General features: G+C 40.9%; 4 protein-coding genes and 1 pseudogene across 5 annotated transcripts in view; 2 read left to right on the top strand and 3 right to left on the bottom strand.

Annotated features, from left to right (window-relative positions):
• LOC119821761 (leukocyte immunoglobulin-like receptor subfamily A member 6) overlaps positions 1-1,590 on the top strand; it is a 6,712-nt gene extending 5,122 nt beyond the window's left edge. The window contains exons 9-11 of the mRNA XM_042055577.1: positions 164-216; positions 1,226-1,378; positions 1,453-1,590. Coding sequence (XP_041911511.1) covers positions 164-216; positions 1,226-1,378; positions 1,453-1,590 — 344 coding nt within the window. The remainder of the gene's footprint in view (positions 1-163; positions 217-1,225; positions 1,379-1,452) is intronic.
• Positions 1,591-11,987: 10,397 nt separating this feature from the next.
• On the bottom strand, positions 11,988-32,694 carry LOC119821448 (zinc finger protein 709-like). 2 transcript variants are annotated; one of them, XM_038340460.1, is made up of 5 exons: positions 32,585-32,694; positions 27,860-28,087; positions 14,984-15,110; positions 14,724-14,784; positions 11,988-13,578 (listed from the first exon to the last, which is right to left on the bottom strand). In XM_038340460.1, exons 2-5 carry the CDS (start codon positions 27,974-27,976, stop codon positions 12,186-12,188), a joined length of 1,698 nt encoding a protein of 565 aa, XP_038196388.1. In that variant the 5' UTR covers positions 27,977-28,087; positions 32,585-32,694; the 3' UTR covers positions 11,988-12,185. The 2 variants fall into 2 exon arrangements, with proteins under 2 accessions (XP_038196388.1, XP_041911487.1); XM_042055553.1 differs by lacking the exon at positions 11,988-13,578 and having other exon boundaries at positions 14,158-14,784.
• Positions 19,541-19,804, top strand: LOC119821449 (ATP synthase subunit e, mitochondrial-like). Its single transcript, XM_038340461.1, has one exon. The coding sequence runs from the start codon at positions 19,541-19,543 to the stop codon at positions 19,754-19,756; it is 216 nt and encodes a 71-aa protein (XP_038196389.1). The 3' UTR covers positions 19,757-19,804.
• A 5,164-nt stretch (positions 32,695-37,858) lies between the features above and the next one.
• LOC119821762 lies at positions 37,859-47,647 on the bottom strand (annotated as a pseudogene).
• An 8,012-nt stretch (positions 47,648-55,659) lies between these two features.
• On the bottom strand, positions 55,660-59,001 carry LOC119821763 (leukocyte immunoglobulin-like receptor subfamily A member 5). The gene is made up of 5 exons (XM_042055578.1): positions 58,815-59,001; positions 58,241-58,525; positions 57,821-58,126; positions 55,934-55,984; positions 55,660-55,796 (listed from the first exon to the last, which is right to left on the bottom strand). Exons 1-5 carry the CDS (start codon positions 58,999-59,001, stop codon positions 55,660-55,662), a joined length of 966 nt encoding a protein of 321 aa, XP_041911512.1.
• Between the last annotated feature and the right edge of the window lie 12,916 nt (positions 59,002-71,917).

Raw genomic sequence — 71,917 nt, forward strand, 5'->3', positions numbered from 1 at the left:
AGGCTCTGGGGTCTTTGCTGATTGGTCTGAACTTTACACTATGAACCAAAAGATATCAAAACATGCCTGTTCTCCATTACCACCTGGGGCAATGCAGGAAACTAGGGCCTGAGTCATCCCTAGACTCAGTTCTGAAGATGTTCTGTTTGTTCTTCTATGACAGATGCTTCAGTGGAGGACATACAACTTGAGGATGGTGTGGAACTGGACAGTTGGGTAAGGTCCCTCTCCTTATCTAACAAATTAGGGCCCAGATTGTTCCAGGAATCCCTGTTTTTCCTCTCTCAGCTCTCAGCAACATTCACAGCTGACTATTCTCTTCAGCGAGCACTATCTCTTTCCTATATGCTCAGGCCTCACTCTCCCCTGACTCTCTTGGGACCACCTGGTTCCTCCCTCATGTCCCCTTTCTGGCTCCTCAGCAGCTCTCTGGTTGTTAACATGCACCTGGGAACTCAAAGGTCACAGGACTAAATGAATCCAGATGGCCCCATTACCTCCACTCACCCAGCTGTGACACGAAATCCCTTCCTTAACCAGGTCTTCCTGCATGGATCAGAGTTAGAACAAAGAACACACTCCCAATCAGAATCAGGCCATGTGGTAATAAATGCAGAGGTGCAAACTGTTTCAGAAAAACAAAGCAGAACAAGAAGGTGAAAACAGAAAGGGCCAGTGTGACTTATAATGGAGGACTCTGAAAGGTGTCTTTTGAGGAGAAAATCCACATGGATAAGTTTGAAAATATATCTAAGGGACCAGCAACTTCAGCAGGGGACACAGTGGGAAAAAGGAAACTGGGAAAAAACATGGGGTTTTGTTTTGTAGTTCATTTTATGTGTAAGGTGTTTGGCCTGCATATAGATTTGTATGCCACGTGTCTTATTGTTACTGCAGAGATCAGAGGATCATATCAGACTCCTTAGTACTTACAAATGATTTTAGGTAATGATGTGGGTAGTAGGAACTGAACCTGGGTACTCTGCAAGAGTAGCCAGTGCTCTTAACCACTGAGCCATCTCTCCAGCCTCAAGAAGCTTATGTTCCAAGAAGTTTGACTGTGTGGCTGGAGGCAAGACAGCAGGGGTTAGAGTGTCAGAATAAGAGACCAGAACTGTAGAAAGGAAGTCAAAACAGTTCAATCTGGCCATGCAGTGAAAATTGTCCAGAGAAGATCTACAGCAGAACAGAGAGACACTATATCTCACTGTTTTCTGTGCTACAGAGGCCCACGGAGATAGGTCACCTGGGAGATATATCCACCAAGATGAAATCCTCCAGGTTCAGGAGGGTAGGTGCTATCCTACCTTCTCTGATGTCAAGAGAATTACTTGATAGTAAAGGACAAGCAGAAGAGGGCAGGAAGATGGACACTCAGGTACACCCTGTTTCTCCCTAGCTCTGCAGTTTCTTCCAAGCCATATACTTCCATCTTACTCTTTCCCACTCCAGGTCATACTATCTGAAGAACCTCAGGATGTGGCCTATGCCCAGCCAATCAGCAGGACATTCAGACAGGAGACAGCTGCACTTCCTCCCTTCGAGGCAGGGCAGGTGTCAGAGGAGCCAGTGTACGTGATGCTCTGGTAGCTACTAATCCATAGGCTATTCCCAAGAACAAGAATGCACGACCCTCTGCACACAAGCATGCTTAACAGAGACCTCTAAAGAATGGTGGCAGTTTTTTGGAACCTGTCTGCACTTTAAATAAATTTACACATTTTGGAAATAAAGCAGGAGATTTCTCAATTATCAAGTGAAATGGGATTAAATATAAGGGGTATAAAGTTTTTCCAGCCCGACAAGCCTCTCCATTGACATAATAATCCAAACCAGATGAAATCAAATAAAATTTTTTAATTAAAAATTTTATTAAAAATTATGGTAAAATTTCCACCTCCTCCCCTCCTCCCATTTCCCTCCACCTCCCCCCTTCCACCTCCACCTCCCTCTCCAGTCCAAAGATCAGTGAGGGTTCCCTGCCCTGTGGGAAGTCCAAGGTCCTCCCCACTCCATCCAGGTCTAGGAAGGTGAGCATCCAAACAGACTAGGTTCCCACAAAGCCAGTACATGCAGTAGAATCAAAACCCAGTGCCATTGTCCTTGGCTTCTCAGTCAGCCCTCATTGTCAGCCACATTCAGAGTCCTGTTTGATCACATGCTCCATCAGTCCCAGTCCAGCTGGCCGAGGAGAGCTCCCATTAGATCAGCCCCACTGTCTCAGTAGGTGGGCGTACCCGGATGGAAATAGAAAATGTAAGACTTTAAGACAATTCTGAAGCCATTTCTGACAATTCTGAACTCTCTCAGCCTCCGTGCCATAGTGCTGCCCCTCTTCCCCCGAGAACCAAGGACCTAACAGCTACATATACATGTACTCAGTTCCTGAACAATTACCCATATATGTATGTTTTGATTCAGTCCCCTGGAAAGCGGAGTCAAAATGGCCTCTTACCTCATCTGATCTGGCAACAGCTCTCCAGCCAATTATTGGTAATAGCCCTTTTGAATAAGCCAATCATAACAGTCAAAGAACAACCCCCTTTGATTCTGTGGCCTTCTCCTTTAAAAGTAGCCTTAACCAGCTATTTGAGGTCTCTTGGCTTCCCGAATGCTGAGGGACCCTGTCATAACAGAATTAATAAAATCCTCATGCTTTTGCATTGGCTGTGGTGTGAGAGGTGGTCTCTGGGGGCGACTCCTCCTTGGTGTTTGGACGCTAGAGTCCAACATTTGGTTCCCTGACCAGGAAACGAGTCACTCCCAGACACACTCTAAACCCAGTTGGAGGTATAAAGAAACGAGCTCATTTTTATGCCTGTCTGTGTATTGTGTTTCTGTTTCTGTGTAATGGTGAATTAGTAATTTGAGAATTTTTACCTGCGCAGGATCTGTATTAAAATGGGGCTGAGGGAGGAGGCAGACGTGTCCTGAGATGTGCCCTAGCCCTGAAAGATGTTTCACAGGCATTTATGGGAGGGAGGGGCGACCAGGTCGCCCTAGTCTCCAGGGGAGGTGTGATCCTCCATCTGTATTTTCAGATCTGCTGCCGCGCCGCTTCTTATTTTGAGTCTATGTCTGTCTTTTTGTTCTTTTTTTTTTATTAAAAATTTCCGCCTCCTCCCCACCTCCCAATTACCCCCTCCCTCCTCCACTTCCCCTCCCTCTCCTGTTCAGAGAGCAGTAAGGGTTCCCTGCCCTGTGGGAAGTCCAAGTTCCTCCCCCCTCGATCCAGGTCTTGTGTATTTTCAGTTCTACACCAGAGTGGTGGTGAGAGCACCAGCTTCTGGTTTTGAGTTTGTGTCTGTCTCTTTGTATTTTTGTTTTTGTATGTCGGCTTGTCTTTGTTAAAATCCACATGCAGGAATTCAGAACCTGGCACTGGCCCCCTGGCAATCATCAGTTCCTCTGATTCCGAAAGCAGCCCTGCTGCTGGACGAGGTGGTGGCTGCCCCTTCCCGAGCCTTTTTGTCTTCTCTCTTTCCTGTACAGGGGCGAAAGAAACCCAGAATCCAGGCACCTCCGGTTCTTCCTGATATCCAGCCAATATCCAGCCAATATCCAGCCAAGCGTTCCGGCATGGCAGACTTCTCCCTCCTCCTCCCCCAGAGGAAGCACTTCATTCCCGAGGAGCCCAGCTGGTCAGGCCCTAGCCCTAAAAACTTCAGAACTCAGCTAGGCTGGGACAGGGGAGGGACGTCCTTTAGGGGAGAGAGTGACCTCCCAAGCATTTCCCCTTCGCTCAGTAGCAGGCCAATTACAATGCTGCCTTTTTCTTTTTTTTTTTTTTCCTCATGGTTTATTTTTTTTATATTTAAAATTTCCATTTCCTTCCCTCCTCCTCCCCCCTCCCTCCCCTCCTCCTCCCCCTTCCCTCCCCTCCTTCTCCCCCTTCCCTCCCCTCCCCTCCACCCATACCTCCCCTCCCTCCCTCTCAAGGCCAAGGAGCCATCAGGGTTCCCCACTCTATGCTAAGACCAAGGTCCTCCCAACTCCCCCCAGGTCCAGGAAGGTGATCGACCAAGCTGAGAAGGCTCCCACAGAGCCCTTCCATGAAGAACAATCAGAGCCCAGAGCCATTGTCCTTTGCTTCTCAGTCAGCCCCCGCTGTTGGCCACATTCAGAGAGACGGGTTTGGTCGCATGATCCATCAGTCCCATTCCAACTGGAGTTGGTGATCTCCCTTTAGTTCTGTCCCACCGTCTCCATGAGTGAACGCACCCCTCTCGTTCCTGACTTTCTCCCTCATGTTCTCGCTCCTTCTGCTCCTCATCAGGACCTTGGGAGCTCAGTCCAGTGCTCCAATGTGGGGCTCAGTCACCTTCCCCATCTGTCGCCAGCTGGAGGTTCCCTCACGGTCCTGACTTTCTTTCTCATGTTCTCTCTCCTTCTGCTCCTCATCAGGACCTTGGGAGCTCAGTCCGGTGCTCCAATGTGGGGCTCTGTCATTTTCTTCATCTATCGTCAGGTGGAGGTTCTATGGTGATATGCAAGAAATTCATCAGTATGGCTATAGGAACTGGCCTTTTCAGGCTCCCTCTCCTCAGCTGCCCAAGGAACTAACTGGGGGCGTCTCCCTGGAAACCTGGGAACCCCTCTAGGGTCAAGTCTCTTGACAACCCTCAGGTAGCTCCTTAAATTAAGATATATGCTTCCCTGCTCCCATATCCACCCTTCCTATATCCCAAGCACCCCATTCCTCCGAGCTCCCCCCGTTCTCCCCTTCACACTTTTCTCTCCCCATCTTCCCTTGGCCCAGTCTCGCCCAACCCTCAAGTTCCCAATTTTGCCTGGCGATCGTGTCTACTTCCAATATCCAGGAGGATTACTATATCTTTTTTTGGGAGTTCACCTTCTTATTATCTTCTCAAGGATTCCAAATTTATAGGCTCGATGTCCTTTAATTATGGCTAGAAACCGAATATGAGTGAGTACATCCCATGTTCATCTTTATGGGTCTGGGTTACCTCACTCAGAATAGTGTTTTCTATTTCCATCCATTTGCCTGCAAAATTCAAGATGTCATTGTTTTTTACCGCTGAGTAGTATTCTAGCATGTATATATTCCACAGTTTCTTCATCCATTCTTCCACTGAAGGGCATCTAGGTTGTTTCCAGGATCTGGCTATTACAAATAATGCTGCTATGAACATAGATGAGCATATGCTTTTGTTGTATGATTGGGCATCTCTTGGGTAGATTCCCAATAGTGGAATTGCTGGGTCCTGGGGTAGGTTGATCCCGAATTTCCTGAGAAACCGCCACACTGCTTTCCAAAGTGGTTGCACAAGTGTGCATTCCCACCAGCAATGGATGAGTGTACCCCTTACCCCACAACCTCTCCAGCAAAGGTTATTATTGGTGTTTTGGATTTTAGCCAATCTGACAGGTGTAAGATGATATCTCAAAGTTGTTTTGATTTGCATTTCCCTGATAGCTAGGGAGGTTGAGCATGACCTTAAGTGTCTTTTGGCCATTCGAACTTCTTCTGTTGAGAATTCTCTGTTCAGTTCAGCGCCCCATTTTTTAATTGGGTTAATTGGCATTTTACCGTCTAGTCTCTTGAGTTCCTTATATATTTTAGAGATCAGACCTTTGTCAGTTGCAGGGTTGGTGAAGATCTTTTCCCAGTCAGTAGGCTGCCTTTGTGTCTTAGTGACAATGTCCTTTGCTTTACAGAAGCTGCTCAACTTCAGGAGGTCCCATTTATTTAATGTTGCCCTTAATGTCTGTGCAGCTGGGGTTATGCGCAGGAAACAGTTCCCTGTGCCCATTTGTTGTAGAGTACTTCCCACTTTCTCCTCTATCAAGCTCAATGTGTTCAGATTAATATTGAGGTCTTTAATCCATTTGGACTTGAGTTTTGTGCATGGTGATAGATATGGATCTACTTTCATTCTTCTACAGGTTGACATCCAGTTATGCCAGCACCATTTGTTGAAGATGCCCTCTTTCTTCCATTGTGTACTTTTGGCTCCTTTATCAAAAATCAGGTGTTCGTAGGTTTGTGGTTTAAGATCCGGGTCTTCTATACGATTCCATTGGTCAACTTCTCTGTTTTTATGCCAATACCAAGCTGTTTTCAATACTGTAGCTTTGTAATAGAGTTTGAAGTCAGGGATGGTAATGCCTCCAGAAGTACCTTTATTGTATAAGATTTTTTTGGCTATCCTGGGTTTCTTGTTTTTCCATATAAAGTTGATTATTGTCCTCTCAATCTCTGTGAAGAATTTTAATGGGACCTTGATTGGGATTGCATTGAATCTATAGATTGCTTTTGGTAGAATTGCCATTTTTACTATGTTGATCCTCCCAATCCACGAGCAGGGGAGATCCTTCCATTTTCTGGTATCCTCTTCAATTTCTTTCTTCAAAGACTTAAAGTTCTTGTCAAATAAATCCTTCACTTCCTTGGTTAGAGATACTCCCAGATATCTTATGCTATTTGTGGCTATTGTGAAAGGTGATACTTCTCTGATTTCCCTCTCTGCTTCCTTATCCTTTGTGTATAGGAGGGCGACTGATTTTTTGGAGTTGATCTTGTAACCTGCCACGTTACTGAAGGAATTTATCAGCTGTAGGAGTTCTTTGGTTCCCTGTGAGTTATTGTGGGCGTTGTTGGACTCCTTGGTTTGTGATTTTCCTCCTATTACTTTCTGCAAGGCTGGATTTGTGGCTGCGTATTGTTTAAATCTGTTTTTGTCCTGGAATATCTTGTTTTCTCCATCAATGGTGAATGCAAGCTTTGCTGGGTATAATAGTCTAGGCTTGCATCCATGTTCCCTTAGTGTCTGTAGCACATCTATCCAAGCTCTTCTGGCTTTCATGGTTTCCATTGAGAAATCAGGTGTAATTCTGATAGGTTTCCCTTTATATGTTACTTGACCTTTTTCCTTTGCAGCTCTTAATATCTGTTCTTTATTCTGTATGTTTTGTGTTTTGATTATTATATGGCGTGGGGATGCTTTCTTTTGATCCAGTCTATTTGGTGTTCTGTAGGCTTCTTGTACCTTCATAGGAACATCCTTCTTTAGGTTGGGGAAGTTTTCTTCTATAATTTTGTTGAATATGTTTTCTGGGCCTTTGAGTTGTAATTCGTCTCCTTCTTCTACCCCAATTATTCTTAGGTTTGGTCTTTTCATGGTGTCCCAGATTTCCTGGATGTTTTGTGTTAAGAATTTGTTAGATTTGTTTAGTTCTTTAATCTGTGAGTTTATTTCCTCTATAGTATCTCCAGAGTCCGAGATTCTTTCTTCCATCTCTTGTATTCGGTTGGAAATACTTGTTTCTGAAGTTTCTGTTCGTTTACTCAGAGTTTCCATTTCCAGTCGTCCCTCAGATTGTGTTTTCTTCAATACCTCCATTTCATTTATCAGGTCTTGTACTGTTTCCCTTACCTGTTTGATTGCTTTTTCTTGTTTTTCTTGTTTTTCTTGGGTATCTTTGAGAGATTTATTTATTTCGTCTACCTTTTTGTTTGTCATCTCCATTTCTTTATGGCAGTTTTTTACCTCCTGTTTAAGGTCCTCTATTATTTTCATACAGTACTGTTTGAGGTCGGATTCTTCCATATCTTCTGGTGTAGGGTGTTCAATTCTTGTTGTTTCGGGATGTCTGGATTGTGGTGATGTCATGTTGCCTTTCATGTTGTTGGAGGAGCTCCTGCATTGGCGCCTGCCCATCTCTTCCTTCAAAAGGAGCCCGGAGGCGTTTGGTGTCCTAGACCAATCTTTGCTGTGACTGAAACTGGTTGGATCTCCCCTGTGTCAGAGGAGGACCTATTCCTTGCGTCACAATCTGAAGAAGCCCGCACTCCCTTGCAGGAATCCCCAGACCTGCCTGGAGGCCAGAGTTTGATTCCTCTGGGTGGATGGCCTTAGAACAGGAGCAGGACACCAGTTCAGGTGGAACTGAACTGGTGGAATACCACACAGCGAACCTGGCAGCACAATCTGAAGGAGCCCGCACCCCTCCGCAGGAATCCTCAGACCTGCCTGGAGGCCAGAGTCTGACCCCTTTGGGTGGATGGCCTTAGAACTGGAGCAGGACACCTGAGAACACTAGGGAAAGCAGTTCAGATGGAATGTCAGTGCACAGGATCAGGGATTCCAGGCAGCCCAGGGTCACAGCCCAGACAAAAGGGCCAAGGTGGGGGGGCAGGGCGGGATGGAATACCACACAGCGAACCTGGCAGCACAATCTGAAGGAGCCCGCACCCCTCCGCAGGAATCCTCAGACCTGCCTGGAGGCCAGAGTCTGACCCCTTTGGGTGGATGGCCTTAGAACAGGAGCAGGACACCTGAGAACACCAGGGAAAGCTTGGGAGACACAGGGACGGGAGAAACAGACACAAGCCTGCAGAGGGAAGTGGGGGTAGGGGGTCTGTGCTCTCTTCCAGGGCAGGTTGCCCCAGGGTCCGCATTCACTCACCAGTTCAGATGGAATGTCAGTGCACAGGATCAGGGATTCCAGGCAGCCCAGGGTCGCAGCCCAGAAAAAAGGGCCAAGGTGGGGGCAGGGCGGGATGGAATACCACACAGCGAACCTGGCAGCACAATCTGAAGGAGCCCGCACCCCTCCGCAGGAATCCTCAGACCTGCCTGGAGGCCAGAGTCTGACCCCTTTGGGTGGATGGCCTTAGAACTGGAGCAGGACACCTGAGAACAACTAAGAAAATATCACTGGTGCTACTGTGTTGAGAGGTCAGCCAGGTATGAAAGTGCATCTCCAGAAGTCGTCATCAGGACTGTAGTGTCCCAAAGAATGATGGATCCTCTGGCAGACTGTCAGGTCCCCTTGCAGGCCAAGCAGCTCTCAGACAAAGGCCTACCTTGCCCCGGGCAGTCAAATGAAGGAGGGGACCTCCCACCGGCCTGGGTGCACTCAATTCCAGGTCCCCAGAGCCCAAACAGGCTGAGCTGTGGGATTTTGTGGCCCCAAAGACGGGAGGATGAGGAAGGGGGAGGGGGGGAGGATTCTGGGTGCAAGCTGGGAAGGGAGAGGAAGAGAGAGGCAGTATCCGGGGAGAATAACCCCTGCAGGAAGAGCAGGAAGTGTGCTGGTGGCAGGGGGAGTTGTGGAGTGTCTGTCTGTGGTCCCTCTCCGGGCAGCTGCCGCGGTTCGGGCACTCACTCCTCACTCACCCCAAAGAATGATGGATCCTCTGGAAGACTGTCAGGTCCCCTTGCAGGCCAAGCAGCTCTCAGACAAAGGCCTACCTTGCCCTGGGCAGTCAAATGAAGGAGGGGACCTCCCACCGGCCTGGGTGCACTCAATTCCAGGTCCCCAGAGCCCAAACAGGGTGAGCTGTGGGATTTTGTGGCCCCAAAGACCCCTTTTATGTGATTGGTGTTCATTCTTTGCTGGAGGAAATATCTGCCAACTCTAGACAGACAAAGTAGGCTCAGTGATGCCTTTCTTGGTTGGTAGGATGGGAGTTAAATTTTTAGCTCAAATTCAACTCAAGAGTAGCACTGCCTTCCTGAATAATATCCAGATTAAAGTTTAAAAGTGAATTAATGATCAGCCAATTATATGATTTGGGATTCTGTTTTCCACACATCTTAGTTGTATGACTGCTATAGCAAAGATGGTCAACCAAAGTTTTTATAATCTGAGCTCTAGAATTTCTAACATCTCTAAATTTATGAGATCACTATGCATTTTAAATCATTCTACAAGTAACTATAGATATAAATATACTATATCTCAATAGTTTTTTGGAGTATAAAGCAAATTTCCATGATTTCATCAATAAACATATCAGAACGATCACTGAATAGATTTTTCTTCCAGAGATTTTATCTGTTCACAGCACAATAAAAGGACTTTCTGCAGGCATTGGAGTTGTCATATAGCAGGAAAATCAGTTGTAAAAATGCCAAGACATTAGAAACTAATGTTATGGTTAGAGATGGCCAGCAGATAAAAACATTTAATAAAATCACAGGCACATCGGTTTGAAATCAGCCTTCAAGGCAGTGGGTCACAAATGTCTATAACTCTAGCTCTAATGGTGTAATACCGTCTCCTGCTTTCACTAAGCATGTATCTTCACACAAAGATTCAAATAAATAGGAAATGTGAGGAAGCTGACATATATATATGAATGTATACATACAAATTAGAAAAATAACAAAGCAGAGAAGAAATTAACATATAGAATGAAATGAAATTTGTGAAACCAGGGGGCAATATCTATATATCTTGCATTTCTTAGATCACATATTTTCTCAGAGAGATAACAGATATGAAGTATTATTGGCACAATCTCTGAAAATATCATGGTTTGTTCCTAGAAACTGAAACATTAACTAAAATGCTCCATAACTAATATTATAACTATTATCTCAGAGAGATATATCAGTATATAGCAAACATCATAAAACAATACACAAAATTACTCAGATTTTTTAGAATGTCCAGATTACAATGAGGAAAGTTTGATACTCTAAAGTGTGCTCCTAAAATGAGCTTTGATTCAAAGAAAAAAGGGGCAATATAAGTTTTACACAGGAACCATATTGTTTTTTAAACAGTAACAATGTTTTGTCATTGCCTAATGCACAAATTCTAACTTGAATATCAGGTCATAATTTCTTAATTAACACTTTCTTTGTTTTCTGTGACTTGCTAATTTGTTTCTTAAAAGGGCATGTGTGTTTATTAGGATACACACGTGCAATGGTGTACATGTAGAAGCAAAAGATTGGGTATCTGTTCACTCTATCCTGCCTTTCAGTTTTAGGGATTTAAGACAGTATGTGTAAATAGGCAGCAAGCACCTTGCCAACAAAACCTCAGTAAGTGAATATACTGTCACTTCTTTGGGTTTAAAAGTATATATTTAAATTTTAAGTGGTATAGTACACCATACATATGTATAATCTAAGAGTAGGTATAAGTCAGAGAAAAACTCGTGGAACTCACAAGAGTCTCTTGAGTATTAAACTCAATACATCAGGCTTATTAGCAAACACCATTAACATACTGTCATCTCTCTGAAATATATTTTTATTCCTGAGACAATGTTAATGAAATTGTTATCAACAAGTGTTTACATTTATACTTCAAAATGAAAGGGAAATAAAACACAATGTACATGACTATCATTTTCACATGTAAATAGATGTATTCTTTCAGTGTCCAATATATTTAGATGAAAATACTGTTAATTATTTTAAACTTTTATTGATACATTATTATTACAATTCTTATCACTGCAGAGGTGAGATGGTACAAAGGGAAAAATTCACGAGGAAAAGGCCATTAATGTGTATTGTACATGACCACAGAATCCCTAAAAGGATGGTAGAGAAAACATTCCAAAAACATATCTGATTTTCCTTCACAATAGCTACAAATAACATAAAATATCTCAGAGAAACTCTTAAACAAAAAAGTGAAAGACTTCTATAACAAGAACTATAAATCTTTGAAGAAAGAAATTGAAGACACCAGAAAGTGGAAAGATCTCCCAAGCCTTTGGGTAGGTAGAATTAACATAGTAAAAATGGCAATCTTACCAAAAGCAATCTACAGATTCAATGCAATGCCCCTCAAAATCCCAGGAAAATTCTTCACAGAGCTTGAAAGAACAGTACTCAACTTCATATGGAAAAGCAAAAAACAGTATAGCCGAAATAATCCTGTACAATAAAAGAACTTCTGGAGGCATCACAATCCTTGACCTCAAACTTTACACAGAGCTAGAGTACTGAAAACAGTCTGGTATTGGCAGAACAACGGACAGGAGGACCAATGGAACCCAATAAAAGGCCCAGATATTAATCCACACACCTTCGAACACCCTACAACAATAATGTCTTTCCAGTATGAATTATTTCATGTCTTTTCAGATGACTGTTACTTAAAAAGGCTTTCCAACATTGCTTACATTCTTAGGGTTTCTCTCCAGGATGAATTCTTTCATGTCTTTTCAGATTATGGAAACATAAAAAGTTTTTTTTTTTTTTTTTTTTTTTTTTTTTTTTTTTTTTTTTACCACATCACTTACATTCATAAAGTTTCTCCCCAGTATGACTTCTTTCATGAAATTTCAGATGACTGCTACTTGTAAAGGCATTACCACATTTCTTACATTCATAGGGTTTCCCTCCAGTATGAATTCTTTCATGTATCTTCAGATGACTGCTACTTATAAAGGTTTTACCACATTGCTAACATTAATAGGGATTCTCTGCAGTATGCTTTCTTTCATGTATTTTCAGGTAACTATTGCATTTAAAGATTTTATCACATTGTTTGCATTTATAATGGTTCTCTCCAGTATGAATTCTTTCATGTCTTTTCAGATGATTGTTACATGAAAAGGCTTTATTACATTGCTTACATTCATATGGTTTCTCTCCAGTATGGATTCTTTCATGTCTCTTCAGATGACTGGTACATAAAAAGGCTTTATCACATTGCTTACATTCATAGGGTTTCTCCCCAGTATGAATTCTTTCATGTATTTTCAGAATACTGCATAATGTAAAGGCTTTACCACATTGCTTACATTCATATGGTTTCTCTCCTATATGTATTCTTTCATGTCTTTTCAGATGACTATTACAAAAAAAGGCTTTATAACATTGCTTACATTCATAAGGTTTCTCCTCAGTATGATTTCTTTCATGTATTTTCAGATACCTGTTACATACAAAGGCTTTACCACATTGCTTACATTCATAGGGTTTCTCTCCAGTATGATTTCGTTCATGTGTTTTTAGATTACTGTTACACGTAAAGGCTTTGCCACATTGCGCACATTCATAGGGTTTCCCCCCAGTATGAGTTTTTTCATGTGTTTTCAGATTACCATTACATGTAAATGCTTTACCACACTGCTTACATTCATAGGGTTTTTCTCCAGTATGAATTCTTTCATGTGTTTTCAGATAACTGTTACATATAAAGGCTTTACCACATTGCTTACATTCATACGGTTTCTCTCCAGTGTGATTTCGTTCGTGTATCTTCAGATAGCTTCTACTTCTAAAGGCGTTACCACATTGCTCACATTCATAGGGTTTCCCTCCAGTATGAATTTTTTCATGTACTTTCAGATAACTGTTACACGTAAAGGCTTTATCACATTCCTTACATTCATAGGGTTTATCGCCAGTATGATTTCGTTCATGTAGTTTCAGATGACTGACATTTATAAAGTCTTTACCACATTGCTCACATTCATAGGGTTTCTCACCAGTATGAATTCTTTCATGCATTTTCAGATTAAAATTAAGTGTAAAGGATTTGCCACATTGTTTACATTTGAAGTGTCTCTCTACAGTATGAGTGCTTTCATATTTTTGAAGATGATTATGATGTCTAAAAGTTTTACCACACTGCTTATATTCAGTGTAATTCTCTTCACTTTTTGTTCTTTCAGGTATTTGGTGATAACTGTGATGTGCAAAGTCTTTGCCACATTGAATATCTTCATAGGATTTCTGTCCAGTATGACTTGAGACTTGAAACTGAAGATTATAATAATCTTCATAGTGACATGAAAAGGTTTTACCACACTGCTTGCATTCATAGTGATTCTCTACAGGATTACTTCTTTTGTGCCTGTGAAGAAACCTGGCATGAGTAAATTCTTTACTACAATCATTACACTGATGCATTGTGTTTTTCTTTTGAACCCTACCATATAATCAATAAGTTTGATATGCTGGAGATTTACCACATGGATTTTATTCATAGGGCTTACCTTCCATGTAAGTTCTTTACTGCAAGTGTAAACAGGAATCAGAACTATGGGTATTATTAAATTTTTTGATTCATTGGTTTCAACTTTAATATGGGATGTTTTCTGTGTGCTAAGATACCTGTGGTAGTTCAAGCATTTAGTACATTATTCACATTTATAGTGTCCCTTTCCCAGGTGAGTTTCTTTACATCCTTGAAGTAAACTGTAAGAATTCACACCTTTACTACTCTGACTGCATTCATAATATAATCCTATAGTATGAGTCACAATACATTTGCAGTGTGAATCAGAACAAACACAGCCGTTTCCATATTTCTTGTGCTCATATGGATTTACACTAGTGTGTGGTCTTTGATGAATTCCAAAAGAAGTTGGAAATTCAAATTATCACATTCAATAAGGCTAGTCATAGAGGGAATTACAGAACTTCTAAATGATTGGGAGACATAGATACTTTATTGCTGCCCATATCTCTAAGGATCACAAGGCTTGTATCCAGACTGGCATATGATATGCCTATAAGTAAACAACAAATGAAAGGTATTCCCATTTCATTTACAAACATTAGTCTTGTTCCTCATTGAGATGTACTATAGAGATTAAACTTTCAGCAGACGACAACCCTTTTGACTCTCATATTCTGAATTCTCAATATTTTTCTAAGTCACTATATGAGTAGGTATAACAGTAGCTTTAGATAGACTATTTCCTGCTTGGAATTTTTTGTATATACAGTGATGACCTGATCAACATCCAAGCATTTTGTAATACCTGAATGATATAAAACCGAACGAGTGGACAGTTTTGTGACACAGCATTCAAATGACATATTGAAAGCATGGATAAGCTATCTGACATTAAAGTAAATAGTGTTGTGAGAATGTAATAATCATCTAGAAACATAAAACTATGCTTATTTCCCTACTTGATGTTTATTAAAACTGAATAACACAGCAACATGAAGTCAGATACATATTTATATCAGTTTTCCCATGAAAATTACCATCCATGTCTTCTAAAATGCTGATAATATTCTTCCATATTCTCATCTTCCCATTTGTAGCCTAAAATAGACCAATAGAAATTATATGATATACTATTGGAATACAAGCAAAATATAATACAATCTTCGGCAAACCTTAGAACCATGCCTGATTTATTTACATTCTTCATCTTTCATGATCAAGATCAGAGCACAGCATCAAAAAACCAGAAAAAAATTGTCCATTTATCTTAAAAATTGAAAAAAATACTCAGTATTACCTATAGCCGTGAGATTTCTGTAGGTTTCTACCATCACATCTTTGTAGAGACTCTTCTGGGAAGGATCAAGCAATGTCCACTCTTCCCTAGTGAAGTTCACATGCACATCCTCATAGGTCACTGCATCCTAAAATATTCCATAAATGTGTATTACAGAAATTCTAGTAATGACAGCATTGGATATGTATTCTTCATTGACATCATATTCACATAGATCTGAGCGATTCCCACATAAATCTGAGTGATTACATGAACCAGAAGGTTTAATCTAATCACTAAGTTAATTAGAGGGAATCTGAAAATAAGGTTTACCCCTGCCATTTCTGAGCCCACTGAACAAGATTTATATTTGCAAGAAAAATATCAACACAGAGATATGCATGCAGAAAGAGAGAGAGAAAGACAGAGAGAGAGAGAGAAAGTGTGTATGTGTGCTAAAAGGAGAAAAGAAGCAAAGAGATCAACAGAATTAGTTTCTATGTGATAATTGTAATAATAATTGCTAACTACAAAAAAAAAAAAAAGAATGGGTAAGCAGTGTGTATTGGCTCAAGCCTTTAATTCCAGCATTCAGGAGACAGGGCAGGTGAATAATTAAGATAGAGGTCATCATTATATCTGCAATTAATTTCATGAAAGTCAAAGTTACATAGTAAGAGCACGTCTATGACAAAAATAAAATAAACAAACACAGAAATGAAATAGACAAAACTCAGGTCTCTCTAAAATTTCTGCCCCAAACCCGCCTATTCACCTGCAATGCTGGTGGAACTCTGAAACACAGCTTGCTCCAGTAGTGAGGGGACCTAAGAGGTGAGTGAACAGCCATGAGCAGTATAGACCTCTCTAGGAACTCCCCTGTGGAAAAAAAATCCAGGCCCCTCCACCAACTTCTTCAGCTTTTCTAGCCAGCAAGCAGGGAGTTTCCTGCAGGTAGGCTCCCCCAAAACTCAATCCTATTTATTGGCCCCTCCAAGTTCCTAGCCACAATCTGCTGCCAAACTCACCTATCCACCTGCAACCTCAGTGGAACTCTGAAACACAGCTTACTGAGAAGACTTAAGATGTGAGTGAACAGCACACGGTGGGACACCCCACTCTCTAGGACCTCCACAGTGGGCCAAAACCCCAGACCCCTCCTGCAATTCCCTTGGCTTTTCTAGCCAGTCACCAGGGAATTTCTTGTGGGAAGGCTCCCCCCAAATCCAACCTCATCCACTGGACACTCCAAGCTACTAGTCATACAATGCCTAAGAGCCGAGAGCTTGCTACAATAGTGAGGGGACCAGGAGAGAAGACCAAGAGAGCAAACCAGGAGAGAAGACCAAGAGAGCAGGCTTATGGAGACCTCAGAGGCTTTCAAGACAGACACTGACAGTACAGAGCAGACCAAGAAAAACTCTCAAACACTCAGACAGTCACTGCAAGGACTGAACCAAGATGCAAACACACTGCCAGCCTCATTTGAAGGAAGAGATGGGTAGGCGCCAATGCAAGAATTCCTCCAACAACCTAAAAATCAACAAGGTAACACCAGAACCCAGTAGTCACACAGCAGGAAGACTTGATCATCCTAACCTAGAAGAAACAGAAGAAAACGACTTTAAACATAACTTTATGAAAATGATGGAGACCTTTAAAGAGGAAATGAAAAACTCCCTTAAAGAAATGGAGGAAAAAAACAAACAAAAAATTAAAAAACAAATAAATCCCTCAAAGAAACAAACACAAGAAAAAGCAAACAGGTGAAGCAAACAGTTCAAGACTGAAAGAGAGGTAATAAAAACAACACAAACCAAGGGAATTCTGGATATGGAAAATCTAGGTAAACAAACAGGAACTACAGGGACAAGTATAACCAAGAGAATACAAGAGATAGAAGAAAGAATCTCAGGTGCTAAAGATATTATAGAGGAAACAGACTAATTGGTCAAAGAAAATATTGAAAAGGATCCTGCCCTCTGCTGTATACAAGAAACACACCTCAACCTTAAAGACAGACACTAACTCAGAGTAAAGGGTTGGGAAAAAGTTTTACGATCAAAAGGACCTAAGGAACAATTGGGTGTAGCTATCCTAATATCTAGCTAAATAGATTTCAAACTAAAATCAATCAGGACAGATGGAGAAGGACACTTTAGCTCATAACAGGAACAATCCATCACGATAAAGTCTTAATCCTGAACAATACCCATAATACAAGAGCATCCACATTTGTAAAAGAAAGATTATTCCTGAGAGAGATAACCTAGACCCAAAAAGATGATTATGAATCTTCGTCCAGTGACGGATGGAGATAGAGATAGAGACCCTCATCAGAGCAACGGACTGAGCTCCCAAGGTCCAGTTGAAGAGAAGGAGGGAGAAGATGAGCAAGGAAGTCAGGACCGCAAGGGGTTGGTCCACCCACTGAGACAGTGTGCCTGTTCTAATGGGAGCTCACCAAATCCAGCTGGATTGGGACTGATGGAGCATGTGATCAAACCGGACTCTCTGAATGTGGCAGACAATGGGGGCTGACTGAGAAGCCATTGATAAAGGCACTGGGACTTGTTTCTATTGCATGTACTGGATTTTTGGGACCCTAGTCTATTTGGACACAAAGCTTCCTAGACCTGGATGTAGGGGAGAGGGCCTTGGACTTCCCACAGGGCAGGGTAACCTGCCCTCTCTTAAGGAGGGAGAGGGAGGGAGGAGGTTGAGTGGAGGAGTGGGAGGGGAATGGGAGGAGGGGAGAAAGTGTAAATTTTTGAATGGAAAATAAATAAATAAAAAAGAAAGAAAGTGACTTCAGAACAAAAAAAATTATTCAAACTTAAATCGCACACCAAACCCAAAACACTAAGAGTAGGAGACTTCAACATTCCACTTTTGCCAATGAACTGGTCAACCTGACAGAAACTTAACAGAAAAATACGAGAACTTACAGATGTTATAAATCAAATAGACTTAACAGACATCTATAGAACATTCCACCCAAACACAGAAGAATATACCTTCTTCTTGGCACCTCATGGAACCTTCTCTAAAATTGTTCACATTCTTGGTAACAAAGCAAACCTCCACATATACAAAAAAAATATGGAGTAATCCCCTGTATCTTATCATATGGTTTAAACTTAGAATTTAACAACAAGACTACTCTCAGAAAGCCTACAAACTCATGGAAATTGAACCGTGGATTACTGAACAACGCTGGGTCAAGAAAGAAATTAAAGACTTCCTTGAATTAAATGAAAATGAAGGCACAACATGCTGCAGAACAATGGTTTAACCTGTAAAGATTTGTTTCTTGTGTTTAGTAAAATGCTGATTTGCCAGTACCCAGTCAGGAAGTAGAGGCATGACAACCAAGTAGGAAGTAGAGGTGGGTCAACAAGAACAAGAGGAGAATGCTGGAAAGAGGAAGAATTTAGTCTGCAGTTGCCACCCAAATGCAGAGGATGCAAGATGTCACTGACTGGCTGAAAAAGGTACTATGCCACGTGGCTAACAGATATAAAACTATGCCGAATATAAGTTACAAGAGTTGCCAGAGACAGTGATTTCCACTGGAGCAGGTACACGGGAGTAACCTCTGAGCAAGTGAGCCATAGCCAGAGACCGCTGAGGGTCCAGACTTGAATCTGGAATTTTCAAGGGAGTAGACCTAAGCCAGGACCCCTGTGGGTCTGGGTGTGAGTCTAAGACCTCCCAGGAGCTAGGCCTGAGCCAGGACCTCTGTCAGTCTGGGTGTAAATCCGTGACATTGGAGGGAGTAGGCAAAAACCAGAGATCTCTGCAGGGCCAGGCATGAGTCTAGGACCTCAGAGGGAGTAAGACTGAGCCAAGACCTCTGTGGGTCCAGGCAATAGTCTGGGACAACAAAGGGAACAGGCCGGAACCTGGAACCTCTACAGGTCTGAACATGAGTCTGGGACCTCTAGGGAGTAAGCCTGAGCCAAGCCCTCTGCAGTTATGGGCACACCAGAGCCTGGGAAAACTAAGGCAGTAAACGGGAGTAAGAGACCTTTGCAGGACCAACTCAAAGCCAGGGACCTCTGCAGGAGTGGAACCAGAGCAAGATTTACAGAAACAGGTCAAATCCAGGAACCTAGACCAAAGTAAGCCTGAGACAGCAAACTCCAAGGGAGCAGAGCAGAGCACAGGAGCACTGAGCTATCTCTAGGAACACAGAGTAACCAACGGGGTAAACAGATCTGTGGCACTGACTGTATCACAAGGAACAACCATCTGAGCTTTGGATTCACTGGCACCTAGAATATTAATCAACAGAATCTGAGACAGCTCAAGCCACACCTATTAGAGGAAAAGATGAGAAGAAAAGGTAAGAACACATGCAACACCACAAAGAGCAACACAACACCAGTAAAATTTAAAGACTCTACAACAGCAAGACGTGAACAATCAAATATAGATAAAGCAAAAGAAAATGACCTAAAAAATAACTTCAAGAGAATGTTTGAAATTCTTAAGAGGAAATGAGGAATTCCCTGAAAGAAACAGAGAAAAAGACAAACAAAAAATTGGAAGGCATCAGCGAAGGTCACGGACAAGATGGTGCCCCCAGTTCAGGTCTCTCAGCTCATCAAGCTTGGCCGATACTCAGCCCTGGTCCTCAGCATGGCCTACGGCACCAAGCGCTACAGTTACCTAAAGCCCTGGGCAGAGGAAGAGAGGAGGGTGGCGGCGGAGGAAAAGAAGAGACTAGATGAGCTGAAACGGATTGAAAGAGAACGGGCAGAAGCTCAAGATGACAGCATACTCAAGTGAAGCGCCAGTGAGCTTGCCTTTCTTAAGTCGCTGAGGATGAATAAAGCTTTGTCGAGTGATAAAAAAAAGAAAACCAAGAAATCAAGAAATCAAACATATGAAAGAAACTATTCAAGACTAAAAAACTGAAATAGAGAAAATAAAGAAGACAAAACCTGTGGGAATTACAAAAACAGAAATCATGAGAAAACCATCAGGAACCACAAATGCAAGCATGAACAGCAGAATAAAAGAGATGGAAGAGAGAATCTCAAGCACTAAAGATACAATAGAGGAACCAGACTCATCAGTTAAAGAAAACATTAAATCTAACAAAAGCTTAACCCAAAATACCCAGGAAATATGGGAAACCATGAAAAGGCAAAATCTAAGAATAATAGGTATAGAAGAAGGAAAAGAAGTTCAACTCAAAGGCACAAAAAATATATTTAACAAAATCATAGAAGAAAACTTCCCCAAACTTCAGAAATATATGCCTATGAAAATACAAGAAGCTTACATAACACCAAATAGACTAGATAAAAAAAATTCTGCTCACCACATAATAATCAAGACACTAAACATACTGAGTAAAAAAAGAATATTAAGAGCTGCAAAAGAAACATCTCCAGCTCCGCCTGATCTGGGCGCTGGGACCGGATAGGGAGTGCAACCGGACGGCGGGAGTTTCTTTGTTTCATTAGCCTCCCTGCAGCAAGGTAGGCCCTATATCTGTGAGCTCCTTGGCAAGCAAGGACACCTGATCTCAGCACCAGAAGATACATCCGGGAGGTGAGTGAGTTCCCGACCCTGTGGCACCAGCCCAAGAGACGGAGCACAGTCTCTCCTCAACGCCCTACACTTACTGGTCTTCTGGCTGGGGCTACACTCCCTGGCTTCTGCCTCTTCCTACCCCACCCAGCTTCCATCCAGAAAAACCCTCCCTTCTTCCTCCCCTCTTTGGGTTCATAACATCTCCAGCTCAGCCTGATTGGGGCACTGGGACCGGATAGGGAGTGCAACCAGAGGGCGGGAGTTTCTTTGTTTCATTAGCCTCCCTGCAACAAGGTAGGCCCTTTGTCTGTGAGCTCCTTGGCAAGCAAGGACACCTGATCACAGCACCAGAAGATATATCCGGGAGGCAAGCAAGGACACCTGACCCTGTAAAAGAAGATCCATAGAGGAGCATTCGGAAGAAGAGATGGGCAAGCGCCAATGCAAGAATTCCTTCAACAATCTGAAAAACAACATGAAATCACCAGAACCCAGCAATCTTACAACAGGAGGATCTGAACACCTCAATTAAGAAGAAGTAGAAAACCTTGACTTTTTGAAAGTGATAGAGGCCCTTAAACAGGAGGTGAAAAACTCCCTTAAAGAAATGGATGAGAAGAATAACAAAAAGTTTGAATAATTGAGTAAATCTGTAAATGATATCCTAGGAAACCAAGGAAAAACAATCAAACAGATAATGGAAACAGTTCAAGACTTGAAAACTGAAATGGAGGCAAGGAAGAAAACACAAACCGAGGGCTGGCTGGATATGGAAAATGTAGGTAAACGAATAGAGACTACAGTAACAAGCATAACCAACAGAATACAAGAGATAGAATAAAGACTCTCTGATTCTGAAGATACCATAGAGAAAATAAATGCACTGATCAAAGAAATCAGCAAATCCAACAAATTCTCATCACAAAACATTCAGGAAATCTGGGACACAATAAAAAGACCAACCCTAAGAATAATAGGGGTAGAAGAAGAAGTACAGCTCAATGGTCCAGAAAATATATTTAATAAAATTATAGAAGAAAACCTTCTCAATCTAAAGAAAGATATTCCTATGAAGGTTCAAGAAGCATACAGAACACCTAATAGACTAGATAAAAAAAAAATCCCTTCGCCATATAATAATCAAAACACAAAACATACAGAATAAAGAAAGAATATTAAGAGCTGCAAAGGAAAAAGGTCAAGTAACTTATAAAGGTAAACCTATCCGACTTACACCTGACTTCTCTATGGAAACCATGAAAGCCAGAAGGTCCTGGATAGATGTACTGCAGAAACTAAGAGACCATGGATGCAAGCTCAGACTACTATACCCAGCCAAGCTTTCATTCAGTATAAATGGAGAAAACAAAATTTTCCAGGATAAAAACAAATTTAAACAATATATAGCCCAAAATCCAGCCTTACAGAAAGTAATAGAAGGAAAATCACAAACCAAGGAGTACAACAATACCCACAATAACTCAGACATCTAGCGACCCTTCTCCAGCACATCTCAAAGAAGGGAGACACGCAATCTCTTCTACCAAAAAACAAAACAAAACAAAAAAATAATGGCATGAGTTAACAACCACTGGTCATTAATATCACTAATACCAATGGACTCAATTCACCTATAAAAAGGCACAGGCTAAGAGTTTGGATATGAAAACAGGATCCAACATTCTTCTGTTTACAAGAAACACACCTCAACCACAAAGACAGACATCTACTCAGAGTAAAGGGTTGGGAAAAGGTTTATCAAGCAAACGGACCTAAGAAACAAGCGGGTGTGGCCATACTAATTTCTAACAAAGTTGACTTCAAACTAAAATCAATCAGAAGAGATGGAAAGGGACACTTTATACTCATAACAGGAAAAATCCATCAGAATGAAGTCTCAATCCTGAATATCTATGCCCCTAATATAAAAGCACCCACTTATATAAAAGAAACATTACTAGAACTCAAGGCAGCCATCAAACCACACACGCTAATAGTTGGAGACTTGAACACTCCTCTCTCACCAATGGACAGGTCACTCAGACAGAAACCTAACAGAGAATTGAAAGACTTAATGGAGGTAATGAAGCAAATTGACTTAACAGACATCTATAGAACATTCCACCCAAATAGGAAAGAATATACCTTCTTCTCTGCAGCTCATGGAACCTTTTCGAAAATTGACCATATACTCGGTAACAAAGCAAACTTCCACAGTTACAAAAACATATTAGTAACCACCTGTGTCTTATCGGATCACCATGGATTAAAATTAGAATTCAACAACAATGCTACCCCCATAAGATCATCAGCGTCCCCAACCAGCCGGAAGTAGCCTGGAATACTACGCCCACATTTCCAACAAATGGACTATGGATATTTTCCTTTGTTTAAAAAAAAAGAGGGAAGTGATGCGGGAGAATTGTCTGTATTTTGTCAATCATGTTTTAAATAAATGCTGATTGGCCAGGCAGGAAGTATAGGTGGGTCAACCAGACAGGAAGTAGAGGTAGGGCAATGAGAATAGGAGAATGCTAGGAAGGAGGAAGCCCCTTCCTCCCAATCCAGCCCAGACCACCAAGAAGCAAGATGTAACCTGCCTGGCTGAAAGGTACTGAGCCACGTGGCTAACATAGATAAGAATAATGGGTTAATATAAGCTACAAGAGCTAATAAGAAGACTGAGCTATTGGGCCAATCAGTTTTATAACTTATGGAGATCTGTGTGATTTTCTTTGGGGCTTGCTGGCTGGGGGGTATCAGGCGGGCAGAAACCCCAACAAGCGGGCCCCTTCATGTTACATGGGGAGAGGGCTGAATTGGGGAGGGGAGAGGCAGTGAGGGGAACAGAGAAAAACGTAGAGCTCAATAAAAAATTTAAAAAGAGTTAATAAGAAACCTGAGATAATAGGCCAATTAGTTTTTAATTAAGATAGACCTCTGTGTGTTTTCTTTGGGACTGAATTACTGGAGGTGCTGCAGCCAGCACAGCCTGGATAGCCAAGACTGGCGGGGGTGCCGGGATTGAGACATGGAGGCTTTTCAGGTGGAAGAATAGCAACCTTCATTTTGCCCAGCAACCTTTTATACCTCTACTCCTTCTGTGGAGACCCACTGGCCAGAAAGAACACAAACATCCTTGTCAATTACAGGCCACAAGGAAGTTCCACTGTCAGTCAGGGGGAGTGAGGGCACCTGGATCACAACAGGAGGAACAGGTAGGACAGAAACCTCAGACAACAACATATCCAAACCTCTGGAACACTATGAAAGCAGTGCTAAGAGGAAAGTTCATAGCACTAAGTGCCCACATAAAGAAAATTGATAAAACTCACAGTGACTTAACAGCCCATCTGAAATCTCTAGAACAAAAAGAAGCACAGTCACCCATGAGGAGTAAAATAATCAAATTGAGAGCTGAAATCAACCAAATAGAAACAAAGAAAACAATTTAAAAAAATCAATGACACAAAGAGCTGGTTCTTTAAGAAAATCAACAAGATGGACAATCAATCCCTTATCTAAACTAATCAAAAGAATACATCTAAACTAAAAAAAATCAGAAATGAAAAAGCGGACATAATAGCAGACACTGGGGAAATTCAGAGAATCATTAGGTCACACCACAAAAACCTGTACTCCACAAAATTAGAAAATGTAAAAGAAATGGACAATTTTTTTAGAAAGATATCATATACCAAAATTAAATCAAGACCTTGTGAGCAATTTAAATAGACCTATAAACTGCAAGGAAATAGAAACTGTAATCAAATACCTCCTAACAAAAAAAAAAAAAAAGCCCAGGATCGAATAATTTCAGCACAGAATTCTACCAGAACTTCCAAGAAGGGCTAATACCTATAGTCCTCAAAGTGTTCCAGATATTAGAAACAGAAAGAACATTGCCAAACTCTTTTTTTGAGGCCACATTTACCCCAATACTAAAACTACACAAAGACTCAACCATGAAAATAAAATTACAGAAAAATCTCACTCATGAAAATGTATACAAAAATATTCAATAAAATACTAGCAAACAAAATCCAAGAGCACATTTAAAAAAAATCATCCACCATGATCAAGCCATCTTCACTCCAGAGATGCAGGAATGGTTCAACATATGAAAATCTATCAAATCTATCATATAAATAATCTGAAAGAAAAAAAACATATGACCATTTCATTAGATGCTGAAAAGGCATTTGACAAGATCCAACACCCCTTCATGATAAAGGTCTTGGAGAGATCAGAGATACAAGCAACATATCTCAATATAATAAAAGCAATATACAGGAAGCCGACAACCAATATCAAATTAAATGGAGAGAAACTCAAAGTGATTCCACTAAAATCAGGAACATGAGAAGGTTGTCCACTCTCTCCATATCTCTTCAACATGGTTCTTGAAGTTTTGGCTATAGTAATAAGATACCAAAAGGAGATCAAGGGGATTAAAATTGCAAAGAAAGAAGTCAAATTTTCATTATTTGTATATGATATGATATATATAATTAACCCAAAAACTCTACCAGAAAACTCCTATAGCTGATAAATATTTTCAGTGATGTGGCAGGATTCAAGATCAACTCAAAAATATCAATAGTCCCCCTATACACAAATATAGGAAAAGAAGCTGTGAGGGAAATCAGAAAAATATCACCTTTCACAATAGCCACAAATAACATAAAATATCTTGGGGTAACACTAAGCAAAGAAGTGAAAGACCTATTTGACAAGAACTTTAAGACTTTGAAGAAACAAATTGAAGAAGATATCAGAAAATGGAAAGATCTCCCATGGTCTTGGACAGGTAGGATCAACATAGTAAAAATGGCAATTCTACCAAAAGCAATCTATAGATTGAATGCAATCCCCATCAAAATCACAACACAATTCTACACAGACCTTAAAAGAACAATAATCAACTTCATATGGAAAAACAAAAACACAGGTTACCCAAAACAATCCTGTATAATAAAGGAACTTCCGGAGGCATCACCCTCCCAGATATCAAGCTGTATTACAGAGCTACAGTAATGAAAACAGCATGGTATTGGTATAACAACAGACAGGTTGAACAATAGAATCAAAGTGAAGACTTGGATATTAATCCACACACCTACGAACACCCGATTTTTGACAAAGAAGCTAAAATTATACAATGGAAAAAAAGAAAGTATCTTCAACAAATAGTGCTGGCATAATTGGATGTCAATTTGTAGAAGAATGAAAGTAGTTCCATATTTATCCCGAGGCACAAAACTTGAGTCCAAATGGATTAAAGACCTCAGTATAAATCCAACCACTAAACCTGATAGAAGATAAAGTGGTAAGTAGCCTTTAATGCATGGGCACAGGAGATCACTTCCTAAATATAACACCAGTAGCACAGACACTGAGAGCAAAAATATATAAATGGAACCTCCTGAAACTTAGAAGCTTTTGTAAAGCAAAGGACACAGTCAATAAGACAAAAGGCAGCCTACTGGGAAAAGATCTTTACCAAACCCACATCAGACAAAGGACTGATCTACAAAATATATAATGAACTCAAGAAATTAGACATTAAAATTCTAAAGAACCTCATTAGAAAACGGGGTACAGAACTAAATGGAGAGTTCTCAACAGAAGAATCTCAAATGGCCAAAAGATACATAAGGAAATGTTCAACATCCTTAGACATCAGGGAAATGCAAATCAAAAGAACTCTGAGATACCATCTTACACCTGTCAGGATGGCAAGATCAAAAACACCAATGACACCTTATACTGGAAAGGATGTGGCGTAAGGGGAACACTCATTCATTGCTGGTGGGAATGCAAACTTGTACAACCATTTTGGAAATCAGTATGGTGGTTTCTCAGAAAATTGGGAATCAACCCACCTCAGAATCCAGCAACACCACTCACTCTTGGGCATATATACAAAAGATGATCAATCATACTATAAAACTGTTTGTTCAGTTAAGAACTGTATGTTCTTAACAGCATTACTTATAATAGCCAGAACCTGGAAACAACCTAGATGCCCCTCAACCAACGAATGGATAAAGAAAATGTGGCACATTTACACATTAGAGTACAACTCAGTAGTATAAAACAATGACATCTTGAATTTTGCATGCAAATGGATGGAATTAGAAAACACTATCCTGCATGAGGTAACCCAAACACAAAAAGATAAATATGGTATGTACTCACTCTTAAGTAGATACTAGCTATAGGATATTGAGCCTATAGTTCATGATCCTTGAGAAGCTAAGTAATCAGGTGAACCCAAAGAAAAACATATATAGATTCATCTGGAAATTGGAAATAGACAAGATAGCCTGAAAAAATTAGGAGCATGGGGGTGGCAGAGAAGGCAGGGTGGATGGGGAACAGGAGGGAAGAAGGGAAGGGTTGAAGAGTACTTGAGGGAATGGGGTAGTTGAAACGGATGAAGGACAGACATGAGAGCAAGGAAAGAGATATTTTGATTGAGGGAGCCATTATAGTATTAGCAGAAACCTGGCTCTGGAGAAATTCCCATGAATCAACAAGGATAACCCCAGCTAAGACCCTAAGGAATAGGGGGGGGGGGGGCAATCTTGATTTTCCCTGTAGTCAGACTGATGAATATCTTAAATATCACCATAGAACCTTCACCAGCAAATAATGGAAACAAGGGCAGAGACCTGCATCGGAGCACTGGACAAAGTTCCCAAAGTCCAGTTGAAGAGTGGGAAGAATGAGAATATTAGCAAAGAGGTTAAGACCATGATGAGTTCACCCACTGAAACAGTCTACCTGAGTTAATGGGAGCTTATCAACTTCAGGCAGACTGGGAAGGAACAAGCATTGGACCAAACTAGTCCCTCTGAATGTGGTTGATAGTTGCCTGGCTGGGGCAGACTGAGGAGCCATTGACAGTGGCACCAGGATTTATCCCTACTGCATGTACTGGCTTTTTGTGAACCTATTCTCTTTGGATACATACCTTGCTCAGCCTAGATATAGTGGTGAGGGCCTTGAACGTTCCATAGTGCAGGGTGCCTTACCCTCTCTTAGGATTGGATGGGGGTGGGGTGGGAGGGTGTGTGGAGGGGATGGAAGGCAGGAAGGGAGTGGGAACTTGGATTGGTATTTTTTTAAAATCTAATTTTATAAAAAAGGCAAATCTAAAAAAAATAAACTGTAAGAATAATAAGCTCTACCTAAAATTGCGTGCATGCTTAAACAGTTACAGTTTCCAATGTAAGCAATGTAAAATTGAGCATGAAAAAATAGCACAGTGGAGGAGAGATGGTTCAGCAGTTAAGAGTGCCTGTTGGTCTTTCAGAAGAGGGAGTTTCAAGAGCCAGTGCTTACATGGTTGCTCCCAAGTATTCGTAATTCCAAGTCCCGGGATTCTGCGGACATCTTCTGATTGTTGTGAGTATCAGTCAGCAGTGTCATGTACATCTGTGCATGCAGGCATAGTTTCATATTTACTAAAAAAAAATTAAAAATTCACGAATGGTGGTAAGACTGTCACACACCTGGCATCCCATGACTCTGGAGGCTCATACAGTCTTAAGGTCATGTATGTAAGACACCCTGGAATAAAGAATTACACAACCTGAGAATGTTCAAAGTCAAGATATTGGTAAAGCACAGCAGAACAGTATGTGTTTGACATATAAAAAAAACATGCATTCTGGGCCAAACTGTCAATAATATAGAAATGAAAAAGCCAGGTGTGCTGGAGCATACCTTTAATCCCAGCCCTGTGGAGGCAGAGGCAGTTAGACCTTTGGGTTCCAGGACAGCCTAGACTACAGAGATACTTTTAGAGAGGCAAGTGGATCTCAGTGAGTTCACATCCAGCATGGTCTACAAATTGATTTCAAGGACAGTATAGGCTATGCAAAGAAACACTGTCTCAAAAAACAGGAAAGACAGGACCTCAAAAGAATCTCTGTGATCAAAAGAATTATGTATTCTAAGAATAAAAAAACGATTTTTTAAAAAAACATCAAGCTAGCAAAATGACTTACGAATCAAAAGCAATTGTTCCTGGGGTATCTTCAGTAATTCACAGACACCGTCTATAATGGTGGTGTACACATGAGAACACAAGAAAAAAGTTCTGTGATAAATGTTGACCACAAGAAAGTAGACACTAAGAAAAGGCTGTGGGGTGAGGCTACAGACACAAAAATCAGATCCCTACCGAGGAACATCCTCAAAAACGGCTCCTGACACTAAAATATCAATAAGCAGCCTATAGTAACCCACCAGTGAGATAATAAATAAAGTGCTTCATATACCTGTGAGATTTTCAATCAAGTGACTACATTCTAATCCAGGCCACTACAGGCTTATGGACATTAAGTGAGGAATAATGCTCTTAACCTAACTTTAAGTGTCCCAAAATTTTGGAATATGCCTACAAGTCAATACACTTTCCACCTCTCTTTCTCATTCTCAGAAATTATAATACAGATTTAAATGTTTCTATGTCACTGGACAGTATGATCCTCACACTAACCCTGAAAAGATAGTTATTATCATCAGTTTGGCTGTGTTAGCATCTTAAATAAAAAACTGTGACTTGGCCATCCTGATCATTAGTCCAGGTCATTGATACTGGGCCTATAGTATGCTATGAAAAAGTTTCAGCTAGAGATGAGAAAAACTGAGCTATGGTAAGTTCTGTGGAGGTTTAGTTGCAGAGTAGAAAGTAGTAGTTTCTGTCACTTATAAAAATGAAGAACTCAGGAAGAAGAAAATATCAGTGACAGGAGACTATGTTCAGGGCAGGAGGGAGGTGAGCTTCCCTATGTGAGTAACCTGTAGGTACTGGACCTTCTGATTGACCTTGCTGCTATTTGCAATATTGGCTGCTGTGGTCTGTTTCCTAACACATAGTAATAGCCAATGGGCGACTTGTGTCTCAAACCTCTCAGCCTGGTTAACTGTTTCAACCTGAATTGCTCATACTCCCATCAGAGAGATTCATAATTGGAAACTCAATATTCATTAGCTCAAGCTACTCTCATCAAATTGTATACCTCTCAATCTGGTCTGCTTTCATTCGCAGGGCACGAATTAACAAATGTAAAATTACACAGAAGGTCATTCAGTCTGACCCAATGAGATCCTTCTTCACAATGGTGAGTCTGTTGGACTGCCTTAACCTTCACTCTGTGCTCTAGCAATTACCTAACCTGTAGCCTCCTGTAGTCTACACAATAAATAATTCCTCCTATTCTGCTCTGAAGGCAGAAACCATGCTCCACATGAAAGCCCTTTTCCTATTTCATCAAGGGACATGCCACTACATGATGCAAATAGGTAATTTTACAAATATAGGAGTACAGCCTTTTTCTTGAAGAATTTAGAAGTTTAAATGAGCAGACAGCAAGGTTGGTCCTTGAGGAGCAACAGACTGGGTTCAAGATCACCTAAGTCAATGTAACAGAGCTTGTCTCAGAAATATCTTTCTACAAGGCTGGAGTTGCAACTGTGCTAGATTAACATGTGCTTACGGGAAGAAAACACTGCACACACTTCAAAGATCAATAAAGTAGAAACTCTTTAATAATACTGTGCATGGCCTTCTGACTATTGCTCAACACGGAGCCAACCTGGATCAGATTGTGCGCTTCACCTGTGCTGTCCTCCTTAAAGCTCTTTTAGGTTCAGCTCCCAGGTGATATTTGGAGCATGTTAAACAGGAAAAGGAGACTGTAAAAAGACTGCCACTCAGGCAGATGTTAGATTTACACAGCAAAGATATTCCCAGAAGGATTTCTTAAGTACTCCAGTTAACTGAAACAGCAGGCCTTTCTTCAATGACTGTGTCCCGATGGGGAGATGCCAGGAAGATGGGATCATAGAAAAGATAAAACCTGGGATAGGAGGTCTTGCACAATCTATCTTATGCCAAGGAAGCTTCTTAAAAAGCATTTGTCAACTACTTCCAGAGCAGAAACCTTAGGAAATGGGAAGCTCCCATGAATCAACAGGAACTCTACTACAATGGAATAACTTCAGGAAGAGCCAGAGCAAACAAGATGGCATAAGGGAAACAAAGGGTGTCTCAAGTGTATTCTGATCAAGTCCACGGCAGACATGTAATTCATAATCAGACTCATGTGCTAGGGAGAGTTGGGATTCTGAGGATTTGAAGCAGCCCCTCTCCTAAGGCCTTGGCTAAAGACCTTTATCAGATCTCCCAAGCATATTCCTGGTTTAAAAGCAGGAACTGATTTTGCTCTATAGCTTGGGGACTTATAAAAAGCTGAAAAGGGCTAGGCCCCAGGCTCTTATTGGCTCTACGAGGTATGTTCCAAAGTTTGAGAAGTTATTTCCTTCTCTACATAGTGGAAAGGAGCAACTAGGCAGGCCAGCCCTCAACACACCACTTCATCCATTTCTAATATTGTTACACATGGTGTTGTTCCCCATTGGGGCAACTATGCTTTTTGGCATGAATGGAGGTATATGGAACACCTGCCTTAATGGGTGTTCTAACCCTGTAATGCTTTTCTGAGAGGATTTTCACAGGCTTTGTCTTGGATATAGGATGGGACTAGTGGCTGGTAATAAACCAGAGTTTTCTATTTTGTTACAGTTTCCAATCACATGCCTGGTTCATCCTAGTGAACATATAGTTACATCCTGCTAGAGAGAGCCTAGTGTATTTATAGTTACATCTTAACATCCTAATCTCTAACAGGCCTGGTTAGCATATGACTTAACTTTGTCATAGATTGGAAGCAGACCTGTTACGAATCAATCCTGTTTAGTGTGACTTTCTTTCTCCTAAGCTTTGGTAAATCCTTTATATCTTCAGTTTTACTCTTCTACATCACAGCACAGTAGTGGAGCCCTATCCAACCCAGGACATGTTTATAACATCCATAAATGACTCCAAATGGATTTTACAAGAATATTTTAAATGTGAGCTGCTTCACTTCTAGAAGTTACTAGAGAAACTAGGCGTTTCTGAGTATGGCAACTTGATTTTTAGATACCCAAATCATGGTGACATTAATAACCAGGTTGTGTCCCCTGTGTCTGGTACCCCAAGAAATTCTTTTTGCCAAGGTGGGTCACTTAGCCAAATGCCATCATTTCCTCAGGGGATTGAAGAAAGTTCCTACCTGAAACAAAAATTCAAATCAAAAAACTCCTTTCTGGCTAGAGGGACTATGGCTCTGCCAGAAACCTGATTGTGTGCCTATTAACTTGTCAAGGCCAATGTTAGCCTCTAGGCTCCCTGCTTACTAAGGCCTGCTTCAGCTAACAACCCTCTTTTTCTGCTCTCATTTAACTCTGGAAACACTCCCTGTTGCTTCTTCCTGCCATCTCTAATGAGCATAGTAAAAACTGGCTTTCTGACTTGTAAAAACAGCTTAGTCAAGAGCCCCACTACGAGGAAGGCTTTACCAGATAAGCAGAATTTAGTCCTTGAACCCCATGACACCCACTGGACAGTTTATAAGCAGAGGTCAAGAGCAAAGCTCTGCTCTGATCATGTGGTGAGAGGTCACCTTGATCTGTCTCAGGGCTGGAGAGTCTACCCCTGGATCCTGATGCTTTCTTTAATCAGAGACTTTCAAATCAGAGACTTGTGTGAGGACAGGACCTGACTTTCAGGTTAGAAAAATGGCACAGGTGAGCAGACTTTGGGAGAGAGGTTTTGTCCTTCAGTTGGGAATTTAGAACGTGAACCTTGTATGAGCACCCTAGCATAATAAAAAACTTCTGTTGTAATGTACCTTTTTATTCTTGACAGTTTCCCATAAGACAGCACGACCAGTTTCGAATAAACTTTTTCCTTTTCCCCCAAACAGCAGCAATTTCAGTTTTGCAACTGCACCCGTTTTCATTCACCCTGCTCCAACTGCTCTAAGCAGATGGAGACCCAGATGGAATGTTATTCAGAGGCTACAACCCTGGCCAGCGAGATGCAAGGACTTTATAGAATGCCATTTTTGGCTGCCTGCCTCTGCCCGCTAGGGGAAGGGGCAGAAGCTAACTACATGGTTCCTAAGGCTCAGGCATTCACTCCTCCCCGCCTGAACAGAGCAGCACCTCACTCACCAAGTCGCAGCTTCCGAGCTCTCCGGGGTCCCACACAGCTCCCTGCAGCACTGCTCCCAGCACAGAACACTGCAGCACCCGCGCTTGCTCAGATACGGATTCTAGCCTGCACCGGAAGTCTGGAAGAGCCCACCCGCTCACCTTCTGACTGGCGGTCTGCCTCGAGATCCTGATTGGCTATTGATGTCTGAGTGACAAGAGCACCTCCCTTAGGGTTAGATTGTACTCAAGGACTAAGCAAACTGGGTTCTGGCCCTGGTTTTCAAGCCGGGCCCAGACCTTTCCCAAACTGCAGTGAATTTGCATTTCAATTGTACTTACTTGTGGCCTCCAATTGCTGACACTTTCCTCTTCTAGCTTTCCTTAAGCACTTTGCCTCTTCTTCCAGGTGGTTAGTTTGTACAGCTCACTGCAAATGGGCAGTGGAGTGTTTTTTTCTGTACCACAGGTATTAATGTGCCTGGAATATTAACTATTAAAAGAAATTTTAGGACTCCAAACAAGAGTGGCTTCTTGCTGAGTTCAGGCAAACTGTCCTTACTTTTTACCTAGCAGGTGCAGAGTCTTCAGAATACACTAAGAAAAACGTAGGAGCCAGAGCACAACACTGAGCTAAGTCTAAGCTGGATGATGGCTCCATTCCTGTAGGAGTTTCCTTCCTGAAATCCAAGTCAATCTCTAGATAATGAATAATAATGCAGAATATAGTCTCCAAGTTGCCATGAGTACATAGAGACAAATAAGGTGAGGAGAGACAAATAAGGTGAGTCAGCAGATGTTTCTGTGTGCAAAGGTATTCCCAGGAATTCCTAAGAAGTAGCCTCTAATGCCAGTAAAGGATAAAACTGCTAGTCAGATCTAGGCCAAGTAGGCAAACACACACACACACACACACACACACACGAGAGAGAGAGAGAGAGAGAGAGAGAGAGAGAGAGAGAGAGAGAGAGAGAGAGAGAGCTTACTTTTTCAATGTCCTTTATATATTTAGGTTGCCAGCAGAAGTTGGGGCCCTGATTTAAAAAAAATACATATTTTTTACCTTGACAAACCTGGATTGATGGTGGATTTTCTTACTTCACATGATTTAATTTTCAAAAATCTCTTGAGAGTTAAATCCTAATGTCAGGATTTTAGTTGTTTCTGTATATGGTCAAGTTGAATAGCTATAGCAACATCCAAGACTAAAGAGCTGAGAGAGATCTCTTACCTGTGGTGGGCATAGAGAACATGGGAGCCATTTCCGAAGGAATGTTTTCCCTAAACAGCAGAGCAAAGGGATTTCTGGACATATGATACTTGGGAGATCTGCCTATTTCTAAGCTTCCTCATTGAATAAATCCACTTCTGAATGTGCTCACAACTTTAAAGCAGAGACATTTGGGCTGCATTCTTAGCTCAACATTTTAAGATACCTAAGTTATAGTAATAACTAAGTTATAATAATATCAGAAAGAAATGCCTCTAGCATGATCCTACTTTACAACAATGTCTGAGTCCTGAGTGCTGGTATTACAGGAATACAGTATCACAACCATCATGGAAACTAAGTTTGCAGGACAGTATTGTACAGCAACTACTCTGACCTAAGCGTCTCCTACCTGATCTGAGGTGACTTAATAACTCCTTGTGTAGGTCAGGGGTACATGCTTAAGGCCTTTCAGCAAAAGGGAAGATATGTAATGCAACTTAGATCCTGTTGCTAAGTGGCCCAGCTTCTCTATTTCCACAGTAAGCCTGATCATAAGCAACATTCGAATTCATGCAAGGACACCTATCACACCAGTGCTGTCCTCACATTTGTTCTGTGTCACAGGACTGTTCTGTCAGACTGGGCAAATCTCTCCGCCAGGTGACAGGATTTGCTTTACCTTGGTTCTGAACCAAGAATCGGGTATTTACTGGCATAGTAGACAGTAACAAATCTCATTAAAGTCCATGCACTCTCTGTTCATTTCTTTATACTCTATGGAGGCCAAAAATAGCTGCAAATAAACCTCTTTTTCTCAGCCAGTAACTTCTAGTGAGTATCAGGGAGGGCTGTTCCTACACTCTCAGAGCCTCCTCATGGGTCTCCTTTACTTTTTGATCCTGTCTATTTACAAAGCACTTGGGTCCTTACCATGACTTATCATCTTTCTGACTTGAAGATACCTTGTGGATGATGTAGACTGATGCGTCACAGAACTTTCAGAGCAGCAGATACACACCGAGCACGTGACTGAAGCTCACAGAGCAGCAAGTTCTTTTGCTCACACTTCTTTTCAGCACAGGCATTGTCCCTTCCTTCATCATCCATGCAGACATCACTGTGTAGAAAGGGTGGCGGCCCGCCACCCGGCCGCCGGCTAGCTTTACACCCGAAATAATTACACGGAAACTGTATTCTTTTAAACACTGCCTGGCCCATTATCTGTAGCCTCTTATTGGTTAATTCTCACATCTTCCTTTAACCCATATTTAGTAATCCGTGTAGCACCACGAGGTGTGGCTTACCAGGAGAGATCTTAACCTGCGTCCATCTCAGAGAGGAGAATCATGGCGACTGCAATGGCGACTGCCTGAAGCGTCTCCCCAACTCTGCTTCCTTGTTCCCACAATTCTGTTCTGTCTATTCCACCTACCTAATTTTCTGTCTCTTAAAGGGCCAAGGCAGTATCTTAATTAATAATGAAAGTAACACATAGACACTCCTCCATCATCACTGTCTACTGTGTCCCTATCACAGCCACTTGGTCCCAGACCACAGACTGACTAATGTTGCCTACTGGTTGCTTGACTGGACTGAGCAAGACACACTGGCAGCATGTCAACTGCAGCTTTCTATACTTCCAGGAGCAACAAAGAAGGGTGTGGTAAGTCTCTCTAGCAATGGTAACCAAGTGAGACCTTCACTTCACTTGAGAAGCTTCACTGAAATAGTGTGGGCTCCAAATCTGAGCAGAGGGTTGGAGAGACTTTGATAGGTGGCCCAACCCAGCAAGGAGGAGTTTAAGTTGTTCTGAAAAGTGAAATTCTAACAGGTTCCAGTGACTCCACCTCACTCCTGTGTAATAATTGTGCATGTGGTTCATCTCTAAACAATTGTAAATCTTTAGGCAAAGGAATATATGACCTTGTTGCTGCTCTAGGGAGACGACAGTTAGTGGGGGGGGAGGGTATTTATGGTAGAAGGAACATGTTGATGGAAACTTGTGATAAATCTCCAGTACTATAGTACTATCGTCATCCCAAACGATATGTCATCAGTATGGTAAATCGTGTATGTGGGATTCTAGTATGCCCCTATTAGGGAACTAAGATAAGGTTACCACTCTGCCTTTATCAGGTAAGGAAGCTTTAGTAGTATTTTATAGTCTCTCATAGCCTCTGAGAGGTGACTGGAAGAGGCACTGTTATTTTAGTGAATGAAGGTGTGTGTGTGTGTGTGTGTGTGTGTGTGTGTGTGTGTATGTGTGTGGGTGTGCGCATGTGTGTTATAGACAACTTGTGTCCTGGAATGTGTTTGCTACATAGGAAGATTTGTGCTTACAGAAAGAGAGTTTAGTCCTGCTGACTGTTAATATAGGAAGGGATTCTGTGTGATATTGTAGCACAAACAAAGATTTAGAATGGTGGAGGTTGAGTACCTGAGGAGATTGTTAAAAGGAGATCTGTAGTGTTGAGAGGAATAGGATGAAGTGTTCAGGAGCTTAGAGCAGTGTGATAAGTGGATGGTTTGAGAATATAGACAGATGTCTTGAACCTTCATTGAGCCTAAACTGTGTCAATGATCAGGAGACAGTGAGAGGAATAGTTCAGGTAAAGCTATTTTGAGTTAATGTCAGAATATGAAGGCAAGAATGAAGAAAAAGAGAATGCCTTCAATATCTAAGCAGCACACTTTGTTAATCTCCAGAGTTATAAATCAGAATACACACTTTCCGTGTCTTTGAACGGACCTTCATACTAACTGAAAAGAAAGGTAGCTTCCATTATATTGTCCAGAGGAATGCCAAGAGGGGTATTACTACCTGCTTGGGATGAAGAATGATAAATATTCTGCTATCTTATATGAAATCAGGTAAATTTCCTCCCTTGAGCACTGGTGTCTGAGCCATTAAGAGAGAATCTGAAGTGCAAGATGAGGGTCTGTGGCCTGGAAAGGGTGAAAGTCGAGGAAAGAGAATTTCTGAAGTGGTTTAGCTGAAAGATGGGAGGGAGAGAGACTGTCCCTTACAGAAAAGAAGAATTCAGAAAAAACAGCAAATTACCAACTTATGTCTACATTATTACAGCCATATTTGAAATGTGCATTTTTCAAGATGGCTTTAATTTAAAATGCATGTATGGGGTGTATCATTTTTCCTTTGGATTCCTGAAACATTAGCAAACATCATCAGCGGTCTGAAGTGTTGTGTGTGCATTTTGATCAAATGGCTGCATGCTCTATGCAATTTCACCTTTACCAAGAGAACATACACATCAGCAAAAATATATTCTTTTCTATGATAGTAGAAGCAATGCTAATCATTAAAGTTCAGTTGAATATTGAAAAAAAATTACCAACTTATGAACTACAAGCCTTGGATGAAAGGTACGTCAGATATCCCCAATGAGTCATCCAGGGTTTATAGAACTCTCTGAAAACTCTCTTTGGTACTGGCTATGGTGGCCATGTTTGATCTTACAGTCTACCTTGGCATTTTGGGAAATCCTGAGAAAATGGTGCATTTTCCCCTGGGGGTCCTATGGGACCATTGAGTGTCATCTTACCTGTCAGTGTTGGTTCTCCTAAGTCACTGCTTTCCTTCCCAGAGTATCTTCTCCTGTCAGTAGTGAGCCAATGAGTTCCCGTTGGAAATTAAGATAAAATAACTTCCCTCAGAACCCAAGAAAAGAGAAGATGAATTGTATGCATGCCATTAATACATTCCTACTATGATGCAAATTTAGCAAGCATACAACACTTCTTCCTGGAATTGAGTAAAACAGTTTGTTGTAGAATATATGTCTCTCTCTCTCTCTCTCTCTCTCTCTCTCTCTCTCTCTCTCTCTCTCTCTCTGTGTGTGTGTGTGTGTGTGTCTTTATTTTTTTCAGATTAAAGGCTAGTTTTATTTTCCCAGAGTTCTTTTTAATACATCTCAATTCTGAAATCTGCCAATATGTCATTTTTCTACAAGATGAACACTAGACTGATTACATAGTAATATGTCTTTATGAGTCTTTGGTTGAGATAAATAGAAAACAGGGAATCTCGGGGAAGCCTGTGTAAGCCAACCACTAGAGTTTTGTCATTTCAGATTCTAGTATGGCTTCCTGTTCATAAGATATCCTCTGGAGTCTTCATATTCTTCCTAGGTCTCAGCCTGCCATTCTTCTGAAGTCTTTTGCAGGTTCAGCTTTGCCCCTAAGGAGACAGGATCTCCAATCCTTGTCACATCTGCAAAGAGAGCAGTGTTTGGGCTACCCACACACCTCATGCCTAGAGCATGACACTATTCAGCAAAGTGCCCCTGGAAGGCCTTTGTAACTTGGTATGTGTAGTTTCCACAAATCTCAGAGTTGTAATTGATATTCGGGCCATGAAGATTATATAGACAGTGGCGGATGTGTTTGACATTCCAGCCTAGGGCAGGTTTGGGATGTTGTAAATGACTTCATTCTCTTCATCTTCGCTTCAGTTCTCAGTGGTCTACTTTTCTTTTTTTTTTTTCTTGTTCTTCTGTCTTGGCTTAATTTTGCTGTACGTTTTCATGAATGAGATGTCATTATTCCCCAAGAATCTCCAAGTATCCATAATGTGGACTTCCAGAAAAGCAATGTCTTTGTTCCTTTCAGTGTCTTTTTTGTGCCCTTTGGTTTGGGACTTTTGGCCCCCAGAGTGATATAGAGTGACTCCAGTGACTTCTGTTGGTGCTGCTTAGCCTGATCTGGCTCTTCTAAGGTCTCACTACAATTCATGCCTAAAGTTATCGGTGTAGATTTCAACCTTTCCAGACCCAGAAAAGCCAACTACTCCCCCTAGAGGGAGAAATTAGAGAGTGCAAGATAGGTTCTAGCCTGGGTCAAGACATTACTTATCTCTTTCAGTCATCCTTGAGAGGTACCATTATCCCAATATTCTCAGGGTCAGTCTGAATCTTCCCAAAGAACGAATTTATATCCTGAAGGGGTTTCTCCTTTTCTGTACAATCCTGGATGTACTCCAGCAGCGTATCCAGGTATCTCTTATACTCTACAGCCTTTCTTCCTTTATGAATGTTAAATAACTTGTCAAATTTACCAAGTATGTGATGCAATCCAGTATCTCAGATGCCATCTGGTTAATGTAGTTGAGGTAGCACTTGCGGAGATCAAGATCATGACCATATCCTTCTTCATCTGTGAACTCCATGAAGTTTTGTCCCTCCTTACTTAGATTCTTTCAAACTTCAGGCACTACTCAGATTCCACTGACATTGCAACACAGATCTCATTTGGTTGTTTCCAGTGAAGTTTTTCTTTCTGTTTCAGTATATTATAGTATTCAGAAAACTCATCAGGTCCTGAAATAGTATTGAATTTCTCCTTTCACATTCCACATTTATCATCATACAAATCTCTGATGTTCCTACTGACATCCATGTACATATCTTTCATGGCTCAAGTGCAGAGGTCAGAAATGACCTCATCTCAAAGCATGGATTTTTAGTAAGCATTCCTCTGGCAATGATGTCCATGAGCCATTCCTTCTCCTCATGATATCTCTGTTATTTATTGCTCCAAAGTTATCTCCATTTTCTCCTGACTGTGGCACTTAAATTCAGACCACCAATAAGACCAGGATATATTTCAGTGGCCACAGAGCAGGTATCACAGTCCTTGAGATTCAAACATGGAACCATTTAATCCCAGTGTTGATTCTAGTCTCACATTCTTTGGGATTTCCATTTAATATCAGAGGCAAGAGACAAGATTTTAATTATAAGTACATCTAATGGAAAATCTCTGCCCTCATATGTGTGTGTTTGTGAAAGGACAGTGAAGGCTCAGACTCTTTGCCGAAACAGATGAGCTATCCTAACTTCTTGATTTTTACAATGAACACTCAGATTATTTGTGTGGCATTGATATGTCCTGACAAGGTGGAATGTCATGTGGAAGCTTCTTTGTTTGTTTGTTTTGAGACAGGTTTCTCTGTCGCTTTGAAGCCTGTCCTGGAACTCACGCTGAAGACTAGGCTGGCCTCAAACTCACAGAGTTCTGCCTGCCTCTGCCTCTGCCTCCCTGAGTGGGATTAAAAGCGTGTGCTACCACTGCCCAGCTCATGTGAAGCGTTTGCATCAGAGCTTTGTCTGTCTGTCTGTCTGTCTTTCCCTTTTTTCTTTCTTTCTCTCTCTCTCTCTCTCTCTCTCTCTCTCTCTCTCTCTCTCTCTCTCCCTCCCTCCCTCCCTCCCTCCTTCCTTCCTTCCTTCCTTTCTTTTTCTTTCAGAAAGGGTTTCACTATGTAGCTTTGGTTGTACTGGAATTAACTATGTATGCAACAGTGGCCTTGAACTCACAGAGATTTGCCTGCCTCTCACTTCCCACTGCACTATCAGAGTTTTCTGTTACATGTTTGTTATAGTGAAAGAAAAGCTCCAAAATCAGTGATATCTTAGAAGGTAGTAGTGCATGTAAATGTGTCAAGGATAACCAATGATAAAGATTTTATACATGAAAAATATAGACAAGAACGTAACTATCGAAATCAAGTAACCTCATGGAGAAGACACCAGGGAGAAGCTATGTTCCAGGATAGTGAGGTGTCAAGACTGTAAATCTCTGAGATTCTCATTTTAGAATAAAATATGGTCAGTTTAAAATTTCCAGTGATGTAATTAACTTTCTATCTCCTCAAACACTCCAATTTCCCATGCAACAGGGCTCACAGAAATATTTCATCAAATCAGTCAATTAACCATAGCAAACTAATGCTAGAATACACAGGATTTTTAACTCCAACTGCTTTATAAAGTAGATCCATTATCTGTTTCAGTACTTTTACTCTGTGTTGGCATGGATTTCAGATTCCTGATCAGGATCTCTATCATGGAGTGTCTTCACAATTACTGTTATGTTGAATTTGTGTCTTCTTCCATCTTGTTCCATACACCTTCTTCACACTGAATAAGGTCTGAGCACACAGGATGAGGATCTGGTCACCTTGACAACATGATTTATTTATAATAGCCTAAAATCCTGGGTGCTCACAGGGAAAGTGAAGTTAATGAAGTAGACAAGCACTGTCAACAGAGGTCCATAGTAAGACCGATTTACAGGGAACATGGCCTAGGTTCTTTAATATTGTGAATTCTGTGTTAAACCTAGCCAGGTGGTGGTGGTGCATGCCTTTAATCCCAGCACTTGGGAGGTAGAAGCAGGTGAATCTCTGTGAGTTTGAGGCCAACCTAATCTACAGAGTGAGTTTCAGGACAGGTTCCAAAGCAACACAGAGAAATCTTGTCTCAAAAAACAAACAAACAGACAAATAAACTAACAAACAAACAAAAACCTGGAAATCTATGCAGAATTTGCCAGTTGAGGAAAACTAATTTAAGAATTAGGGTTTGTTTCAGGAGGTCCAATTTATTTATTGTTGCTCTTAGTTTCTGTGCTACTGGGGTTATATTTAGGAAGTGGTCTCCTGTGCCCATGCATTAAAGACTACTTCCCACTTTCTCTTCTATCAGGTTCAGTGTGATTGGATTTCTGTTGAGGTCTTTAATCCATTTGGACTTGAGTTTTGTGCATGGCAATAGGTATGGATCTATTTTCATTCTTCTACAGGTTGACATCCAGTTATGCCAGCAGCATTTGTTGAAGATACTTTTTTCTCATTGTATAATTTTAGCTTCTTTGTCAAAAATCAGGTGTTCATAGGTGTGTGGATTTATATCTGTGTTTTCGATTCGATTCCATTGATCAACTTCTCTGTTTTTATGCCAAAACCAAGCTGTTTTCATTACTGTAGCTCTGTAATAGAGTTTGAAGTCAGGGATGGTAATGCCTACGGAAGTTCCTTTATTGTACAGGATTGTTTTGGCTATCCTGGGTTTTTGTTTTTCCATATGAAGTTGATTATTGTTCTTTCAAGGTCTGTGAAGAATTATGTTGGGATTTTGATGAGAATTGCATTGAATCTTTAGATTGCTTTTGGTACGATTGCCATTTTTACTATGTTGATTCTTCCTATCTAAGAGCATGGGAGATCTTCCCATTTTCTGATATCTTCTTCAATTTCTTTCCTCAAAGACTTGAAGTTCTTGTCAAATAGGTCTTTCACTTCCTTGGTTAGTGTTACTCCGAGATATTTTATGCTATTTGTGGCTATTGTGAAAGGTGATGTTTCTCTGATTTTCCTCTGAGCTTCTTTATCATTTGTGTATAGGAGGACGACTAACTTTTTGGAGTTGATGTTGTAGTCTGCCACATCGCTGAAAGTATTTATCAGCTGTAGGAGTTCTCTGGTAGAGTTTTTGGGGTTACTTATGTAAACTATCATATCATCTGCAAATAACGAAAGTTTGACTTCTTCCTTTCCAATTCAAATCCCCTTGATCTCCTTTTGTTGTCTTATTGCTGTTGCTAAAACCTCAAGCACTATATTGAAGAGATATGGAGAGAGTGGACAGCCTTCTCATGTTCCTGATTTTAGTGGAATCACTTTGAGTTTTTCTCCATGTAATTTGATGTTAGCTGTCAGCTTGCTGTATATTGCTTTTTATTATATTTAGATCTGATCCGTGTATCCCTAATCTCTCCAAGACCTTTATCATGAAAGGACACAGTCAATAAGACAAAAAGGCAGCCTACTGAATGGGAAAAGATCTTCCCCAACCTCACATCAAAGGACTGATCTCCAAAATATATGAAGAACTCAAGAAATTATACATTAAAATTCTAAATATCCCAATTAAAAAGTGGTGTACTGAACTAAATAGAAAATTCTCAACAGAAGAATTTTAAATGGCCAAAAGATCCTTAAGGAAATGTTCAATTTTTCTTAGCTATCAGGATAATGCAAATCAAAAGAACTCTGAGATACCATCATACACCTGTCAGAATGGCTAAGATCAAGAACACTAAGGATAGCTTATTATGGAGAGTATGTGGAGTAAGGGGAACACTCATTCATTGCTGGTGGAAATGCAACCTTGTACAACCACTTGGGAAATCAGTATGGTGGTTTCTCAGAAAGCTGGGAATCAACCTACCTCAGGATCCAGCAATACCATTCTTGGGCATATACCCAAAAGATGCTCAATCATACTACAAAGCCATTTGTTCAACTGTGTTCATAGCAGCATTATTTGTAATAACCAGAACCTGGAAACAACCTAGATGCCCATCAATGGAAGAATGGATAAAGAAAGTATGGTACATTTACATATTAGAGTACTATTCAGTGGTGAAAAACAATGACATTTTTAATTTTGTATGCAAATGGATGAAATTAGAAAGCACTATCCTGATTGAGGTAACCCAGACCCCCAAAAATAAATATAGCATGTACTCACTCATAAGTGGATACTAGCTGTAAATGAAGTACACTGAGCCTGTGCTTTGTGGTCCTAGAGAAGCTAAGTAATAAAGTGAACACAAAGAAAACCATATATAGACCCATCTGGAAACTGGAAATAGTCATGATTGCCTGACAGAATTGGGAGCATGGGAGCGGGGAGTAGAAGGAAGTGGAGAGGGTGAGGAGAAGGAGAGGTTGTGGAAAACTTGAGGGATTGGGATTGCAGAGATCGAGGAAGGACGGATATTAGAGCAGGGAAAGAGATATCTTGATTGAGGGAGCTATTATGGGTTTAGCAACAAACCTGGCTCTAGAAAAATCCCCAGGAATCCACAAGGATGACCCCAGCTAAGACTCTAAGCAATAGAGGAAAGGGGGGCTGACCTGGCCTTGTCCTGTAGTCAGACTGATGGTTATCTTAAATATCACCATAGAACTTTGTCCAACAACAGATGGAACATGCAGAGACCCACAAGGGTTCATCCACTGAAGCAGTTTACCTGAGCTAATGGAAGCTCAGCAACTCCAGCTGGATTGGGAAGGAACAAGCATAGGACCAGACTGGTCCCTCTGAATGTGGTTGACAAGTGTATGGCTGGATCAGACTGAGGGGCCACTGGCAGTGGCACTAGGATTTATCTCTACTGCATGTACTGCATTTTTGGGATCCTATTCTCTTTGGATGTATACCTTGCTCAGCCTAGATATATAGTAGGGAGGGCTTTGGACCTTACACAGGGCAAGGTTCCTTGCCCTCTCTTAGGATTGGAGGGGGTGAGATGGGTGTGTCTGTGGAGGGAATAGGAGGAGCAAGGAAGTAGAAATTTTTATTGGTATTTTTTTAATATAATAAAAAAGAATTAGGGTTTATGTTTATTACAGTACACATTCAGCAGGTGGCAGTAAGATGCCTTTTTGTTTTTTTTTTTTTTTTTGCTCTCTCATGGTTTATTTTTTTTCTATATTTAAAAATTTCCATCTCCTTCCCTCCTCCTCCCCCCCTCCCTCCCCTTCTCCTCTCCCTTCCCTCCCCTCCTTCTTCCCCTTCCCTCCCCTCCCCTCCACCCATACCTCCCCTCCCTCCCTCTCAAGGCCAAGGAGCCATCAGGGTTCCCCACTCTATGCTAAGACCAATGTCCTCCCAACTCCCCCCAGGTCCAGGAAGGTGATCGACCAAGCTGAGAAGGCTCCCACAGAGCCCATCCATGCAGAAGAATCAGAGCCCAGAGCCATTGTCCTTTGCTTCTCAGTCAGCCCCCGCTGTTGGCCACATTCAGAGAGACGGGTTTGGTCGCATGATCCATCAGTCCCATTCCAACTGGAGTTGGTGATCTCCCATTAGTTCTGTCCCAACGTCTCCATGAGTGAACGCACCCCTCTCATTCCTGACTTTCTCCCTCATGTTCTCGCTCCTTCTGCTCCTCATCAGGACCTTGGGAGCTCAGTCCAGTGCTCCAATGTGGGGCTCAGTCACCTTCCCCATCTGTCGCCAGCTGGAGGTTCCCTCTAGATGCCCTTCAGTGGAAGAATGGATGAAGAAACTGTGGAATATATACATGCTAGAATACTACTCAGCGGTAAAAAACAATGACATCTTGAATTTTGCAGGCAAATGGATGGAAATAGAAAACACTATTCTGAGTGAGGTAACCCAGACCCATAAGATGAACATGGGATGTATTCACTCATATTCGGTTTCTAGCCATAATTAAAGGACATCGAGCCTATAAATTTGGGATCCTTGAGAAGATAATAAGAAGGTGAACTCCCAAAAAAAGATATAGTAATCCTCCTGGATATTGGAAGTAGACACGATCGCCAGGCAAAATTGGGAACTTGAGGGTTGGGCAAGAATGGGCCAAGGGAAGATGGGGAGAGAAAAGTGTGAAGGGGAGAACAGGGGGAGCTCGGAGGAATGGGGTGCTTGGGATATAGGAAGGGTGGATATGGGAGCAGGGAAGCATATATCTTAATTTAAGGAGCTACCTGAGGGTTGTCAAGAGACTTGACCCTAGAGGGGTTCCCAGGTTTCCAGGGAGACGCCCCCAGTTAGTTCCTTGGGCAGCTGAGGAGAGGGAGCCTGAAAAGGCCAGTTCCTATAGCCATACTGATGAATTTCTTGCATATCACCATAGAACCTCCACCTGACGATAGAGGAAGAAAATAACAGAGCCCCACATTGGAGCACTGGACTGAGCACCCAAGGTCCTGAAGATACTATAGAGGAAATAAATTCACAGATTAAAGAACTAAACAAATCTAACAAATTCTTAACACAAAACATCCAGGAAATCTGGGACACCATGAAAAGACCAAACCTAAGAATAATTGGGGTAGAAGAAGGAGAAGAATTACAACTCAAAGGCCCAGAAAACATATTCAACAAAATTATAGAAGAAAACTTCCCCAACCTAAAGAAGGATGTTCCTATGAAGGTACAAGAAGCCTACAGAACACCAAATAGACTGGATCAAAAGAAAGCATCCCCACGCCATATAATAATCAAAACACAAAACATACAGAATAAAGAACAGATATTAAGAGCTGCAAAGGAAAAAGGTCAAGTAACATATAAAGGGAAACCTATCAGAATTACACCTGATTTCTCAATGGAAACCATGAAAGCCAGAAGAGCTTGGATAGATGTGCTACAGACACTAAGGGAACATGGATGCAAGCCTAGACTATTATACCCAGCAAAGCTTGCATTCACCATTGATGGAGAAAACAAGATATTCCAGGACAAAAACAGATTTAAACAATACGCAGCCACAAATCCAGCCTTGCAGAAAGTAATAGAAGGAAAATCACAAACCAAGGAGTCCAACAACGCCCACAATAACTCAGGCATCTAGCGACACTTCACCAGCACAACTAGAAGAAGGGAAACACACAAACTCTACTACTAAAAATGACTGAAGTTAACAACCACTGGTCATTAATATCACTTAATATCAATGGACTCAATTCACCTATAAAAAGGCACAGGCTAAGAGACTGGATACGAAAACAGAATCCAACATTTTGCTGTTTACAAGAAACACACCTCAACCACAAAGACAGACACCTACTCAGAGTAAAGGGTTGGGAAAAGGTTTATCAAGCAAATGGCCCTAAGAAACAAGCGGGTGTGGCCATTCTAATTTCCAACAAAGTTGACTTCAAACTAAAATCAATCAGAAGAGATGGAAAGGGACACTTTATACTCATAACAGGAAAAATCCATCAGAATGAAGTCTCAATCCTGAATATCTATGCCCCTAATATAAAAGCTCCCACTTATGTAAAAGAAACACTTCTAGAACTCAAGGCAGCCATCAAACCACACACACTAATAGTTGGAGACTTCAACACTCCTCTCTCACCAATGGACAGGTCAATCAGACAGAAACCTAACAGAGAATTGAAAGACTTAATGGAGGTAATGAACCAAATGGACTTAACAGACATCTATAGAACATTCCACCCAAATAGGAAAGAATATACCTTCTTCTCTGCGGCTCATGGAACCTTTTTGAAAATTGACCATATACTTGGTAACAAAGCAAACTTCCACAGTTACAAAAAAATATTAGTAACCACCTGTGTCTTATCGGATCACCATGGATTAAAATTAGAATTCAACAACAATGCTACCCCCGGAAAGCCCACAAACTCATGGAAACTGAACAGTCAACTACTGACCCACACCTGGGTCAAGGAAGAAATAAAGAAAGAAATTAAAGTCTTTCTTGAATTTAATGAAAACAAAGACACAACATACTCAAACCTATGGGACACAATGAAAGCAGTGCTAAGAGGAAAGTTCATAGCACTAAGTGCCCACTTTAAGAAAACGGAGAAAGCGCTCATTGGGGACTTAACAGCACACCTGAAAGCTCTGGAAAAAAAAGAAGCAGACTCACCTAGGAGAAGTAGAAGACTGGAAATAATCAAATTGAGGGCAGAAATCAACAAAATAGAAACACAGAAAACAATCCAAAGAATCAATGAAACAAGAAGCTGGTTCTTGGAGAAAATCAACAAGATTGACAAACCCTTAGCCAAACTAATCAAACGGCAGAGGGAGAACACACAAATTAATAAGATCAGAAATGAAAAGGGGGACATAACCACAGACACAGAGGAAATTCAGAGAATCATTAGATCTTACTACAAAAGCCTGTATGCCACAAAATTGGAAAATGTAAAAGAAATGGACAGTTTTTTAGATAAATACCATATACCAAAGTTAAACCAGGACCAGGTAAATGCTCTAAATCGTCCTGTTAGTTGCGAAGAATCCTCCATTTATTAAAGGAGTCTCTTTAAGAGTCCTCCTCTTTAAGAGTCTCTATCATCTTTAAAAAGTCATTTTACTCTGCTTCTTCTGTGTTAAGATGATCAGGTTTTCCTGTCTTATTATCACTGGGTTCTGGTGTTAGCATGCTGCTTTTTAGGTTGCTGAATGAGTTCTTGCATTGGCACCTACCAGTCTCTTCCTCCAAGTGGTGCTGGCAGTGTCTTTGCCTCTTGGTCCAATCCTTGCAATTGCCATCTGTGTCTTAGAAAGCTGCTCTTTGTCTGCTTTGTGAAGTTGTTGTCTTTGTCTCAGGGAGCTTCTGAGGTCTGTCTTGGTCTGCTCTGTAAAATCACAGTCTGTGCTACAGAGTTCCTCTGAGGTCACAGGGAATGGGTGGGTTTGGGGAAGAATGGGACTTGTAGCTTACAAGGTCTGATTGATGAGGGGTGTTGGAGCAGCCTGCCTGCAAAAAGCATGCCTGGTGGCTGGCTAGTGAAGCCGAGGCAGGTGATACAGGGACCTAAGGTTTTGCCCTTACCAAGGTACCAAGGGCCTAGAGAGTGGGGTGACCAGCTGGGTTGCGGATCACTCACTACTTGGTGTGCTCTGTGCCAAGACTATATTTCTAGGTACTGATATCTGTTCTTGTTTTTGTTAGGTGAGTGTTTTGTTTCTTGATTTCTATTTCCTTTCTGGTTCTTAGGAGACATATTAGGTGGCTGTATATTAATTGTAGAAAAACCTTCTGGGATCTTGAGAGGTATGCACGTGAGGAATTCCAGGTAAAATGTGTTTCTGGGCATTGGGAGCTAACACCTACAAATAGAGATGGGCTCGTGGCATTCAATGGCATTGCAAATGAGAGGAAAGCTAGGTGTTTCACCAGGCTTTACTTTGTTAGTCCTTTTGACATGAGGCCAGGGAGTGAGGAATAGCAACAGGTCTTGTAGAGAGCTGTACATGTGACTGGGAGATTGGTCTTGGAAGACTGATGAGATAGGTAAAATCTGTATCTGGTTATCTAATGTTCATTTCTAACAAATGCAAATTGCACTGATGTACTTTGATGTGAAAAATAAAGTTTCCTGAATACAGGAACTCGGTTCAAAGTCACTCCGACGGAATATAAAGTAGGTGAAGGCCAAGGTGGTCCAGACACTCCCACAATTAGAACACATTCTGAACCAAGTGTCTTCTTCCCTGATCTAAGGGAACATAAAAACCCCAGAGCAATTGAGGGAATGTATGCTCAGGGTCTCCCAGCAAAAGGGAAGAAAAGTGTTGACAATGAACCTATAGGTCCTATTGTTAAAAGCCTCAGCTTCTTCTTTTTCGCAGTAAGCATAAACATAAGTAACATTTCTGCTTCATGCCTCCACACTTCTTCCTGTCCTTCCTGCTTCATGTATTCACATTTGTTCAATATCATGGGATTGTTTGCTCAGGCAGGGAAAATCTCTCCTTCAGAACACAGGCTTTTATTTATTCTGTATTGTGGTTGAGACAAACACCAGGCATTTACTGACACCACAGACAGTAGCAAGGTCTTCCTACAACCCATGCATCATCTATCTTATTTATCTCTGTCCATAAACACCTGCAGACAGAACTTCTGTCTTCATAAGCCAGTCATGTCCCTGTGAGTATGAGTGAGGGTTGCTCCTGCTCTCTCAAAGCTCTGGCTACTCAGTCTATTGTATAACTGGTTATTGTTCTAGCCTTAAACTTTTTGTGGAGGGAAGATGGAGGCCAGCCATGCAAAGAGCTGGCAAAGCATCAGAGACCCATTGAGCATCTGAGTGCAGTTCGTGTGATGTCAAATCCTTTCTCTCAAACTTTTTTTAATGCAAGAGTCATTTCTTCTCTCAGTCCAACAGGCAACACTGTCCACTGAGCCCAGGTTACATCCATTTGGTGCCAGGCAACTGGTTCATTCCCTGAACTGAGAAAGACAACACATGGAAAGGTGGAAATGATAGGTAAGTCAGACGTAGCTTTGTATACTTTCAGGAACTACAGAGAAGGGTAAGTTAAGTCATCCTAAAACTGGAAATTTAGTGAGTTCTGAGTTGAGGCTGTATTGAAAAAAGGTCAGGTAATAACTTCAGTGGAGCATGAGACAGGCTTATGAGTCTTACTCATCAAGGAAGAACAGCAACTTTTTTGAGAAGTAAAACTCTAACAGGGTGTAGTGGCCCCATCTCACTCTTTCACAATGAGTGTGCTATTAACGTTAACCTCTAAACAGTAGGAAATCTCTAGGCAAAGGAATATACGACTATGTTGCTGCTCTAGGTAGATTACTATTATGGAGCGATGCTGGAAGAAGATCTTACTGATAGAAAACCAATAAATTTCTGGCAGTCATCTGAACCTAAACAATGCACTGGTGTAGGAGCATCTTCTGTCTATGTGTTACTTTCATTGGTTAAATAAAGAGACTGCCTTGGCCTTTTGATAGGGCAGCCCTTAGGTGGCTTCCTGGGCCCTGCAGCCAGTGCAGACTCTGGCTATGGAGCATTCATGGGCTCAGATGTTTATGTGCCCACTCGGGGTCAGGAACAAAGTAGCTGAGACCAGGCTCATGGCTCAGCTCTTCCTGCCTGGGTAGGCAGTGGGGTCAGATCTACTAGAAAGTGGTGGTTTTGAAATACCAGTTTCTGGGCTGTGGCGCCATTGCCATCACTGTCTGGCTCTTGCAGGAGATGAGCTTTTCAATGGGGTTTGTGAGTAAAGTGCTATGGCTTGCTTGATGGCAACTGAACTCGCTGTGTGCCTGAAAGGGGGGCACTACATGTGGCTTAGAGGTACAAGTGACTCAGAGGCACAAGCAGCCCTGCCATGCTAGCTGTGCCATGTGCATGGCTCAGAAAGGCACAAGTGTCTCTGCCATGTTGGACTGGGAGGGGCAAGCAGGCAGTACCTGTATTTGACCTGGGATTGGTGAAGCTTACAGTCTTAAAAGCTTAGCATTTTAAAAGCTCTTCAAGACAGTAGAGAACTAAAGACAATGCAATAGGACAAATTCGGACATAAAAGACCTCTAAATGGGTCATAGTGTTAGATAGACTTATGTAGGCTTAAGAGAGAGAAGAAAAAGAGTATTAAAAAGTCATAAAGTTAATGCTTAAAAAGGGTAAAGTCTTTAAAGAGATAGAGTACATATAGTCATATATTAAAAGAAGTAAAGAAAAATAAGCCATGTGAAAATGGAAAATTCACAGAGAGCCTAGATTCTGTATATTATTATGTTTTCTTTAAATTTTTTGACTGTAAAGGAGCTAAGTACAGAGAGATGTTTCATTGTGTGGTCTGCCAAGCTAAACCAGAATGGGTGTTATAACGGTATTATGACTTCAAAATCTGGGTCTAAGGATATGATGCTTTGGAAAAGAGGTTCTTCTTTTGTTTTCACAAAAGATGAGAACCTGTGCATTGCTACTAAACCAACATGGTATGATAGACCACATCCTCCTGCCATGACCACCTTCAGCAAATTACTTCACTCAACTGTTGACTGAGATGAAACTAGCACACAGTTTACACCATGAAAGACCTGAATAACGGTGTCCCCATACAGCATGAAGCATTTTGAAGAGAAAAAAACACGTCCATATTCCCAAATATTGTTTATAAATGTTCTTTTACATTTAAAGGGGGATATGATATAGATATGGATAATTTACATTGGTATAAATTTTGCTTTGTTGATATAAATTTAAGGTCAATTTTGTTATATTTATATGTTTTCTGATCTTGATTAAGGTATTTTGATTGTGTAGTTCATTTAAAAATGTAATGTTTAATTGGGAAATATAGGTTGTTAATGGATAATCATCAATAATAGTCAAGTTTGTAGTCATGTTAGTTAGATATTCTAGACCTATAGATATATTTCAGTTAGATAGGCATTCTTCATTTCTTTCAAAGACTACGGAATATGGCCTTTAAAATGTTTTAATAACTTAGGACTTTTCATGACAATGAGACACGTCTGATCCTGGCAGTACCAATCTACTTCAAGAGGAAGATGGGCATCGAAGAGTCTTCTTATGGAGTTGGTTAGCCATTTGGGCAAGAAACTGATCTTGCCTGGACTGTTTCATAAACTGGACATGAAGAACCTGCAGAGAGGACTGCTGAACTTGCCTAAAGGTGAGATGATTCTTCGGGGTTCCTGTTTCATGAAAGAGTCTGTGAGACATTCTGCAGGACACAGGAGAAAGTGACTGAACTGCCTTTAAAATTTCCTGCTTCATGGAAGTGTCTGCTGGATAATTTAAGCCTGAAGGCCAAAGATAGATGCCCCAACAGTACAAAAGAACTTTGGGTGACTGTCCAGGCAGCGAGATGTCTGTCATTTCTAGTTTTGAAAGCTGCTTACAATGTGCTTCCTGTTTACTTAGGTAATATTATATCCTTCTGGAGTTTTTGATGGAGTTGAAGAATAGATAGTTATAGTTTTCCATTGTTATGATAAACATAAAATAGATATAAATATTGTGACTGTAATTCTTGCTTGATAACTGTTTTGTTATATGTAATTTTACTATGTTAAAGTGAAAACCTTTCTTTTTTGTTTAAACAGAAAAAGAGGAAATGGTGTAGGAGGGTCTTCTGTCTATGTGTTACTTTCATTGTTTAAATAAAGAGACTGCCTAAACAAAGGATATTGAGCCTATAATTTGTGATCCTAGAGAAGCTAAATAAGGTGAACCCAAAGAAAAACATATATTTACCTCCTGAATATTGGAAGTAGACAAGATCTCAGGGCAAAAGTTGGGAGCATGGGGATGGAGTGGGTTGGGGAGGGAGGGGAGATGGGGAGAGAGAAGGGAGAAGGGAGAAGGGGAGGATTAGGGAGAGCTTGGGGGAATGGGATGTTTGAGATGGAGAAAGGGTGGATATGGGAGCAGGGAAGAAGATATCTTAACTAAGGGAGCCATTTTAGGGCTGGCAAGAGACTTGGCTCTAGAGGGGTTCTCAGGTGTCCAAGGGGATTTCCCCAGCTAGGTCCTTGGGCAGCAGAGGAGAGGGTGCCTGAACTGACCTTCTCCCATAGCCACACTGATGAATATCTTGCATATTGTCATAGAACCTTCATCTGGCGATGAATGGAGATAGAGACAGGGACCCACATTGGAGCACTGGACTGAGCTCCCAAAGCCCAGATGAAGAGCAGAAGGAAGGAGAATATGAGCAAGAAAGTCATGACTGTGAGGGGTGCATCCACCCATGGAGGTGATGGGACTGATCTAATGGGAGCTCACCAAGGCCAGCTGGACTGGGACTGAATGTGCATGTGATCAAACTGGACTCTCTGAATGTGGCTGACAATGAGGGCAGACTGAGGAGCCAATGATAATGACACCAGGTTTTGATTCTTCTGCATGTGCTTGATTTTTGGAAGCCTAGTCTGTTTGTATGCACACCTTCCTAGACCTGGATGGAGTGGGGGAGGACCTTGGACTTCCCACTGGGCAGGGCACCCTGACTTCTCTTATAACTGGAAAGGGAGGGGAAGGGGGAGTTGGGGGAGTGGGAGTGAAATGGGAGGATGGGAGGAGGTGGAAATTTTTAATAAATAAATTTTAAAAAAGAATAAAAATACTGCCTTAGCCTTTTGATAAGGCAGCCCTGAGGTGGGTGGAGTAGACAGAACAAAATGCTGGAAGGAAGAAAGCAGAATCAGGGAGAGGTGCCATGAAGTCACCAGAGTTAGACATGCTGAATATTTCCTGGTAAGCCAGGACCACATGGTAACACACAGATTAACAAATATGGGTTAAAGCAAGATGTGAGAGTTAGCCAATAAGAGGCTGGAGATAATGGGTCAAGTAGTGTTTAAATGAGTACAGTTTCTGTGTAATTATTTTGGGGCTAAGCTAGCCGGGTAGTGGTACACAACCCACTGCTCATCCTACTACAATGCATCCATCAGTATGTATGTATGTATATATATGGGTTTCCAGATTGTTCCAGTAGAGAACTGAGTTCATGAATGTATTTACAGTTGAGAGGGTTAATTTATATCTATTTCTCTAGCCTTATCAGAGTGAAGAGTGTGCATTGATGTCTTCTGTTCTCTGTTGTCTCTGAGAAGCATAGATGTTTTAGGATAGGAACTGATTCTACACTTTCTTTCCTTTCTTCCCCCTCTCTCTTTCTGTATGTTTGATAGAGGTAGCTTTTGTCGTGGAATGAGTTTGCTTTGTAGGAAGATGCAGGTTTGCTTGGGGAGAGATTATGTGTTGACTGTGAACATCAGGATAATGCAGGAAGCAGAGTCCTGTAGCATGGAGTGGGTTATGGACAACAATAGACTATTAGAATGGCATCTGGAGTGTTGAAAGAAAGACAAGGAGATGGGTTATAAACCTCGAGTTCTGAAAGAAGTAGGTGGTGTGAGAGTATAGATGCATCGAGTCTTCACTGAACCTTGACTTGACTGAAGCACAGAGGCTAGCAATAGGAGTAAATCATGTCAGTAAAATCTGGAGTTAATATCCGAATGTGAAGAGAAGGAGGAAAAACTGAGGTTCGCTTCTCACTGCCACACAGCCAGTACCAGAGAAAGTTTAGGGAGAGTGCTAATGCTGTAAGTGATGCACTGAGAGACGCTGATCTTCCTTTCATCCCGGGTTTGTATTTCCTTAATTGTTAGTTTCTTCTGAATTCTTCAACATCTGTAAGGGACAGCCCCTTCCCATGACATCTATGCATCTAATTCCTTTTAGATTCCCTTTCCTCAATCTCTGTCCTCTCCTTCCCAAATCTTCAATCTGCCATTTTATGTTGTGTCTCAATGCCACAGATACCAATGCTCCAGGGAGGAAATTCAACTGATTCCATATAAAATATTAGTATAATATAAATACAATGATAATGACTTTCCTTTCCAGGTTAGCATGATGAACAGTTCAGGTACATGAACTCTAGTTTATAATTCCCGAGATTAAGAAGAGTGTGCCACTTAGTTTTTGACAAATGTACACAAATTAGTGCCATATGGGAAGAGAGACTCTCCCCTGAGAAATTGCTTCCATCAGATTTACTTATAGGACAGTGTAGGATGTTTTCAATTAATGACACAAAGAGACCTCAATAAATGGTTGCTGTCTAAGTTCCATAACAAAGAACAAGGCAGGGCCATAAAGGCTTGGATTCATGGTACTATCATCCTTCTATCCTAGCATATAGTTGACTGATCTAGGTTATAGGAGGTAGATCTGGGGCTCCCAGAATACTGAATATTGCACCTGGATCCAGACAGCCCTTCCCTTTCTGGTTCCCTTTGTTGTTCCCACCATTTCTCTCACAGGTTCAGGAGCTTCAACAACAGCCTCTGGGCTACAGGAAAACACTGGCAATGGGTAATGTCAGGATAACACTGTTTGCTTGATGAGGCAAGGACAATGAGTACTGCTCGTGTTTCCCATCAGCTACCACCAAGTGCAATATATTGCATGGAATCCTGGGACCTAGTGTTGAGTACATAGTGGGTAAAATCTAGAACGCCTTGGGTGAGTGGCAGCATGTGGGAATCAAGATGAATTAGTCCTCTTCATTGACCCCCCATGTCACTGTCAGAGATTCAGGTCTAGACCTTCAGTACTAGACTTGATAGATCAGGACCAAGAGATGTCTCCTCTATCCATAGGCCTTACAGACAGATAAAAAGTATGACAGGTTCAGGAATACCTTCTCATGGTGATAGAATGAGGGGTCCACTGAGGGAACAGACAAGCATCTTCTGATTCTGTGATTTAAGGGTTGAGAGTTCAAACAGTGAGATTTGGGTCATCACAGGCATGGAGTAATGCTGCAGTCTAGACTTTTGACTTTATTTGTTATTTTTTCATTGAGGTATTCCTAGTCCAACAGTCAGAGGTTATTGCCATAGTGAGTGTGGTCATTTATAATAATAGAAAATGGCACATGAAAGGGATGAAAAGCAAAGGATGCACAGAAGTCAGGGCATGACCCAGACAGATGAGATAGGATGTTCCCTCATATGAAAGATTCAAAATAGAGTTGGATCAGTCAGGAAATACCCACAGTAGTTGGAGGAACAGAAATTCTTTTTACTGAAAGAGGATCTCATCACAACACCCACACCTTCCCCTGCATCCCAAAACACTTGCTCCTTGGACCTTCTCAGAACAATTCCTCAATAAAAGAAATGGGATTTCTTACAGAAATTTTGGATTATCATATTTATTTCTTAAACACTGGGACCTTAAAAGATGTACTTCTATCTCTTCTGATTACTTCCCAGCTTCATGATAGGTCCAACTCTGGTTGTGCCAACCCTCAAACAGCAGAGTCCCAAGAATTATGAGGACCAAGCCAGCCAGCCCCATCCTGATGAGATTTTCCACTGTGTAATCCTGGGTGTCTGAGGCTGTGGTTTGGGGAAAGAAGTCACAGACATTAGGGAAGATAAAAATTCCCCCCAATAACAAGTTGTCCACCTGAGGTATCTGCCTGTCCTGGGCAGAACTTGGACCTTCTGTGTTCAGTACTAGAACTTTGATTTACCTGTCTTAGCTTTGGATGCATCCTTTGATGGTTTGATGTTCATAGCTGATCCTAAGAAAGAAGAAGAGATGTAGAATTATGAAAGTCTTAACAGGCCCAAGTGTTTTCTCTGGGATCCACATTCCCATTTCCTGTAAATGCCAGCTGTTCTTATTATATAAGTACATGAAGGCCTGCCATGAGTCTTTCCCTTGCTGAATCAGGTATATAGGAATCCCTCTGGTATTCTTATGAAAATCCTCATCCTTACTGTGTTCTTTAAGGTAAAAGTATATTGTGAAATCTCTTTTTTGTGGATTTTTTCCTCATTTTTTTTATTAATAATTTCCATCTCCTTCCCTCCTTTTCCCCCTTCCCTCCCCTCCCTTCCACCCATACCCCCACTCCGCCCCTCTCCAAGCCAAAGAGCCATCAGGGTTCCCTTCACTATGTTAAGTCCAAGCTCCTCCCAGCTCCCCCTAAGTCCAGGAAGGTGAGCAACCAAACTGACAAGGCTCACAGTGAGCCCGTCCTTTAGAATAGCAATTTAATCTGAATTCCAAGGGATCAAGATTAGTCAGAAAAATCATGGTTCAGAATAAATAAAAACTTCGTGAGTCCTCTGCTCAAACTACCAAACCAGATCATGTCAAAATAATCCCATGAAATAGGTTTTCTCTTCTGTACATTGAGTATCCAAGATCCCAAGGTGAAATCTGCACATCAGAGGCTATTAAAAGTCTATAGCACATAGAATTGACATTCTAGATCCCCCTCTTCTGTCTATACCACAGCTAGTTCTCTAGGTGTTACATATTTGTTTAATAGCCTATTAACTTCTTATCACATCATTAGAAACTACTACAAAGAAACTCATGAAGGGTGAATATCCCACTGGATAACCACCCACCCACAAGAGTCTCTCATTTTGATCCTAGTCAGGAATTCTTCCAAAGCAGGATCCCAAGTAACACTTTAACCTCATAGAGTTTTGGCTTACTTCACTTGAAACCAGGAGTTCCACAGGAGCATTAGTGTGTGACAAAAAAATTGACAACTGTAGCATCTCTAGATGCCCTCAAGTGCTGAGGTCACATCACTCATGGAGAATTCTGCCTGGAGCTGAGCAGGGGTGGATAGACTGCTCCCTTTTTGATCAACCAACAAGCCAGGGCAACATTTGCTCCTGGGAGTTCTGTTGAACCAGGCTGCTCTGAGAGGGATGGTGTGATGCGAGATCTTGCTACAGAGATGTTGTCTGTAAGGACCTGGTTTCTGTCTGTCTTTTTTTCTCCCTCCTTCTCTTGTCTCAGAGTCTATTCCTTTCTGAGACCTTCTCCTTTCATACTGCCTATTATTTCTTACATTTTCACAAAAAGTCCTATAATGACTGGGTCCCTGAATTTGTTTCTAGGGCTTCTAACCTGCAAACAGATGTCTATGGTGCCACTATTACCCACCACTCAGATGAGCGGTCATGTGTATACCCTAGTCTCTGTACTGGCACTCACAGAAGCTGTTTGCAGGGGCCAGGGTATAGTTAGTTTGAGAGAGCTCAGTCTGGCTGTGCAGGCCACAATGCTGGGAGAGGTTATTTCCCTCTTCATTGTCCAGGACAAGTCTGTCACAGCCAGCATCAGGACAACAGTGGATGATCAGTGTCTCTAAAGGGGCCAGGATATGGTTTGGGATATGGCCCAGCTTTATTGATAGCCCTGGAAGAAACGTAGGCAGGTGAATAAGGAGCCAGTTACTCCCAAGAATTTTCCCCCTCCCAGCTTACCTTGTTGGTGCAGCTGCCTCTCACACTCTGGTACTCTACCTCAGGGTTCAGAAATCCACCCAGTATGGTTCAAAGAAAGATTAGAGTTTCAAAACATGATTGGGACAATGGTGGGACTGACTCACCTGAGACTTGTATTTCCAAGTGGTCACTAGGCTCTGACCAAACATATGGGTTAGCCTTGTAGTAACCATAACATTTGAATGTTCCACTGCAGCTAGAAGTCATAGGGCCCACAAAGAACAGGGCCTGGAACTGGCCAGAAGATGTCTTCTGTGACTCCATGATCATGGAGTGCTTCTGTTCTCCTTCCTTGATCACAATGAACCTGTCATATTCCTCCTGTGAGAAACACTTGAAGGTCACATTATCTCCTGAGGTCACCACACGTCTGGGCAGGACTGATAGGCAGGGTTTATTTTCAAAGATTCCTTGGAGAGAAACAGACAGAGTTTTCACATTCTCACAAAGCCCACCTTTCCAAGCAAGGCTAGGCTGCAAGAAAGGGACATCCTGAAGATAGAGCCTGGGGAGGTACCTCTTACCTGTCACTACCAGCTCAAGTTTGTCACTCTGTGCTGACCAGCCAGAAGGGGTCTCATAGAAACAGTAATATTGGCCTCCATCATATTGTCCAATCGAGTTTATGGAGAATACAGCTTTCTCCCCACGTATTGTTGAGGATTGTCTATGTTGGACATTTTTAAATTTCTTAAGAAAAAGAAGGTGCTTCTGTGCATCTGAAGTCCCCATACATGAGATGTTCACTTGCATTCCCCTAGTGACCAGAGAGCCTGGCTCAGCCTTGATGGTCGGCTTTGGTAAGACTCCTACAAAGAATCAGTAGATAGGTGTCCTGGGACATTCTGCATTAGATCCCAGCACTCAGCCCTGCACACTTCCCATATCTCAAAGATTAGCCCGTATCTGCTGCTCTCTATTCTTACCGCCTAGAGTAAGGAAGGAGGAATGACTTAGGAAAGTCATGTATACACTTACCTGCCAGCACTGGGCTCCTGGGTCTCAGACTCAGTCCTAGAAGAAAGTTCCCTGTTCAAGATTTTACCCTGACCTCTCAGAAAGATCTTCCCTCCAGAAAGCCTCCCATGCCCTTCGAACTTTCTGCTGGAAAAGTCTTGGGCTGTGCAAACAGTCCCTTCTGGATCACAGTGTTTCCTCCCACTCTTCTCATCTCACCAAAACAGAGCAGGACTGCGAAGGTGAAAGTCATGGCATAGTTTCTCTGTGGCTGCAACTGTGTACATGAAGAGGGCCACAGTGCCTGGTCAGATGAACTGGAACACATGGTATGACTTTTGGAGATGTCAAGTGGTCACACACTTCAGGATCGCCACAGAAAGGGGAACTGCCCTTCCTAAGGGCTTGGCTCTCATTTCCCCAATGTTATGGCTTGGATAGGCTCCAGATTCTCTATAGTCATTTCTTCAAAGATGGTGTTATCTCCTGACTCCATTCACCTCTGCTCAATTGGTCCTCATCATGCCAATATCCAGGATGAAATATCCATAGACCTTAGCTCTCCATTTCCAGATTTGGGTGCCTGAGTGGTCATCTTCCCTCGGTGAGTCTGCTTATGAAATCTCTGTCATGGCTTCAGTCAATCCAACTGTATGACAGCATGGGATCCTTATGAGGACCAATTGTCTCTCTAGTCCTCGAGGAGTATTGGGCAAGAGAGATGTTAATACTTCAAAGTGGATGCAGAGCAGCAGAGACAAGCAGAATACCTGACTGTGAGGTTCATGTGCAGTTTCATCTTGGGAATAAGTACAGAGGAAGGATGGATACTGAGAGAGAAACATTGTAGTTCTCATGATTTTTAGATTGATGAATAATCCTCTGAAGAGAGTGACCACCCATCCCCTTTTATTCTTAGCAACTCCATCCATATCTCCCTATGATCAACCTTTAGTGCCACTTTTTTATTGTTTTATTGCACTATACATTTTTTTCTGCTCCCCTCCCTTCCTCTTCTCTCCCCTTCTGTCCTCTCCTGTGATTCCGATGCCCCCAATTTACTCGGGAGATCTTGTCTTTTTCTCCTTCTTATGTAGATTCATATATGTCTCTCTTAAGGTCCTCTTTGTTGTGTAAGTTTTCTGGGGTTTTGGACTGTAGGATGGATTTCCATTGCTTTATGTCTTCAAACCACTTATGAGTGAGTAGAAAATTAAGAAGCAATCTACATCAAGAACCAATAATACCACTGTTGGGTATATACCCAAAGGATGCTCAATCATACCACAAGTACATGTGCTCAACTATGTTTATACCAGCATTGTTTGTCATAACCAGAACCTGGAAACAACCTAAATTCCCTTCATCCGAAGAATGGATAGAGAAAATGTGCTACATTTACACAATGGAGTACTACACAGTGGGTAAAAAAAAGCAAGGACATCTTGAAGTTGCATGCAAATGCAAATGGATGGATCTAGAAGAAACCATATTGGGTGAGGTAACCCAGACTCAGAAAGACAAATATAATATGTAATCACCCATATTTTTTATTTTTTTAATTTCATTTTACATTCCAACCACAGTTCTCCCACCCACCCCTCAATTTTTTTTAAAGAAAGATTTTCTATTACCTCTGTCCTATTCTAGGGATTGAACTCATTTTGTTGTGGTTGTTTGGTTTTGAGACAGGGCTTCTCTGTGTAGCTCTGGTTATCCTGAAACTCACTCTGCACACCAGGCTGGCCTTGAACTCAGAAATTCACCTGCCTCTTCCTCTTGAGAGCTGGATTAAGGTATGTGCCACCACTTCTCTGCTTTGTTTTGAGACAGGGTCTTACTGTGAAGCCCTGGATGTTCCAGGACTTGCTATATAGAACAGGCTAGCCTCTAAATTTCAGAAATCTCTGTCTCCTTCAAACTCTGGACTGATGTGGATAGTGCTGTGTGCCACCATGCTGAGGTGGCATTCTTAGCAACCCTTCTGTCACTGAGCCCCACCTTACCTCTACTTTAGCCCATGTTTCAATATGTTGTATTTTCAGTTTTTCCTCAGCAAACTTAATACTTTTTTGTCTGTTTTATATTTTTTCTTCCTTATCTTTTTCTGTGTCTGTGAGTTTCACTGTGACACTATTCTATACACATTTAATTAAATTATTTTCATATGTTCCCACCCTTCCTCCTTTGGCTTCCATCTTGCTGGTCTCCAAACTGAGTGTAACTTTTGCTTCTTCCTTGATGAAAGATGTTGAAAATATGTGAATTGTTTTTATATATATTTTAAATTTTTTCTTTTAATTTTTAATAATGTATTTTGACCATATTCACACTTCTCCTAACTCCACCCGGATACACGAACCCCTTCTCTACTTATCCAACTTTGTGTCATCTCTCTGTTTTCTAACTATCAAGTTCAATTTCACCTGGTCATATATTCATGGAAGTGTGGTCCTCCGCTGGAGTATGGTTGACATGACAAGGGCTAGACTGTCTTTTTTAATTTTTTGAAATTAAAATATAATTATATTATTTTTCCTTTTCTTCCATTCAACTTTTCCCATGCACCCTTCTTTGCTTTCTCTCCAATTCATAGCCTCTCCTTTTTTTTTTAGCAATTATTACATAGATATGTATATTTATATGTGTATGCATATACATGTGTGTGTGCATGCACATATTTAAATATATAAATACAGCCTTCCTAGTCCATATTATGTGTTTGCATGTACTTGATTTTAGGGCTGACCACTTAGTATTGGACAACCCATCAGAGCCTACACTCTCAAAACTGGCCCTCCTTCTCCCAGTGGCTAACAATTGCCAGTAGCTCCCAAACGAGGAGTGGGCCTCCATGTCCACCTTCCCTCCCAGCTAGTATTTGGTAATCTTTGAGCTTGCACTAGACTGTCACAACCATTGTCATGAAATAAAGGAAAAGAGAAGGGGTCTGAGTTCTAGGAATGTAATGGGAGTCTTTGCATAAACAAAGGCCTTATCAAGTCAGGAGATTAAAATACTTGAATTTCTTTGCGTAAAAGATTTACTTGGTAAGGTGGCCTTTGATAGAATAAAAAAGAAAAAAAACTTTTCTCACATCTCCACACTATCTGGACACCTGAGACCACAATGATTCTGAGGTCTTTCAAAGAGAACATATAAATTATTTAACCAAATCATAAAACATATACTGAAAATAAAAAATAGGAGACACAATGTCTTTTAAAAAATCCAACAAAGAAGATCATGGCAGCCAAGATTTCTAAGGAAGTGATTAATGAAAACAATCTTATGAGTGTGTTCACAGCAAACCACATGCTTCTTTTCAGGAAACAAATCATCATGCTTTACAGGGAAGAAAGACCACCTCAGACTATATTATTAGGCTTCTGTAGATAATTAGGAGAAATTTAAAAACAAAATTTCATGTTAACCATAAGTTACATCTTTCTCATTGCTGACACAAATCAACAGTTCCTCTAATATTGTTCCAACACAGGAGGAAAAATACATGGACAAATTTAAATAAGTTAGTAATACTAAATAATTAATATTGATTAAACTATCACTGGCACTTTAGTAGAAATGCTTCTCACATGTTTATGAGAAAAATACTGGCCAAAAAGCAAAAAGAAGACTAATTTGCATGATACTGCTTTAGTATTTAAATTGGTGATTGTTGATGAATCTGAAAATGTAGTTGGTACTCTCCTTGACTGCTGCTATATTGGATAGTTATGACTACAATTACTTCTTGAATGACCATTGCATGCTTTCTTCATAAAGAGAACCAGGGGAAAATTACATGTAGCATTACATCTGGAATATGTGGCAGTTAGACCCAGAAATTTAATTGACATCTTTGATGTTATCAGGAGATAAATAAAGTTGATTTATCTTTAATGGAATTAGTTGTGTCTTGACCACTATGCAAGTCCCTTCATCTGATCATCTGAATAACAAAATACAAAACAAAACAATGGAGTCTGCTGGTCTGCTGGTCTTGAGCATGGTTATAGATCTGTCAGCAAGTACCCAGGAAATGACACTTAGTCAAAGATAGGTAAACAGCTCAGTGGCTGAGCATCTACCTAGTTTGTGTAAACTTGTGAGCTCAGACTTCAGAACCACAGGGCAGAAAAACAACACTTTGTGCAACCCAGGCTGATTCTGATTCTTTAGTTTCATGGAGACTTGCAATTGATTGTCATACACCAAGGCTAATTTTTAGTTTAAAATAATTATTAAAATACAGTTTAGTATTATGCTAATAATTAAGAGGAGATATTACAGTAAAATGTGGGAACTCTACTAAAGTTCAAAGCAAGAAGAAAAATATGAACTGTTATCCTTTTCCATGGAATAGACTCTGAGTGTTGTTTTAGGAATCACCAATCTTCTAGCCTGTACTACTGTTAAAGGATGACTAAAGAGCTCTGAGGTTACATTGCTTAACAAGATGCTGTATGTGGGTGTCTCTTGTACTTCCTTCTTTTTAATACAAAATGTTATGCAGGAAGTAAAACAAATATTTCACAACTGAGCCTCTGCAGTGGTAACAATAAGATGCACATTTCTCTTTTCAGACAGAACAGATTCTTCTTAGGAACTCTGTTCCCCACTTCAGGCATTCTTTCTACCTGTGCCAATGGGATAAAGAGAATTCACCAGTGGAGAGTCAGGAACATTTTTGTTCTGTTTGTAAGGCCAGGGTCCTCCTCCTGAAATCTTAGGTTTTGAGATCCAACATGGATTGATTATGTTTCCAGAAATGTTATGAATGAGACTTCAGGATCCATTTATTTGGGTTGGTAAGGTTTCATGTGGAATCAAAGACCCACTTCATTCCTTGGCATAAATTCCTCAGAAAGGTAATTTTTAGAATTCTAGAATATTCAGTTTTTGTTAGACCCTAGTTTCGAGGAATTCAAAATGCTCCTCCATCTCTGGGGCCAAAGCACAAATCATCCTAACACTGATGATGTCATGACAGAACTGGAAAAGATACCTTCTCATGTGCCAGTGATAGGGTTTGGGTGAGGGTGTCGGGGACTTCTCTTTCTCTTAGACAAACGTGTTTACATGCTAGAGGGAAAGTGGGACTTTTCTAGGCAGCTAGAAACTCAGGTCTTAAAAAATGAGCCACTCACCTTTACCTAAGCTACAAGACCAGCATCATCCAAACACATCTGACAAAAGTATTGTAAGAGAACACGTGTGAACAAGCATCTATCTTGAGCATAGCTGTAAAGTCCTCCACAAATTTAACTTTGCCATATGAACACATATATGATGATGGTTGCAAAAGACTACATTACCTGTGACAAAGTATTGCCTACATGTTCATTTATCAGAAAAGATAATGTTGGCAGTGATACAAATTTAATTTAGTTTATCAAAAAGTTGATATACTACAAACAAGTTGGATTTACCCATTCATCACAGCAACAATGTAAATTTTATGATATACATGGTGAAGGTATTTGTGTAGATGAAGAAACAGCATTTATGCAAATGAAAAAACATTTGTCAGTATCTCACACCCATTCATCATGTGAACTCACAGTAAATTAGTAACAGAGAACAACCTTAGTCAGAATAAGATTCCGTTTAAAGAAAACTGAAATTAGCTACACATTTGATGCTGAGTAGCCAGAAACTTTCCATTAAAATAAGGGCAATGCAGCAGTGTCTCCTTGCTCCATGAATTTTCATATTGGTACTTGAAGTTCTAACTAAAGTAGAAAGATCGGTAAACACAAGGTTCACATATAGAAAGAAGAACTTCTGATATTTTCAGATAACATGTATGTCAATGTAGAAATTCTGAATTTCCAAATATAACTTTATTAAACCAATCCATTATAACATACAAGTGATTAGAACACAGAAAAAGATCTAATAACATGTTTTTGAATTTCTTTTATGCATAACAGTAATTGACAGTGAAATTTGACATTAAATGTGTATAGGTATCCTGTATGACTTCCACATTTCTTACTTGTGGTATTACACTGACATTAAGAGGGAAACATGACGCCGGGTGGTGGTGGCGCACGCCTTTAATCCCAGCACTCGGGAGGCAGAGGCAGGCAGATCTCTGAGTTCGAGGCCAGCCTGGTCTACAAGAGCTAGTTCCAGGACAGACTCTAGAAACTACAGGGAAACCCTGTCTCGAAAAAAAAAAACCCAAAAAAGAGGGAAACATAAGAAAGATACAAATAGTAACCAGAGAACACTCAAAATCATGTCCTCAAGGAAAATATTTTCAAAGTCATATCCACAGATAGTTTCTTCAAGGACAAGTGTATTATCAGGATGTCTTTTTATTTCAGGAGAAACCCACAAAGAACATACGATGAAGACTGGAGAGTTTGCATGCCCCAAAGAACATTTTGTGATATCACCTTCACTCAGATATTTTGCAATTCAGAATATGATTTTTACTCACTACTTTTGTTATTTGCGTCACATTCTTTATTTTTGTTTTAAAAGAACAGATATCTTAATATATAAGAGCTATGTAATGATTTAAAATAAAGGAAGTTTGGCATGGTGATCAATACCTTTAATAGCAGCAGTTGTGAGACAAAAGCAGGCAGATTTCTAAGGTCAAGGCTACCCTCACCTACAGACTGGATTCTAAGATAGCCGAAGCTACATGAAGAAACCCTGCTAGAAGAACTAAAGTAAGACAAAATAAAGGAAAAAGCTGCGTGGAAGTAAAGACAAAACAGAAGGTGCAAGAGATGAAAAACCAAACCTCATTAATGGGACAGGATACTCCTTTGTGTCATGGGAAGAGAAGAAAGGAGGGACAATCTACAAATGTCCACATGAGTGAAGGCTACTTCGAAGTGGCTCCTCAGTGTCAGGAGAATGTAGATGTGATAGTGGGACTTTGTCCCCCAACCTCACAGCTATCTCCCTTGGTACTTCATCATCCACTAACTAAAATACTACAATACAGTAAATGCAACTCACAAAGACACACAGATACACTCATAACATAAAAAAGTCTTGTCCCAATGAATAGTAACATATATTTATAAAAATGGTAAATAATAAGCATGTCAAAACATGTTAGCTTGATATAATAATTTGGATGAGGTTTTGTAATATAAAATAATATCAATGTATAATGTGTTGAATTTATAGGTGGACATATGTATGTTCATTTACTGTATAGTAATTACATACACATATTTAAGCAAAAGACAGGATATGCAAGAAAATAGGTACAACTGAAGATCATTGAATTATGCCAAGTAAGTCGTCAGGGTCCAGCTTCGATAGGTTCATACATTCCAAGGTAGGGGCATGTGGATTAGAAATGTTAGGCAGAATAGACAGAGATACAAAAGAAATACAGAGATACAGTATAGCACTGGGAAGACAGCTCAGTGAATATCAAATACTGAATCTGCCTGCATATGTTGTTTAAATGTTTATATATGCCAGTCCCATGAGGGAAAAAAGGTAAAGATTCTTTAATGGCAATATACAAAAAAACCAACAGCCAACATCAAACTAAATAGAGAGAAACTCCCAGCGATGCCACTGAAATCAGGAACAAGACAAGGTTGTCTGCTCTCTCCATATCTATTCAATATAGTTCTTGAGGTCCTAGCTAGAGCAATAAGACACTGAAAGGAGATCAAGAGGATACAAATTGGAAATAAAGAAGTCAAACTCTCTCTGTTTGCTGATGATATGATAGTTTATGTAAGCGATCCCAAAATTCTACCACAGAAGTTCTACAGTTCATAAACACTTTCAGTAATGTAGCAGGATACAAGATTAACTAAAAAAAATCAGTAGCCCTTCTAAACACAGATGATAAAAGGGCTGGGAAAGAAATCAGAGAAGCAACACCCTTCACAATAGCCATGAATAGCAGAAAATATCTTGGAGTAACTTTAACCAAACAAGTGTAAGATTTGTATGACAAGAACTTTAAATCTTTGAGGAAAGAAATGAAGAAGATAACAGAAAGTGGAAAGCTCTCCCATCCTCTTGGGTAGGCAGAATTAACATAGTTAAAAATGGCAGTCTTACCAACAGCAATCTACAGATTTAATACAATGCCAAGAAAAATTCCAGCAAAATTCATCACAGACCTCAAAAGAATAATACTCAACTTCATATGAAAAAACAAAAAAAACTCAGGATAGCCAAAACAATCCTGTACAATAAAAGAACTTCTGGAGGCATCACAATCCCTGACTTCAAACTCTACTACAGAGCTATAGTACTGAAAACAGCCTGGTGTTGCCCTAAAAACAGACAGGAGGAATAATGGAACCGAATCGAAGACCTGGATATTAATCCACACACCTTTGAACACCTGATTTTTGACAAAGAAGCAAAGAAAAATCAAATGGAATAAAGAAAGCATATTTAACAAATGGTGCTGGCATAATTGGATATTAACATGTAGAAGAATGAAAAGAGACCCATATCTATCACCATACACAAAACTCAAGTCCAAACAAATGAAAGACCTCAACATAAAGCCAGCCATACTGAACCTTATGGAAGAGAAAGTGGGAAGTACACTTGAACTCATTGGCACAGGAGATCACTTCATAAATATATCCCAGAAGCACAGACACTGAGAGACACAATTACTAAATGAAACTGAAAAGCTTCTGTAAAGCAAAGGACACAGTCAACAAGACAAAATGACAGCATACAGATTTGGAAAAGATCTTCACTAACCCCACATCAGACAGAGGTCTAAACTCCAAAATATACAAAGAACTCAAGAAATTGGTCATCAAAAGAAGAAATAATCCAATAAAAAATGGAGTACAGACCTAAACAGAGAACTCTCAACAGAGGAATCTAAAATGACTAAAAACCACTTAAGGAAATGTTCAACATCCTTATTCATAAGAGAAATGCAAATCAAAACAACTCTGAGATTCCATCTTACACTTGTATGAATGGCCAAAATAAAAAAAAAAACACTGATATCAACTTATGCTGGAAAGGTTGTGGGACAAAAAGAACACTCCTGCATTGTGTGTGGGAGTGCAATCTGGTAAAGCTTTTTAAATATTATTGTTGTGATTTCTTAGAAAATTAGGAAACAGCCTTCCTCAGACCCATCAATACCCTTTTTGGGTATATACTCCAAGGGTGCTCAATTGTTCCACAAGGACATGTGTTCAACTATGTTCATTGCAGCATTGTTAATCATAGCCAGATCTGGAAACAACCTAAATGCCTCTTGACTAAAGAAGATAAATAAGGAAAATGTGATGCATTTATACAATGGGGTATAAACAGCAGAAAAATATAATGACATCTTGAAATTTGCAGGCAGATGGATGGATCTAGAAAACATCATTTTGACTGAGTTAACCCAGACCCAGAAAGACAATTATCAAATGTACTCACTCATAAGTGGTTTTTAAACATAAAGCAAAGAAAACCATCCTACAAACCACAATCCCAGAGAACTTAGACAACCATGAGGACATAAAGAGTGACTTGCATAGATCTAATCTACATGGGAAATAGAAAAAGACAAGATCTTCTGAGTGAATTGGGAGCATGGATACCTGGGGGAGGACTGGAGGGGGAAAGAGAGAGGCAGGGAGGGGAGCAGAGAAAAATGTAGAGCTCAGTAAAAATCAATATTAAAAAATACTTCAACATGCCACAAATGACATCCAGAACAGTTATTTGCTTCAATACTTGAGACATTAATCCACTATTTCCCAAGTTAATCATTTTGATGTTTTGGGCAGGCTATGCAGCAAATACATCCTAGACCACATAATGGAAACCTTATAGTTCCAGCCTCTAAGATTTCCTCTCAGGGTTCAAAATAAATATTCCACAATAAGCAAAAGGAGCTAAAATCTGAGCAATAAGAAATCTACTCATAACACTTTCCTTCTATCCATATTTCTTTACTATTCTCTCTTCCTTGTACTCTATTCTAATTCCTCCATCCTAACTGTTGGTACCTTCTTAGTTCTAATTTTGTCTCAATTCTAATTTCATTTCCAATTCTCTGCTGTCTCTTCTTCTTCTTCTTCTTCTTCTTCTTCTTCGTCTCTTCTTCTCTTTCTCTCTTCTTTCTTCTTCTTTCTTCTTCTTCTCTTCTTCTGCTTCTTCTTCTTCTTCTCTTCATTTTCTATCTTTGCTAATTTCTGGGATGCTTTTGCTTCTGTTCCTGCTTCTGTCTTTTCCCACTTCTTTCTTTCTCTTTGTTTTTACCCAGCAATATAGACCCACAAAGTTTTGCAGGCGTAGGTAATGAGGCAACTTATGTAAACAGACAAAGGAAGTTTGTCTTGGTCAATTGGCATTTTGATCAAACGCAAGCAAGCTTTAAAGTTAGCAACCTCTTAAGCTTGATCCTTATCAGATGTGCCAGTGAAGGTTTGTCTTCCTCTGAGTTGTGGGTAGATGGTTAATTATTTTTCCTGAGAGTAAGACACAAGCAGTAAATCTCCTGAACTAAAATCATCAGTAAACTTAGGTTGAGGTGAGGTGGGGAGTTAGAAATCTTTTAATGCAAGGTTAGTTTTAGATCTTCACTTTTCTTATCTATGAGTGAGGTAAAACCAAGGCATGGGTTTTTTTCTATCTATGTGAGCAGCTATGAATTAACAACTTTGGACATGTAGTAATTCTATGTCCTAAGACATCTTGGAATGTCTTCAATGGAATGTTTTACCTGTACCCTAAATGCTAACCAAATGCCTGTCAATAAAGATAATTACTTGAAGGCAGATCTCTATGTTTGCATAGGAGAGAGCAGCAAAGACCTGGTGGTGGGAGGCAGGTTTCTTGCATTTGTGACTGTCTTCACACATAGCTCAAATAGTGCTGAACTGTGGGAGATAAATCCCAAATTTGTAACAGAAGGAGAATAGCTATAGTGTAAAATTCTACAGCAAGAAGCAGCCACTTTATTTATAAGGCAATAATGCTGACTGCCTTGCATCTTGACCTAATCCTCCAAAGCAGAGTCCTTGCCTCTGATGGGTTGGCGTTTTAAAAAAGATGGCTGGGGAATTACTGCATAACGTTGTGGCTTGTAGCAATCAAGTATTCTGTAGGCATTCACTCTATGTCAAACCTCCTATATTTTAAAATGAAGGAGCAGTAATAGGCTTGATTTTTCTGACCTTTGCACTTGGCAGGTAGGCTAGGTTTGCTGTAGACACCTAACAGAGAATAGTAAGCTTATTAAATGGGCTCACACAGCCCACATTGTTTCCCTTGAAATGGGTTGCAGGAGAGGCACTTATTTGAGAATTATTTCCTGAAGATAGACTCTTGAATAGAAACCTCTAAGTGTCCTTCACATGACAGCACCAGATCCAGAGCATCACTGTGCTGTCACCACCCAACAGGACGTCAACAGCAATGATGGCATCTCCCTTCATGCTGCTATGTCATGGATGGCATGGAGAACTTGGTTTTGTTCCCAAGATCCAATGAGATCACTTTTTCCCTAGGATTGTGGGCTCTCTTCTTTGTGTAGAATATATATTTCACATCTAAAGTTCCATAACACCACATGGTCACTTGGCTTTCTGATGAAATCATAGAACTGGGTTCATCCCAGATAATGGGTTGGGGTGGGTCCCTATAAGGAAGCAGGTGAAAAAGAAGTGGTTCTGTTTGAACAGTGGCACAGAGAAAGTCACATGTGGAGGTTGCACTTAAACTGATCCCTGAATAGAAGAAGGACTAACAGAGCCAGGTGAAGACATATCTGTCTTGGATCTCCTGGGGTTTGCAATTATCATCTGCCTTTGCTTTGCATGTCATGCTCTGTGTCAATGAACTCGAGTCCTGCTTCCTTTTATCTATCAGACAGTTACATGGCCTTATTCCTAGACTCCAGGTAAATCTGCTGTGCCAGAGATATAGTCTTCACTTTTACTGAGGGAGCTCTGCAGTATCCCTATTGTCCCCTCATACAAGATGATTACCTGGGTCCCTAAAAGGACCAGAGTTTATGGATTATCCATGAGGGTGGCTTTGAGGAAAGTTCTTGAAAGGAAATCAACATCTGTGTCTTAGGACATCCCCTATCACATGCCAGCCATGAGACCTGGACCAATCAAGCACCAGACCCCTTTCTATCTCCTCTTCCCAAAGGTGCCACCTTGTCACCTGTGATAACACATGATATATATACTTACCTGCCTGAACTGTTGTTTCAAGTGTCAGGCTCAGCTCTGGAGAGTTTCTTGTGACAGGGTTGTCCTTTGATATGCAAATGTGTTTCCTTCTTGAGTACCTTTGAATCACTGAAAGTTGTCCTGAAGTGTCAGGACCTGACTGTGTGGAAGAGCTCCCTCCAACACTGTTTTCCCCTCCCTCTCTTTATATCTCTCAAGACAGAGAAGGGGTGTGAGGGTAAGTGTCATGTCACCTTTCTCTATGTCTAAAACATTGTAGCTTTTAGGGGGACAGTGCTTTACAAACATGCAGACACACAGAACATTGCCTTTGAAGAGTAAGTCCTCTTTCTTGTCATGAGCTAGTCATTTCAGCAGCCCCCAGGAAGGGAAACTGGCATCCCCTGGTAACACCTTGTTTCCACAGTACTGTGGCTTTGGTGGCTCCAGATTCTGTCACCTCAAGCTCTCTGGGTTTAAAAAAATTCAAAAATAATATTTTCATTTATTCTTTAAAAACAAACTAAAATTAGTGCTATCCAAATGTTATGGAACTATCCACTGAAGCTTTGTCAGAATACAGGGAGACACATCTCTAAAGAAAGTAGGACTCTCCCACCTCCAGAACTCATTAAATGCCAGTAATGACTGAGATAGGAATGAAGCTTGTCAGCTTCTTTCTCCTTTATGCTGGGTAATTGACAGGCATAATTTCATTCAAGTCTCCTACAGGCAGCTCCAGCAGTTGTGAGTTCCTGAGTACAACAGCCCTGTGAGGTCTGTGAGATGCAGCAGTCTGAATTCTGACTCTTATAATCTTTCTATGCACCTTTTCTGAGAGGTTCTCTGAGTGTGGGGGCCATGGAGTGTGACATATCACAGACATAGGTAGATACAACAATTTAAAAATTTATGTGAAAGCACAAAAGACCATGGATCATTTTTTTAAATCCTGATTTGAAAAGCTTAGAAAACCAGAAAGGGACAGCTGCAGGGAGGGAAAGGGTAAAGAAGTATCTTAAGAGATAAGTGATAGTTTAAAGGTGATATGAAGTATAGAGGAGAATAATGGGGAAGATTAAAATGAGG

This window comes from Arvicola amphibius, chromosome 8 (assembly GCF_903992535.2).
Source record: "Arvicola amphibius chromosome 8, mArvAmp1.2, whole genome shotgun sequence".
NCBI lineage: Eukaryota > Metazoa > Chordata > Mammalia > Rodentia > Cricetidae > Arvicola > Arvicola amphibius.

What these genes read in the sequence shown, in the direction of transcription:
- LOC119821448 (XM_038340460.1), bottom strand. Translation starts at nt 27,976, where the DNA reads ATGAAACTATGCCTGCATGCACAGATGTACATGACACTGCTGACTGAT. An exon ending in GAATACTTGGGAGCAACCAT is followed by an intron (nt 15,111 to 27,859) that starts GTAAGCACTGGC and finishes GGAATATTTTAG; the next exon opens with GATGCAGTGACCTATGAGGA. An exon ending in CATTTTAGAAGACATGGATG is followed by an intron (nt 13,579 to 14,723) that starts GTAATTTTCATG and finishes GTTTCTTCACAG; the next exon opens with GCACAAAAGAAGTAATCCTG.
- LOC119821449 (XM_038340461.1), top strand. Translation starts at nt 19,541, where the DNA reads ATGGTGCCCCCAGTTCAGGTCTCTCAGCTCATCAAGCTTGGCCGATAC.
- LOC119821763 (XM_042055578.1), bottom strand. Translation starts at nt 59,001, where the DNA reads ATGTGTTCCAGTTCATCTGACCAGGCACTGTGGCCCTCTTCATGTACA. An exon ending in CAAGACTTTTCCAGCAGAAA is followed by an intron (nt 58,526 to 58,814) that starts GTTCGAAGGGCA and finishes GATTCTTTGTAG; the next exon opens with GAGTCTTACCAAAGCCGACC. An exon ending in TGCATCCAAAGCTAAGACAG is followed by an intron (nt 55,797 to 55,933) that starts GTAAATCAAAGT and finishes CCCAAACCACAG; the next exon opens with CCTCAGACACCCAGGATTAC.